Source organism: Podarcis muralis, chromosome 14, assembly GCF_964188315.1.
Source record: "Podarcis muralis chromosome 14, rPodMur119.hap1.1, whole genome shotgun sequence".
In the NCBI taxonomy this organism is placed as follows: domain Eukaryota; kingdom Metazoa; phylum Chordata; class Lepidosauria; order Squamata; family Lacertidae; genus Podarcis; species Podarcis muralis.
In genome coordinates this window covers 52349899-52421987 of record NC_135668.1, presented here as the reverse complement: position 1 = coordinate 52421987, position 72089 = coordinate 52349899, and the positions used below count along the sequence as shown (strand labels likewise).

Sequence of the window (72089 nt, the reverse complement as noted above, 5' to 3'; positions counted from 1 at the left end):
TGCCTCTCCCCATGGGATTCTGGAGACCTGGGACTCAGCTACATTGGCTAAGAAAAAGCACTTCACATGTGTTGCTATAACACTGTGACACCAGATGGCACTGTGGAGTTCGGTTTTTGCCAACCCGATTTCTCACACAAAGTTTACAACATGTTTAACTGAAACACTTCTTTGATGTGTCTAGATCCAGCCCTGGACTCTTGGGTTTCACTTAAAAAAGAAAAAAAAAGTTAGCCAATTGAACATCTATAAAGAAAGTTAGAAAGTAAAGTGTGGGGTGATTTTAAGGCTTATTAGGCAGCGACTGAGGTGCTGCTGTTGCTAAGGACTCTTAAGATGCTAAGCAATTGGCAAGAAGGAATGTGAGGCATTTCCTGTATCAACCCTGCTGAAGAGATTTCCTGTCTGCCAACAGGAACAGCTTGCAGTGAGAAGTACAGGTACAAAGCAAATGATGCTTTGTGTCTTCAGCAACTGTGTGCCTGGCACAAATGAAAGAGAGCGAGCCTTTTCTAGTAGGGAAATACATTTTCTGACATTCTATCTGTCGGGTATCTTTTTACTTGTGTGTGGCCCATTTTACACAGAACAACAGCTTATAACATTCAGAATGCTGAATTATTATTATTTTGCCAAGGATGAACTTTTTATAAACTAAAAAGTTCACCTGGATGAATTTTAACTAAACTGGTTTGTTCTGTAAAAGGACAGCTTTGGACAGGAAGTAGTTCCCCTTTAGAAAAGTTGAATTAACTGGTTCCTTTAAAAAAAATATGAAATTTCTCAGCACAGTCTAGTGTCCACAAAGAAACTCAACTGGATCCATTTGACACTGCTGTAGTGACTCACTACAGAGATAAGTTATGGTTCAGGCCAACCCAAAGGCAGCATTTTATAGTCTTGATTGTGGGATGAAAGTTTAGTCAATCAGTTGTTAAACTCCAAACACTTAAAAACTAATCAAGACGCTAAATCCTTTAATTGGATGGCAATCCTGAGAGAAAATGTTCAGCAGCTTTTGTATCAACAGAGTTTTTTAAAGGTTGTTTCAAATCTTGACTTTTTGGTATTCATATAGCTCAGAACTGAGTGAAATTGATGTGGGTTTTGCACTGTTCCCCTCCCCCCCATGCTCCACACGTTAAACACAGGAGATTTGCAGATTTGGAAGCCAGCTACTTCAAAACCCAAGTCCCGTGCAACTTCTATTAAGTGATTATTGACTCTGAAGTAGGTGTCACATCGATCTCACTGCTCTTTGAAACCAAAGAATGAGTTATGCCTTAAGGCTGCGCCATTTAAAAAAAACTGCTCCTGATGCAGCTTTTACAACAGAGTTGGGAAGCCTGGTTCCTTTTAGATGCTGATGTACTACAATTCCCATCATCCCTGACTGTTGATCATGCTAGGCTGGGACTGATAGGGGTTTCCAGCCCTGCTTTGCAAAGCAAAAGGTTATAGTTTCTGTTTCTTTATTGCCCACCTTAACAGCACCAACGAAGTATGAGGGTACGATCAGATAATAAATGTACCTTTCCTCCTATAAGCTCCTAACAATAATCTTTTCCATCTTCTCACAAGGGCCAGCTTCACTAATAAACTGGACTAGGGTGCTTGTATGTTGCTCCAGATTTTTCATTCTGCTTAAATTGCCTTCCCCTGTAGAGTATCCCAGGAAGGTAGCTCCATCAATCAAGGTTGATAGATCCATGGCAGATCACATGCTTTGCTTGGAGAAGATCCCATGATCAGTCCCCAATAGCTCCAGCTAAAGGATCAGGGGGCTGGTGATGCTGTGGAAAACAAGGACCTGCTTAAGAATACAGTGGTACCTTGGGTTACATGCACTTCAGGTTACATACGCTTCCGGTTACAGACTCTGCTAACCCAGAAATAGTGCTTCAGGTTAAGAACTTTGCTTCAGGATGAGAACAGAAATCCTGCTCTGGCGGCGCAGCAGCAGCAGGAGGCCCCATTAGCTAAAGTGGTGCTTCAGGTTAAGAACAGTTTCAGGTTAAGAACGGACCTCCAGAACGAATTAAGTACTTAACATGAGGTACCACTGTAATAGAATCACAGAATTGTAGATTCTGTTGCCACCGAGACCATATAACACCTCTTCTGAAAGACCTACATTGGCTCCCAGTACGTTTCCGACCTGGTGCTGACCTTTAAAGCCCTAAACAGCCTTGGTCCAGTATACCTGAAGGAGCGTCTCCACCCCCATCGTTCTGCCTGGACACTGAGGTCCAGTGCTGAGGGCCTTCTGGCGGTTCCCTCCCTGCGAGAAGTGAGGTTACAGAGAACCAGGCAGAGGGCCTTCTCGGTGGTGGCGCCCGCCCTGTGGAACGCAGACATCAAGAAAATAAACTATTTGACTTTTAGAAGACATCTGAAGGCAGCACTGTTCTCACAGTGGCCAGCCAGATGCTGCAAAGGGAAACCAGAAAGCGGGATCCAAGCATGAGAGCCCTCTCCCCTCCTGTGGTTTCCAGTGTGATGGCCTGGGACTGGGGCTCAGACTCGGAACCAGAGGAGTCTCAGTCCACACCGGATCCTTTGCCTCTGGCTGCAGCTGAACCAAGTCTGGGGCCTGATCCTGAAGAGTCCCAGTTTGCACAGGTTCCCCTGCAACAAGCACCAGCTGGGCCGAGTCCGGGGCCTGAGCCTGCCCTTGCTCCAGATATGGGGACGACCTCGTTGCCTCCAGCTGGGCCATCACTTACAGCTGCTCCACTACCGGTTGGGTCAGGGGAGGCTGAGGTGGCCCCTGGGTCTAGTAACCCACCGACGTCTCCCGAGCTGCAAAGACTGATGTCTGAGAGAAGGAGAGACCTGAGTACTCGCAGGAGGAGTGCTCGCCTTCGGGTGAGACAGGGAGGTGAGTCACTGGGGATCAGGACCGGCTGTTACCCCGACAGAGATAAAAGGCTGTCGGATCCCTCCCCAGGTTGTGGGAGCAATGTTGCTCTTTGCCAGAACCTGCCTGAGATCCTGTGCCTGACCTGGTTTTCTGCCTCGTGCCCTGCCTTGGCTCTGTCGGACTGACTCTCCGCAGAACCCTTGGATTCAGGACCGGACCTGGACCGCATTACCCAGGTTACCCCCGGGCCCAGCACATCCAGCAACTGGTATTCAGAAGCATTTCTGTCTCTGATTGTGGAGGCAGAGCAGAACCATCATGGCTAGTAGACCTTGATAGCCTTATCGTCAATGAATTTGTCAAGCCCTCTTTTAAAACCACCCAAGTTGGTGGCTATTACTGCCTCCTGTGGGCATGAGTTCCATAGTTTAACCCTTCATCCATTCTGGCTCAGTAGGCAAGACATGTCATGGGGAAAGCGAGATAACAGGGTTTATTTTCCATCCAAAAATGGAAATGCTATGCATATTATGATCATAACATGCACATTATTGACTCACAACATTAGGGGGGAAATCCAACCCAGGACCCATCTAGTAGTATAATTACAGTATTGTTCCGAAACTCTACAAGCTTATTCCAGTCAGGGATAAAAGATTCCATTTCTACATTATGCTTTCTCGTGCGGACTTCCAGTGTCTCCAATTTGGCATCAGTTTCTTGGCCAACAAAAGCGACAGGGGTTTACCATAGGCAGGACCCTGGAAGGAGGAGAGATCCCTGGCAAGTAAGGACAGACAGAATTCAGGCAGTGGCTTTCGGCCCCCTAGTGCCACATCTGCAGTCCGGGAACAATAATACCAACCTAATTTACAAGCTTGTTTTAAAGATTGCTGCGCCAATGTTTGTGCAGGGCACTGAATGCTCGAAAGCATTTTATAAGTGCCGTACATTATTACTCCAGAGCTTAAAAGTGCTTTTAATGTCACTTCTTAAAACAGCTTCAGAGAACAAACACAGCAACCCTGAGGCGTCCTGGTTTGGCTTCAGGTTTGAGCTTTTTAAGACCCTGACTCTGAATTCAGTTTATAACAACTAGGAATACAGGCACAGCCGAGTCTTCTTTTCTAAGTTCACCTTGCCTGTCATGGTTATCTCTCTTTTCCTGCTGCAGAAACCCTCTGATGTTCAGATCACACACAGCCTTTTCAGGGTGGCTTACATCCACCATTAGTTGACACAGAAAAGTTTAGAAAACGAAAGTGAGAGATGATTCAGCCTAGTATAACCAGCATGCTTAACTCTAATTAATGCATGGAGGGGTTAAGACCATAGAGTAAGCTAACCTGCCAGTCTTAGCTAGGTCACACCCACTCACCTTGGGAGGGAGGAAGGGTTACCAAAGCCTTTTGCTCTCTTTCCACCATGTGAACTGACCAGTAAGGATGTCTGAGCTGGATTCTCCAAGCTTAGACAGTGTTGCTTTAGCAAACCATCTTTGCGTTTCTATGCAACGTTTGAAACTAAATTGTACTGCCTATCTTTTCTTGCTGCGGTATGTGAAAGCACACAAATCTGACCTTTGAAGAGTTTGTAAGTAACCACTTTTAACTTACCAAACATGTGGTCTCTTTCTATTCTAAGGGGGAATGGGAACTTTGAAGAAACTTAAAGGAGGATATTTTAAAGGTTTAACGGCCTACATTTCCACATTTTACTTTGATGCATATTTTGTCGTTTTAAATCTCTGTTGGGGCTCTCGCACCAAAGAATACTTGCCCCAAACCTGGATCTTGGCATCCAGGAAATTCTCCTTTTGTTCTTAAACCAAAATTACAAGTACTAACTACCAACAGAAAGTTCCCTATAAAACCATATGGTGAGGGATAGAAAAGCCATCTAAGTGCAAATCTCTGTCCCAGAGTGACTGCTCCATCAAGTCATCTGGCAATTTAGAACAAACAGCTGTATTGATATTCTAAACAGTGGAAGGTGTGCACAGGTAGGAGAAAGAGAACAGTCACTCTCCATCAGAGAAGGCCAAGTCAGAGCCAAACCTGAGCAGCCAGAGGAATTAGGAATTATTATTATGGTTTTAATAGCAATACATCCAGTGCTTTTTTCTGGGGGTACGCATGCCCCTAAACATTTTGTGAAGTTTGGCCTCATTGAGGGGCAGTATTTCAATTTGAGTAGGAAAATGAGAGTACCCCCTAAACATTTTTTTAGGAAAAAAGCACTGAACACATCTCATCATCAGGTTTTTCAGGTCAGGAGCATCTCAGACCATTGGGCCCAGCCCAGTTCTTTTTCCTTCATCTGCACTCCTTCCCACCACTAAACCCTGGAGACAGAGGTTAATTGGGAGAGGGGAGGCAGGAGGGGAGGAAGGCAGCTTCCCCCCACCTCAAGATTCTATGCAATAATTTGAAGCTGGCTCCTGCCAGGCTGAAGGTTGCAAGCTGCATTTGGTTTTCTTAACAAAACAAAAAAAATTAGGTACTCATGCCCAACTGGGGATTCAAGGCCTTTCCCTGACACCAGAGGGAGCCAGGCATATCTGGAGACTTCAGCTCTCAGTACGTTTCCGAGCACAATTCAAATTGTCGGTGCTGACCTTTAAAGCCCTAAACGGCCTCGGTCCAGTATACCTGAAGGAGCATCTCCACCCCCATCGTTTAGCCTGGACACTGAGGTCCAGCTCCGAGGGCCTTCTGGTGGTTCCCTCGCTGTGAGAAGCCAAGTTACAGGGAATCAGGCAGAGGGCCTTCTCGGTGGTGGCGCCCGCCCTGTGAAACGCCCTCCCACCAGATGTCAAAGAGAAAAACAACTACAGACTTTTAGAAGACGTCTGAAGGCAGCCCTGTTTAGGGAAGTTTTTAATGTTTAATAGACTATTATATTTTAATGTTCTGTTTGAAGCCACCAAGAGTGGCTCGGGAAACCCAGCCAGATGGGCGGGGTATAAATAATAAACATTATTATTATTATTATATCATTATTATTATTATTATTATTCAGGTCAACCCTGGAGTTCTGCCAACGCCATTCATCATGGTGGAAAAGATGGAGATCAGTGCACCTACTGCCCAGGTGCAAACTGCAAATGGGTCACTCCAAGGCTCTCCCTCTTTAGGATTATTTATCATCAATCAGAGGACTCTTATTTGTGGCCGCCCTAGGCTGTTGACTCAATATCCTAAGCGTCATCCTGGCTGAAAACTAATGTGTTGCTAGCCTGGATCAAAGAGGAAGCATGAGACCAAAATGAGTGGAAAGGAAACAGGAAGAGACTGGGCCAAGAGTGCAAGGAAGTAGACAGGTGAGGCCAGTCTAGGACTGTTGTCCAGGCAATGCCTCTCACCTGACCTGGAAGAATTTATAGCCTAGGTTGATGAGGGAGAACTTTTGGACCCATTTCTGTGGTAGTGGAGTTGGGACGGCTTTTCCACACTGATTTGTCTTCTTCTTTAGCATGCTCCACGCTGGCCGTGAGACACACACACACCCCCCCCCCCAGATCTGACTTCATGGTTGTTCCATCTCTGATAACCTTGGGAGACTGAGCCATCGTTTCAAAGTCAGCCTCTGTCCAGCTAATGGCAGCTTTTTGCCAGCCTGTCTTCCTTCCTTCCTTTTTGGACGCAGAAGCCAGCCGTGCTTCCCTGGCCCCCAGAGCCATTGGGAGGTCCTGCTCATTATCAGATTGCTCGTTATTAATCAAAGCAGCCACAATGAGACAGAGGAAGCTGAAATGCGGCGCGGCTGCTGCTTCGTTTGTTCCCATCGATTTTCCCATCACTGTTTATTACCAGTATTTACTTTGCAAGCCTCCAAAAATAAGCCGCACAGCATGATGGGGCACGTTCCCCGAATTCCTCTGCTAAACGGCCTGAGCGCTGGCTTATTTCCACAGTGATAAGAGCAGCCGGCTGGGATCATGAGCTCTGTGCGTATGAGGCGAAACATCCTGCTGTTTTTGTGTTTAAAAAAAATGGGCTACTATTAAGCAACAGTTACTCAGAGCTGATAACACAGAACTTGGCGGCAGCATCAATAAGCCTCTTGCATGTCTTGATTCTGCAGAAAAGGCATTGGATGTGGTATCGGTCACATAATGCGGATTCCAGAAACCTCAAATTTGTTTTTTTAAAAACCAAGTATCTAGTCCTCAGGGCTCTGGGAACATGCTTCAGTGTTCTGCATAGCTCGCTGTTCCTGCTCATGACTATCAAAACCAGAATAATGTAAAATAGTGGATACTACTGCAATATGCAAAATGGATAACATGAACATGTGCTTGATTTACATGATTTATTCAAAATTATGAATCATTTCCCTTAACATTTTGCACAGAATACACACACCCCTGGCTATGTTTCCAAGGTGTTTGGTAACCGATAGGGCTGTTTCTTAATTAAAGGCGTCTTAGGAGATCAATAATATGAGTTTCAGTCAATTCATTTGGACTTTCAAATACATTTCTGTCTTGCCTTCTGTGTTTCTGTAGCAGCATGCTGGAAGTTAATGGTAAATAAACCTTTATTCCTTTCTTTTTCCTCAGAATTTCTTTATTGGTTTCAGAATATAAAAATACAAAGGTTAGAAAGAATAACAATAGAGAACATTTCAGCAGGAACTACTGTCATTGCTTACAATCCCATTCAATATTATGTATAAATTTCATTAAACAGCTCTGATCTTGTTGCAGGAATTAGCCCAGATTGGTCAACCATGTTTGGCAGGGTCTGGTCATAGGATTGCAAAAAATTTTCTTCATAAAAGTATACCATGGGATGGCACTGTCAGTAGCGCATGATGCTCTTAACCTCAGGGCTGTGAGTTCAAGCCCCACAGCAGGTAAAAGATTCCTGCATTGCAGGGGCTTAAGCTAGATGACCCTCAATGTCCCTTCCAATTCTACAATTGTATCTTGACATTTGTCCCATCCAGATCCCTTTCTCAATGCTCTTAGTTTATGCATTGGTGATGGCCAAACTTGGCCCTCCAGCTGTTTTGCGACCACAATTCCCATCATCCCTGACCGCTGGTCCTGTTAGGGATGATGGGAGTTGTAGTCCAAAAACAGCTGGAGGGCCAAGTTTGGCCATCACTGCTAGCATCATATTCCATGGCATCATTGTTGGAAAAGATTAGTTAAAGGAGATTGCTAGATATTAGCAATCAAAAGACAACAAGAGAAGCCACAAGATTATTGTATAACACATTTTTTTTTGTCCATCAAAGATAAGCAGCAATGCCAACAAAGGATCAAAAAGTGAAGATTGTTGTTTAGTTGTGTCCGACTCTTCATGACCCCCTGGACCAGAGCATGCCAGGCACTCCTGTCTTCCACTGCCTCCCGCAGTTTGGTCAAACTCATGCTGGTAGCTTCGAGAACACTGTCCAACCATCTTGTCCTCTGTCGTCCCCTTCTCCTTGTGCCCTCCATCTTTCCCAACACCAGGGTCTTTTCCAGGGAGTCTTCTCTTCTCATGAGGTGGCCAAAGCATTGGAGCCTCAGCTTCACCTGGAGCAGGAACCGGCAAGCCACTCCAGTATCCCTGCCAAGAAAACTCCATGGACAAAGACAACAGGCATATAAAAGTGAAGATTAGGAAGTAATTTTATGAATCTCTTGGAAAAACTGCCCTCCCCCAAATGCAGCAATATCTGGACATAACCACCACATGTGGGAAAAGGTATCTCATTCCCCACAATTGCTCCAACACAATGGTGAAAGTGTAAGATTAATTCTATGTTGTGAGAGAGGCACCAGCAGTATTTTATGTTTATAGCATTATCTCTTATTCTAGCAGAAACAGATTTCAAATGGGTATTTTACTCCATCTAGCATTCGACAAATCATCATTTATCCATAGTTGAAGATCCTGTTCCCAAATAATTTTATTGCTTATGAATACATTTGTGCTTAGTCTTTTCACACAACCTGGCTGCTCCTAAAGGTTTTTTCTAACGTGAGGTTTGTTGGTTGGCAAGGAAAAATAGGTTTTAGAAAAGGAGAATTCCTGGGTTCCAAGGTCCAAGTACTTTTTGGAGAGAGAAAACAGATATTTAAAATCACAAAACATGCACCAGAGTAAAGCATGGAAATTTAGGCCATTAAACCTTTAAAATATGTCCTACTGATTTCCTTCCGAAGTTCCTGTCTTACCTTAGCATAGAGAAAGATCACATGTTTGGGAAGCTCAAAATGGTTTGCTTACAAAGTCTCCAAAGCTCAGGTTCATGTGCTTTTCCATACAGCAGTCAGAAAACACAGGCAGTAAAACTCGGCAGTGGTGAAAGTTCCTAAATTATTGGTAGAGGAACACAAGAAAGGGTGGTTAGAGCCATGTGGTCTGAACTTCAGCAACCAGCTCCAAGATCCCCACAAACTGAGTTTCTCAGGTAAACTGAAGGGTGAACAAAGACCTTAAATATCTTCCACCCCAGGCAGGGAGGAGTGACCTAGCTAAGCCTAGCAGGACAGTTTACTCTGCAGCATTAACCCCTTCGAGCATTAATAAGGCTTAAGCATGTTGGTTATCCCACAAGGTTATTCTCCTTATGTAGCTTTTCCTATATGTCTTGTGAATTTGATTCCATTAGGATTCTGTGCTTTAGTATGCCATCCCCATTGGGGTTAACTCAGGTCAGAGCTACCCTACCATCATCCCCGACCACGGGCCATACTGCCTACAGCTTATGAGAGCTCAAGTCTAACAGCACAGGGAGCCCCCATCCCTGCTGTAGATCATGGGTAGGCAAACTAAGGCTCGGGGGTTAGATCCGGCCCAATCGCCTTCTAAATCCAGCCCGCGGACGGTCCCGGAATCAGCATGTTTTTGTTAGGATTATGATGTTCCGTTTCCATCTAAACAGATGTGTGGAGCTGTCACATGTCTGTTTACATTCCAGCACAGCTTGCTGGGAACTTCCGTTTGTGTATTGCTTTTGCTTTGTGCTTCCTCCTTTTGCTTAGACACGAAAGAGAGGAGACATGTTTTCTTTGTCTATGAACTATGCTAAATAAAATGCTTGTAAATGTGCTTTACATATGCCTCTGTCCGCCACTTCCATTGTGAAGAGTTATTCACTCTGCTGATTAGAGCATGCTCAAGTTTCTAAAGGCTTCTGAAGCTATGAGTCGCTGAGTGATGCTGTTCCAAGGGAGACCGGAGTTTGCCCAGCTGCCGGCCGGTGGGCTGGAGTCAGCTGGGGGCCTGCAAATAACCCCCGTCTCCCAGGAGGGGCCTGCCTGGTGTTTTTACATGAGTAGAATGTGTGTTTTTAGTTAAAATGCATCTCTGGGTTATTTGTGGGGCATAGGAATTCGTTCATTATTATTTTTCCAAAATACAGTCCGGTCCCTCACAAGGTCTGAGGGACAGTGGACCAGGCCCCTGCTGAAAAAGTTTGATGATAAATAAACAACAAGGAAGAGGCAACCTCTGGGAGCCTTCAGAGGCAGAGGGACCCAGAGAGAAATGCTGGAACATTGTCCACATGACCTGTGAAACCGCCATCTCAAGAGGTGATGATGGCGAACAGGATTGCCGAGTTCAGGGGATGATTGAGAACACACAGAAGAGGCAGGAATATCAATAGCTATTAAGCAAGGTGGTCTGGGAATGCGCGTCCATAATGAGTATTTGGCGGCTCGCTGGCGGTCAATAATAGGGAACAGACTATTAAGTGACTCCATCTGGAACTAACTACCATCAGGAACATTAACAGGGGCTGTGCAAACCATTGGCCTGAGCAAATAAGGCTCGCTTTCCCTTCTGAACCAGCTGAAGACAAATCCAACCAGATTCCTTGGGGTTTGTTTGTTTTTTTCCCCTCCAACTCCCAAAACTTTTGTCCTTGGGCTATACCCAATAATAGTTTTTCTTGCTGGTTTTCAGGAGTAGCAGGATGGATAATTGAGCAAATGTACCATAGGGCACCAGGCCAGAAGGGGTTAACTGAAAGCTAAGTTGATCCCATCAGCAGAGCCAATTCTGGGGTCACCGTGGGCTGGAAGGAAGGCTGGGAAAGACCAGTCTGAGGCCTTCATGTTGTAAATGTGTTTTACAAGTGCAAGCTTTGTGACTGATGGGAGGAAAGAATAGAAGGAGGGGGGTGTACACACACACACACACACACACACACACCAGCAGTGATGGATGGGACCAGAACCAGGTTTGAAAAGCTGGAGCAGACACAATTCAACGGTATCGATCAGAGACTGGAAGCATTAAATATCTTTGTTAATCTGGCACTGGTTTCATTCATACTTTATTGTTATTATTACTAGGGCCCGTAATTTATTGCAGTTGGCTTGGAACGCTGACAACTGGTTCACTCTCTCTCTCTCTCTTCCTCAAGATTTTTCGTCCTGTGCTCTTTTCTCTTTCTGCATTTATAGCAACGGGAAAATAAAATAAAAAGACTTGTTGAGGTTTGGGTCTTGGGAGTGTGTGTGGTTTCCTTTGGAAGGATCCTAGCTCCCCCTACTGCCGAAAGCAGCCCATGCCTTGCATCCCAGACGATACTGAGTCACGGAAATGTAGGAAATACATTTGGAGGGCTTAGGTAAAAAAGCCAGAAGGGTTGGTGGATCCTTCTGCGCGGCTTAGTCTGGAGGTGCCATCCTTTGTTCGCACAGTTTTAGCAGGCAGAGGCGTAGGAAGGTCAGGTGGCACCCGGTGCGGAAAATTTCTTGTCACCCCCCCTCCCACACACATTGATTTTCATTTTATTTTTTGCCTGCAAAAATAGTTTTACGTTATTTCATATTTTCTTACAAAGGAATGTGGATTATGGGCCTCTGATAACAAGGAGGCGACTGTGGACAGATACTTGAATCTACAGGATGGATTGTGTTTTGGCTCCACTGAATGGAAATTTCAGCCTTCACGACATATGAAAACGGCCAAGTAAACAGTTATTTTCGTGGAGGAGGGTCAAGATATTAACTGATATGCATATGACATTTTAGATATAGCTATATAATCCCTAGTGTAGTAAGATAAGACTTTTGGAGCAGGCATTATATATATATATATATATATATATATATATATATATATATATGCTTTCGTAGATTTTCACGGGTACAGGAACGCAGGTTTTGGTGTCCTCGGGTGTCTTCCCGTGTAAAAGTTGGGGTGTCTAGGCGACGAATAAATGCACGTATCGCAGAACACAAGAATGCCGTCAAAAAAGAAGAAAAAACTTCCTCTCTTTTCCAACACATGAAAGAAACAGGACACGAAATTAATTTTGCAGATTCCAAATTGCTCTTTAACATGGAACATCACCACAAGAGAATAATCATGGAAGCCATCGAGATAGAGAAACACCCTCACAACATGAACAAGCGTGACGACACATCCCGCTTGCCAGACATCTGGAAATTAGCCCTCCCCACAAAAACTGACACCAGATCCAGAGGCACACAGAACGCCATCACCAATCAACCACACCAGACCCAAACCCAGACCCTCTCCACAGATGAATTACAGATACCATCCAGTAACCTAACCATGGTGGCACCTCCGGATGCTGCACCCCCCTGCAATCCCTACACAGATCTGGCGGGCACAGGCCACAAAACCACAGCTCGCCCCTATACACGAAGCCAAGCCAGAGCACAACTAAGTGCAGTACAGCCATCTTCTCAGAAAAACTCTTCACAAAGTTCAATAGGTCAAGACACAAAGGCTTTAGCAACTAATCCACACCTAATGACCCACCTAAGTGGTACTCAGGATATCACTCAAGAAATCACTCAAGATATCCCTCAATTAATTAAGGAACAAAAGAAGAAAAGACACACTAGCCTGGGAACTTCCTCTCTGCCCAGAACATTGGAGGCTATACACCACACCTCCTCAACAGTATTTATAGGAACTCAAACACTGAGATCCTGCTCTGTTCCAGTAACAAGAAGCCGAAAGCACCAGCCTGAAGATGACGAGTGAGACCTCGTCAAAACGTCGCCTAGACACCCCAACTTTTACACGGGAAGACACCCGAGGACACCAAAACCTGCATATATATATATATATATATATATATATATATATATATATATATGAGAACCGCCCTAGTAGGGCAGTAATTGTTCCTTTTTGATTACCCCCCCCCCCATGATGGAAACCCAGGGCAACCCGCCCCACCCTGTCCCCCCTTCCTGCGCCCCTGCAGACATAGAGCACTTACAAGAGGGGTCTGCAGTGTTCCAGCTAAAAACCTCCATGCATGTTTACTGCTTCGTGCTGAGCACATTTCTGGATGGTTTCATTCATGCTTATGCATCATTTGATTCTGTCTGCTTGATGACTGGTAGCTGTGAGTCATCTGACACATTGTGGAGAATGAGGAGACTCTGTTTGCTGCAGCTTGGAAAAGGTCATAATTTAGGAATTTTGTCTAGATGCCATCTTGGGGCCCAGGGGTCCTCCCCTCTAAACCTGTGCTTTTATTTTTGTAAGAATGGCTTCTGCAGAAAACCAAGTCCTTCTGCTAAGTTAATGGCTCTAGCCAGGTCTGTTAAGTATCAGCTTTGCTATGTTAAGCTTGGAGCCAAGTGTTCCATAGGAACTATTAGCTGAAGATTCTGCTCCTGGCTGGAGGTGACGCCATTAATGAGTGGTCCTAAAAAAGAATCTGAGCAGCACATTGCTAAAAGCATCAAGACCATCCAGACCTTGTTTAAAGACATTAATGGCAGGAGAGGTTTAGGGAGGCGGCTGGACCCTTGGATGGAAAAGGAGGGTAAGGAGATTGCAGAGAAGCTGAATGAATGATTTGCATCGTTCTTCACAGCAGAAGCCATAGGGCAGATCCATGGCTGTCTAGAATTTCATGGAGGAAAGATAGGATGTGAATGTCATGGATAAATAATAAACAACACATCAGGAAGTGGGTTTTGCTAAACAATGCTCTATGGTGCAATACAGTAGAATCCTAATCATGTATACTGGGGTACATCCTATTGAATTCAATGGGTCTTACTCCTAGCCAGGGGCAGATCTTGATAATAAGGCACCCAGAGTGAGGGCAATATTTGGTCCTCCCCCCCTAAATATTACTTATTTTTACAATAATTCATTTCAGTACAGTTGCTTTTTAAAGAATCGTCTTAGTAGGTACCTGTAGAAACATAAAGTAAAGGTAAAGGGACCCCTGACCATTAGGTCCAGTCGTGACCGACTCTGGGGTTGCGGCGCTCATCTTGCTTTGTTGGCCGAGGGAGCCGGCGTACAGCTTCCAGGTCATGTGGCCAGTATGACTAAGCCGCTTCTGGCGAACCAGAGCAGCGCACGGGAATGCTGTTTACCTTCCCGCTGGAGCGGTACCTATTTATCTACTTGCACTTTGATGTGCTTTCGAACTGCTAGGTTGGCAGGAGCAGGGACTGAGCAACGGGAGCTCACCCCGTTGCGGGGATTTGAACCGCTGACCTTCTGATCGGCAAGTCCTAGGCTCTGTGGTTTAACCCACAGCACCACCCGCGTCCCCGTAGAAATATAGGTGGGTATTATTATTATTATTATTATTATTATTATTATTATTATTATGCACCCCCTTGGTTCTGCGCCCTGTGCAGGGAAACTGCCCACAGCACCCTAAATCCAGCGCTGTCCTAGGTAAGTGTGGTTTGGATTTCAGCCTTACTTTTTTCTATGTGCAGGGAGCAGTCAGAATCGTGGCTCCTCATCTGTAGTCTGAAGTGGTAGAGTCCAGATTTCTCTGCACCACACACACATCTCATTTTGCCATTGCACTCTGCATAATGTGTAGATCACCCCTGAATGCGTGAACCAGCTCAATTGAAAAGCCTTTCTAGGGAGGCAATATGGAAATTCTACCTGCGCTATTAGCTCCATGACGGCCTATCTGGCTGCACAAGTCACCATGGATGCGGCAGTGATAAATGTGTAAATCAGTCCTAGGGAAACCTGCGAAAGCTAGTCTGAAGAGAAAATGGCAAAATGCAAAAAACAATGCAAAAAAAACCCCAAACATAAAATAAAAAGAAATGTTTGCAGCACAATACCACCTCCATTTCTCTGAAAATCTCCATGCCTGTGCAGACCAGAATGCAAACAATCCCACCCCCTCAATATTGTCTGATACTTAAAAACCCAATTCCTATTGTCTCCCATCTGCTGTTAAGCCCTATTTAAAGGGCCCTGAGTTCAGCAGCATCCTTGCTCCCTGCTTAAAGCAGAAGACGTGGATCTTGCTGTCATTAGTGTGTACTGTGGCTCAAATGATGCAATGCTCCCCATCTCTAAATGCCAAGGCACAGGGTCTCGTGCGTCAGGTCGAGCCCTGTTGCCTTCTGGTGGGAAGGAATGAACTGCAATACGTTTGACGATGGGGGTGGTGAGAGAACCCAGCCGCTGGGGGTCCCCACTTTAGTGACAAGTTGCTCTGACTGGAGCGCAGACTCCGAGGATGAGGCTTTATAGAGCATAGGGTAGATTGGGATTGCCCCTTGCAGCCGGCTGCTGAAATGCCCCCTAGAAGCATGTAGCCCAACCTGCCTGGCTTGCAGTGGGAAACAGATCTCTAGTGGCGAAGAAGAATTACTTCTGGGAGCCTCGGTTTGAGGCACATGCCCTCAGAACCTTACAGCCGTCCGGTTTCTGATTTGATCCCAGAATGTCCCACTTCTCCTCAGGACATCCCTATTTTCATTGGATAAATTTTGGAGGGTATGGAGTTATCTGACCCCTGAGCCATCCAAAGGCAGCCCTGTATAGGGACGTTTTTTAATGTTTAATGTTTTGTTATGTTTTTAATATATGGAGGAAGCTGCCGAGAGTGGCTGGGGCAACCCAGTCCGATGGGTGGGGTATAAATAGTAAAATTATTGTTATTGTTATTAGATGTTGTTGTTTAGTCGTGTCCGACTCTTCGTGACCCCATGGACCAGAGCACGCAAGGCACTCCTGTCTTCCACTGCCTCCCGCAGTTTGGTCAAACTCATGCTGGTAGCTTCCAGAACACTGTCCAGGCATCTCGTCCTCCGTCGTCCCCTTCTCCTTGTCTCCATCTTTCCCAACATCAGGGTCTTTTCCAGGGAGTCTTCTCTTCTCATGAGGTGGCCAAAGTATCGGAGCCTCAGCTTCAGGATCTGTCCTTTCAGTGAGCACTCAGGGCTGATTTCCTTCAGAATGGATAGGTTTGATCTTCTTGCAGTCCAAGGGACTCTCAAGAGTCTCCTCCAGCCCCATAATTCAAAAGCATCCATTCTTCAGCGATCAGCCCTATTTTCATTGGGAAAATGTTGGAGGGTATGAAATGAGAGCAAACGCCAATCCAGTGAAAACTTGAATTGCTGTTTGCTCTGATTGAGCACTAAAGAGCAGGGGAAAGCAGCGAGACAAGTGTCAATGAACCCCCTCTCTCCGTAGGAACGGAGTCTGGGAGGTTGTGGCCGGCTGATAGCAAAGCTCTCTCACGTCCTCGTTGTCGGATACTTGAGGATACGGCCTGCAACATCCCTTCACACTTCTTGAGCTCCCCCCTTAATCATTCCATCTGCTTTCCCTCTAGCTGGTAAATATCTATTTCACGTCCAATCTTGAAAGCTCAGTGATAAAATATGAGGCTGCATTCAATGATCTAATCATAATATGTCAGTATTTTTGGTGCATAAAATTGAGTTGATTGGACGCCAGGATGATGGAGTGTGATAGTACTGGAATCCTTTGAGTGCCTCTCCCCTCCCCCTCCCCCTCTCCCACCCTTTCTGTTTCTTTTGCGGCGCCATGTATTTCTCCAGATCCCGTTTTTTTCTCATCAATGTTGCCAGCATTAAGGTTACAAAGAAGCAGCTGGAGCCCGGGGGGGTGGCAAATCGAGCCACCATCATAGTTCCTGAAGAGCAACATGCCCACCCACTATTATTTTAAAGCAGGTGGGCGTCTTCCCTGCCAACAGCACTGTTTCCATGGGAGAGACTGAACTGGGCCCTTCAAGGTCACCATTTAGGCTGAAGGACCAAGCTGCCGGAACAGGTTAAAGAAAGCCTGAGCTGCAGAGCTTGTCCCTCAGTCTAAGAGCAACCCTGCATTTGCTGTGAGGACACTGCTTGGGTTTGCATTTCTGCGACCTTGGCAGTGGCAGAGGCTGCTCTGAAACAGACTGAGTGGCCGTCTCCTCTTGAGAAGATGGGCCAGGGTGGGCTCCAGCATTGGTAGAGGGGGTGCCAGGATTGGGATCCAGGCGGGCACAACAGTGGGTGCAGAACATCTGGGTGACGTGAGACGGGGCAGGGCAGAGCACCGGTGGGACATGCAGCTGGGATCTTTTGGTGATCAGACTCCTCATCTGTAACTCCCTCCTGAGTTATTGTCAGGAGTGTGTGCAGGAGCCAGGCCCTGTGACCAATAGGACTTTGCAGGACTGAGGCCTTCCTAAGTTTGTTCTGGAGAGGCAAGGCGCAGCCGCACAGGTGAGGCCGCTTGGTAACTCACAGCACCTGGTGGCAAGAGCCGGGAAGGTCAGCATTTCCCTTCAGCTCTTTGCCACAGCAACACGTTCCCTGCCTTGCTGCGTTTGGCTCCTTGCTTCTTGATCCTCAGACCCCTGACTTCGTGACTCCTTGCATCCTGACCCTCAGACCCTTGGCTTCTTGATTCCCAGCTCTCTGACCCTCGGACTCTTGGCTTCCCGACTCCTGGCTTCTGGACTCCCGTTCCTGCTCCCACCCCGCCATCTTGCCCCTGGTCCTGACGTCCCCAGCTGGGATTTCGATCGCCTGTGAACCAGACCGTGACAGTTATCCACTCTGTCTCAAAGCTGAATCCTGAAGCTGCCTGTCCCAACTCACTGGGTAACTCTTCCCACTGCTCCCACTCCTCACCCTGGTCCGACCAGCCCCTCCAGTACGACTTTTGGGGACATACAATGCTCACCAGAGCAACCTGCTGGAATGACTGCTGCAACGACGAAGGTGCGCTTCCTTCTGCTCAGCTGCCGAGGCCGTAAATTTGGAAGAAGAGGGGAAAGGCCACCAGAAGCTGGCCTGGAGATGACCTTCGCTTGGAGCTCGCTCCATTTCCCTTTGCCCAACCGCTCTGGCCACGCACCATCTTTCTCAGGTCTCTCCTCCTCCCCCCTCCCCAAGTTATAAATTAAAAGTCAATCTCATTAAAATCACCAGTAATCATTCCCTACGCCAGAGCGCCTAACAACCTGGTTGCGGGGGGATCCCAGCTGCCTTCCGTCGCCGTAATTCAATCAGACTCAGCGGCTCTTGTTCTCAAACTGCTTGAGCTGCACTTTCTGTCCAAATTTATGGTGCCGGTAGCGTCCAAAGGCTGAGTTACAGCTTTGGGGGGGGGGGAGGCGCTGGGGGGAGGGGCTGCATTATTCTGCATCTAATCCCTGCCTTTTGACAGGCGTGGGGGGGGAGGGACCCTCTTGTAACACAGGTGCAGCGTGCATTGTCCCCCCGCTTTTATGCCAGCAGATAGAAAGCCTTAGGGAATCAGGAAGCTGTCAGCACAATGTTACAAGTAAACAACGAGCTCGCCGAGGCATGGGGAAATAAATAAAAGCTCTAAATAATGGGAAATCCAATGGGCCGGTGCAGAAATGGGACGAGGCACCTCTAGCCAGCAGTCTGCATTTGCTGCCTTGCGCACCTCTGCTCCATCCAAGGCCTTTTCCTCCGAGCTTTTTCTGCCACTGTGTGGTGTCACCGTTTTCTTTGTGCACAGGGAGGTGAGGCCAGCCCAAGACGTTTTGGCGCCTGAGGCAAGCCACAAAATGGCGCCCCCACCCTCACCAGGGAAGAAGGTGAAGGAAGATCTACCTCAGGAACCAGGGGAGGATAAATATCTACATCAGGAACAAGGGCTGGAGGAGACAATCAGCGCCTCCTGTTGGCCAAGAGGCTGCTGTACAGGCAGTATTTTGGGGGTGAGCTGCTGAGGAGCCACAACGAAGCATATGCCCATGCTGCCCAGGGCAGGCTCCCAAAGGGAGCGGGGCACAGAGGGTGCCCTCTCACACGCCACAGTCCAGACTTTTAGAAGACATCTGAAGGCAGCCCTGTTTAGGGAAGCTTTTAATGTTTGATGCATTACTGTATTTTAATATTTTCTTGGAAGCCGCCCAGAGTGGCTGGGAAAGCCCAGCCAGATGGGCGGAGTATAAAATAATAATAATAATAATAATAATAATAATAATAATAATAATAATTAATAGGAGAGGGTTGGAGAAGCTGCTGCTCACTCTCCTCCAGCTCTCCGCAGCCGGGTCAAAATAGTTGCTGCCGTCGGGCACGAGGTGTGCTGCTGTGATAGCTTGGGAATCCGATTCAGAGGCTGAACCAGAGGAATCCCAGCCTGCACAAGATTCCCCGCCTCCAGGGCCGGCTGAGCTGGGATGGGGCCTTGGATCTGAAGCGCCTGCACCTGTGCCGAATCCTCAGGAGCAGGCACCAGGTGACTCCACTCTAGCTCTGGAGGTGATTAAGGACACAGTGCCTACAGGTGCACCACTCCCGGCCCTGACAGAGGAAGGTAAGTCTCCCCCTGGGTCCAGTAACTCCCCAGCCTCTCCTGAGCTGCAGAGGCTCAGGGCAGAGAGGCGGAGGGAACTGGTTTCTCCCAGGAGGAGTGCTCGCCTTAAGGCCAGGAGAGGCGGGTCTCCTGGGGGCCGGGACCGCCCTAGGCCCCAGAGGAGATAAAGGCCAGTCAGCCCGGTCCCAGGTTGTGGGAGCAATGTCGTTGAGTACCTGTTCCTGCCTGGACCCAGACCTGCCCTTCCAGTGTTCCTGTCCCCTTCCGGCTTCCTGCTTCGGACCTCGCCTCGCTCCTTGTGAACTGTTGACGGACTAGTGACCCAGGACCGGACTTTGACTACGCCAACGGTAACCTTCCCCCCGGGACCAGCACAGCTGCCCACTCACCTGCCATTTTGTCACCCCCCTAAGTCATGACACCCGGGGCGGACCGCACCCACCACACACCCCTTCCTACGCCTCTGCTGAGGAGGTGGCAGATCCGGCCTCAAAGGAGCGCATGGATTGGCGGCAGCAGCAGCAGCGGGTGATGCATTCCTCGGAGGCTGGATCTGCTGCTACTGGGGATTCTGCCACCTGAGGCAGTTGCTTCACTTTGCCTCATGGGTGGGCCGGGCTAGCAGGAAGGACATAAGGACAGTCACTCCCACGATGCTGCGTCTGCAGCTCCCACCCGGAGCTGTCTCAGGGAGGCTTCTGGAAGTCAGAGCAGCTAAGACAGGGATGCAGAACGTCTGGCCCTCCAGATGCCCACATCCTCCCTACCTATGGGACAAGTAGCTGGAGTGGGAGCTGTTATGAGCCAATCCTTGTCCTAGAGCTTCAATTGTTTCCAAGCCTTAGGTTTTCAAATCTTTTCTTTCTGTAAGCATGTGGACTAGAAACATGCTTATCTTTTTAACAAGTGAAAAGCGGGGTCCTCAAGCTTCCCACACCCACCCCGTTAACTTTGGCACTTCCTGCTTCAAGGGCAAGTAAAGTGTGCAGATCCAGATTCTAGCGATGGGCTCTTGGGGACAGAGCCTTTATATGTATTGAAGTGTAGATGGGTTCCTACGAGGCAAGACTCAGTGATAACAGCAAGAACCTTTATTGAACAAACAGAACTGGACAACAGGGGCAAAGCAACTGCTTATATACATTTCTGAAGGCCTGGGCCACTCCCACTCCCAATGGAATTGGCTGTCTCTTCCAAGCTGCGAATCATAAGTCAGAGTTTAAGGGCCAATGGCAGAGGCCCAAATCCTGAAATGTTCTGTGATTGGATATCATGTATTGAATCAGAATACAGGGGCTCAGAATCCTTAGTCCAGACTCAAGCTCAGGCAAACACAGACCACTGAATACATGAAGTGTATTAACCAGTGCTCTCAGAAGACATGTGAATGAATAAACGAAGGGTTCTCCTGATGGTGTGCGGAATCCTTATCTCTGTGTCAAGTGGTGGGGGCCACTACCGTGAAGGCCCTTTGCCTGGTTCCCTGTAGCTGGCTGTCCCATACTAGTCAACAGTACGGCAGCCTTTGTAGAACTGCATACTCCGCTAGCTGAAGGGGCTGATGGGAGTTGTAGTCAAAAGCGTCTGGATGGTACCAGGTTGTCCAAGGGTGCAGCACACAGTCCAGGCCTTAGTTGTTAAAATACAGCACAGCTAATTTTGTACAGTGGTACCCCACAAGACGAACGCCTCGCGAGACGAAAAACTCGCAAAACGAAAGGTTTTTTCGTTTTCGAGTTGCCTCGCAAGACGAATTTCCCTATGGGCTTGCTTCGCAAAACGAAGCTTGCCCCGGGGACAGCGGGTCTTCTCTTTTGAAGCAAGGGGCGGCGGGGAGATCGCTTCTCCCGGTGCTCCGAAGCGGGGTGGGGGGGGCGGGAACACCTGCCCCAGCCGCCGGGCTTCGTAGCGCTGCTGCGAAGCCGGGCGGGGGGGCGGGAACACCTGCCCCAGCCACCCCGCTTCGGAACGCTGCTCCGAAGCGGGGTGGGCGGGAACACTTGCCCCAGCCGCCAGGCTTCGTAGCGCTGCTGCGAAGCCGGGCGGGGGGCGGGAACACCTGCCCCAGCCACCCCGCTTCGGAACGCTGCTCCAAAGCGGGGTGGGGGGGCGGGAACACCTGCCCCAGCCGCCGGGCTTCGTAGCGCTGCTGCGAAGCCGGGCGGGGGGCGGTAACACCAGCCCCAGCCACCCCGCTTCGGAACGCTGCTCCGAAGCGGGGTGGGGGGGTGGGAACACCTGCCCCAGCCGCCGGGCTTCGTAGCGCTGCTGCGAAGCCGGGTGGGGGGCGGGAACACCTGCCCCAGCCGCCGGGCTTCGTAGCGCTGCTGCGAAGCCGGGCGGGGGGCGGGAACACCTGCCCCAGCCACCCCGCTTCGGAACGCTGCTCCGAAGCGGGGTGGGGGGGCGGGAACACCTGCCCCAGCCGCCGGGCTTCGTAGCGCTGCTGCGAAGCCGGGCGGGGGGCGGGAACACCTGCCCCAGCCACCCCGCTTCGGAACGCTGCTCCGAAGCGGGGGGGGGGCGGGAACACCTTCTGAAGGCGGGCGGGGGGCGAAAGTCTTTGTCCCCCCTGCCTGCCTTCCCAGGGGCTTTTAAATCGCCCCGGACAGCGGAGAAGTCCTCCGCTGTCCCGGGGCGATTTTAAAATGCCGCCCGCCAGCATTTTAAGATCGCCCGGACAGCGGAGAAGTCGGCAGCAAAGCCCTCCTGTCCCCGGAGCTTGCGGGGCGGGAGGTGGGAAGAAGGGCTTTTCTTCCCACCGCCAGCCTTCAGAACAGCCTTCTGAAGGCTGGCAGTGGGAAGAAAAGCCCTTGTCCCCCCCCCCAGCCTTCAGAAGAGGTCGGGGGACAGACTGTCCCCGGACCTGGTCTGAAGGCGGTTTCCCTAGGAACGCATTAATTGATTTTCAATGCATTCCTATGGGAAACCGTGCATCGCAAGACGAAAAAACCGCAAGACGAAGAGACTTGCGGAACGAATTAATTTCGTCTTGCGAGGCACCATTGTATTTATGAAGATACTAAGGAAATACAAAGCACTTTAGGCCACAATCCTATACGCACTTACCTGGGAGTAAGGTCCACCGCACTCAATTGGGCTTACGTCTGAGTAGACAGGCCTAGTGCTGCGCTGCTTGACACTGCTGCAGACTGCTATATTTCGTAACTAGACTGGCCGTTAAAAATAAGAATAACAATTGTTATTGAAAATGAAACTACCACCCCACTGTTTGCCAAACCCTGAGCGCCTCCCCCCTCCTGCGGCATTTTGCGAAAATACTTTTCATCTGATTAGACAGAAACACAGACTGACAGAGAGATCCCCAGGCCAGCAGGAAATTAACAGGGTTTCATAAAACTTGTGCGTGGCTCGCTGTTGCGGCTCTGCATTTGAAGGGGAAACAGATGTTCGCTTTAGCTGGTAGCTTCAGTTCCTGGCAAAAACTCTGCTGGTTCCTCTGGCTTGCTTTTAACTCTCATGCTTTCAAACGTGACGGGAAGGCCAGCTTCTATATTCATAGAATCACAGAGTTGCAAGGTACCGCAAAGGACCACCAAGTTCAACCCCCTGCAATTCCACTATTCCAGCTCTCGCTGTCAGAAAGTTCTTCCTGAAGTTTATTCGGAATCGCCTTCTTTGTCACTTGAAGCCATTGGCCCTCTCTTCCAGAGCAGGGGCTTCTCTCTTCTCTATAGACACTGTTTTGGGGGGACAGGGGGCGGGCTGGTGTGGAGGACTCCCTGGTCCTGAATGGGGTAACTGTGCCCCTGAAGGACCAGGTGCGCAGCCTAGGAGTCATTTTGGACTCACAGCTGTCCATGAAGGCGCTGGTTAATTTTGTGCCCAGGGCAGCTGTCTACCAGCTCCATCTGGTCTGCAGGCTGAGACCCTACCTGCCTGCGGACTGTCTCGCCAGAGTGGTGCATGCTCTAGTTATCTCCCACTTGGACTACTGCAATGTGCTCTGTGGGGTGCTACCTTTGAAGGTGACCCAGAAACTACAACTAATCCAGAATGCAGCAGCTAGACTGGTAACTGGGAGCGGCTGCCGAGACCACATAACACCGGTCTTGAAAGACCTACATTGGCTCCCAGTACGTGTCCGAGCACAATTCAAAGTGTTGTTGCTGACCTTGAAAGCCCTAAACGGCCTCAGTCCAGTATACCTGTAGGAGCGTCTCCACCCCCATCATTCTACCTGGACACTGACGTCCAGCGCCGAGGGCCTTCTGGTGGTTCCCTCACTGCGAGAAGCCAAGTTACAAGGAACCAGGCAGAGGGCCTTCTCGGTAGTGGCGTCTTCCCTGTGAAACGCCCTCCTACCAGATGTCAAAGAGAACAACAACTACCAGACTTTTAGAAGATATCTGAGGGCAGCCCTGTTTAGGGAAGCTTTTAATGTTTGGTGTATTACAGTATTTTAATATTTTTTTGGAAGCCGCCCAGAGTGGCTGGGGATGCCCAGCCAGATGGGTGGGGTATAGATAAATTATTATTATTATTATTATTATTATTATTATTATTATTATTATTATTATTATTATACTGGGCCCAAGAGCCAGAAATGCCATGCCCTTTGGCCACCCCACCTTGCCACAAGAGGTGATGGCTAGAAGGAAGAGCCTAAGTCTCAGGGAGCACACATGTCCAGGCATCACAGCAGCACTGCATGCTTCCACACAGCGGTGGAGCTAGCCACTCGAGCACCCAGCCATGCACCCAGGGGGTGGCGCGATCGGTATCCAGGGGGACGATGGGCGCGACGATAGGCATTAAGGGCAGTGATTGGCGCCCAGGGGCTCGAGGCGGCGATCCGCCTAAGGGGTATTTTGTCACCTGCCCTCAGGGATGACATCCGGGGCAGCCCGTCCACCTTCCTACACCCCTGCACCCACATATTATACCATGGGTAGGCAAACTAAGGCCCAGGGGCCGGATCCGGCCCAATCACCTTTGCAATTCGGGCCGCGGGCGGTCCAGGAATCAGCGTGTTTTTACATTAGAAGGTGTGCTTTTGTTTAAAATGCATCTCTGGGTTATTTGTGGGGCATAGGAATTCGTTCATTTCCCCCAAAGAAATATAGTCCGGCCCCCCACAGGGTCTGAGGGACAGTCGACCGGCCCCCTGCTGAAAAAGTTTGCTGACCCCTGTATTATACAGACAAGTGTCGCAGAAAAACCAGGACATCCTGTTTCTCCCTGCGAGAGCATGGCAGCCGTTTTGCATGTTGTGGTCTTGCGAAATTATGCGCTATCTCAACCTGAAAAAAATCACCTTTGGGGACCCACAATCTTGCACGGTGCCCCAAAACACACATTTCTCAGCACCGCAACAGCATGGCCCCGAGAAAAGCGCATCTTTTGGGTTCCACCCGGGTCATGTGACTCGTACAGGAGTACTGCTGGGAAGACGCACATCCTGGTTTTGGTACTCAGCATGTTGGAGGGAATGTGCTTTGAACAGCATGGGTAACCCAGAGCCCGGTGAAATCATTTTAGGACTGGATTTGGGCACCGCACTTGCCCACCCATGCTTTAAAACCATGATTTGCCTACCTGGACAACCTCCAACTGCAACTCCAATTAGTCCAAGCCAACTTAGTGAGAGTTGTAGCCCCAAACTTGTGGAGGGACCAGGCTGGGGAAGGCTCCTTGAAAACATTCATAGAGTAAGAGCATAAGAAGAGCCTGCTGGATCAGGCCCATGGCACATCCAGCATCCTGTTCTCACAGTGCCCCACAGCGCCGGATTTACATATAAGCTAAACAAGCTATAGCAGTGTTTCCCAACCGGTGTTCCGCAGCACACTGGTGTGCCGTGAGACCTTGCCTGGTGTGCCGTGGGAGGGAGGCGGGAGAGGCGGGGCGGCGGCGGCATCTCCTGCTGGATGCAAATCCAAACATGGCGGGCGCCTCCCTCGCTCCTTTGTAGGCGGACCATCGAGAGAGAAAGAAAAGGAGGCGAAAGAGCGAGAGAAGGCGCCTGCGCGGAAAGAGGAGCGAGCAGTGCGCCTGCGCGCCGCGGCGCCCAAGATCGCTTCTCCCCACCGCCCCTTGCTTCAAAAGAGGTCCGGGGACAGCGGGAAGCGCTTCGCGCTGCCCCCGGACCTCTTTTGAAGCAAGGGTTTGCGGGGAGAAGCGATCTCCCCGCAGCCCCTTGCTTCAAAAGAGGTCCGGGGGCAGCGGGAAGCACAGCGCTTCTTCCCCGCTGCCCCCGGACCTCTTTTGAAGCAAGGGGCTGCGGGGAGATCGCTTCTCCCGGTGCTCCGAAGCGGGGCGGGGGGGCGGGAACACCTGCCCCAGCCGCCCCGCTTCGGAACGCTGCTCCGAAGCGGGGCGGGGGGGTGGGAACACCTGCCCCAGCCGCCCCGCTTCGGAGCGCTGCTCCGAAGCGGGGCGGTGGGGCGGGAACCTCGCACCCCGCCGCCGGGCATCGGAACGAGGTCCTGGACCTCTTCTGAAGGCAGGCGGGGGGAGCAAAGACTTCTCCGCTGCCCCGGGCGATCTTAAAATGCTGGCGGGCGGGAGCGAAGCGTTCGCTGCCAACCCCCAGCATTTTAAAATCTCCTCGGGGCAGCGGAGACTTCGCTCCCGCCCGCCAGCATTTTAAAATCGCCCCGGGACAGCAGGGGCTTTTAAAATGCTGGCGGTCGGCAGCAAAGCCCTCCTGTCCCCGGAGCTTGCGGGGCGGGAGGTGGGAAGAAGGGCTTTTCTTCCCACCGCCAGCCTTCAGAACAGCCTTCTGAAGGCTGGCAGTGGGAAGAAAAGCCCTTGTCCCCCCCCCCCCAGCCTTCAGAAGAGGTCGGGGGACAGACTGTCCCCGGACCTGGTCTGAAGGCGGTTTCCCTAGGAACGCATTAATTGATTTTCAATGCATTCCTATGGGAAACCGTGCATCGCAAGACGAAAAACTCGCAAGACGAAGAGACTTGCGGAACGAATTAATTTCGTCTTGCGAGGCACCACTGTACTTTTTATATAGTCAATATAGGCACAGAGTTAAATTTTTTAACATTTTCTAATGGTGGTGTGCCTCGAGATTTTTTTCATGAAAGAAGTGTGCCTTTGCCCAAAAAAGGTTGGGAAACACTGAGCTATAGCTTAGGGCCCCACTCTCTTGGGGGCCCCCAAAAAAAAATTAAAGGAAAAAAACTGGATGTACATTTCCAAAATATAAGATAAAAAATAAAATAAAACCTACATACAGCAACAGTGTTTTGTGTTGTGTAGGCTCCTATGATGTAAGTAATGGGCCCCGCCTGCTAGTCTGCTCCCTAAAATATCACTGATTTGCTCCTTTCTATATATAGGATGGGACCCGGGTGGTGCTGTGGGTTAAACCACAGAGCCTAGGGCTTGCCAATCAGAAGGTCGGCGGTTCGAATCCCCATGACGGGGTGAGCTCCCGTTGCTCGGTCCCTGCTCCTGCCAACCTAGCAGTTCAAAAGCACGTCAAAGTGCAAGTAGATAAATAGGTACTGCTCCGGCGGGAAGGTAAACAGTGTTTCCATGTGCTGCTCTGGTTCGCCAGAAGCGGCTTAGGCATGCTGGCCACATGACCCAGAAGCTGTACACCGGCTCCCTCGGCCAGTAAAGCGAGATGAGCGCCGCAACCCCAGAGTTGGCCACAACTGGACCTAATGGTCAGGGGTCCCTTTGCCTTTACCATATATAGGGTGTCTATATTCTGCATGGACTGGTTGTGCTTCAGTCCAACAATTACTTTGATAAAATACATATTTTGTTATGTGCAAATGGCTTTGGATACCAATTAGGTCCAGAAATTACCATACAGCATATATTCAACACAAAAAAACAGCGACCATTTGTTGTTGACAAAGGACAGCTGGACATATAAAGGGCCCCATTACCTTCAGCAGCTGAGGGCCGCATCAAACCTAAATCTGGCCCTGGTGGCCCACCAGATTCCTGCAGGAAACCCACCAGCGGGATGAGAGCAACTCTCCCCTCCTGTGGCTTCAAGCAACTGCCATTTCTGCCGTGGAGGCAGAGCAAAGCCACCATGGCCAGAAGCCATTGAAGCTGGATGAAGTACCGTATTTTTCACTCCATAAGATGCACTTTTTTCTTCCTAAAAAGTGAGGGGAAATGTCTGTGCGTCTTATGGAGCGAATGCGTGGTCCCTGGAGCCGAATTGCCCAGGGGCAAAAAGCAGATCATGCTGTCTTTTTATTAAAAAAAAAAAAAGAGGGAAATGGGTGTGGAAACAAAGCCGCTAATCAGAAAGTGATCGGGGAGGGAGATAAGGGATGCTAGCAATAAAGGAGGCTGCCTGGGAGGGGGGAGATAAAGACAGCAAACTTGCAAAGGGGGAAAACAGGAAGCCTAAATCAATGAGGAGAGAAATTAGAAGAAAAAGAGGAGCAAGAAACTGCTCCAGCTAAGGAAAAGACACTAAGGCAAACAAGAGGGAAGGGGGTGTTGAAAGGAAGCAGCTGATTGGTGGGATCAGGAGAGAGATAAGGGGCGCTAGCGGAGGCTGCATGAGAGGGGGGAGGTAAACGCCCATGGATCCTCAGGATTTTTACATTGGGTCACCCCAAATTCACCATCAGATCACATAGCATGTCCATGGCTACAGCCTGCACCCAAAAAATCATACATCCACTGTTTCGTTCAGAATATATTTTCTTGTTTTCCTCCTCTAAAAGCTAGGTGCCTCTTATTGTGAGGTGCATCTTATGGGGCGAAAAATATGGTACTTCCTTTCCCCTGCCTTGCATCTTCCGACATTCAGCTTCTCTGGATGTTACGAGAAGGGAGGGGGGAAACTTTTCTTTTTCCATGCCCTGCATAATTTGACAAACTTCCCTAAGGTCGCCTCTCGCTCGCCTTTTCTCTAAACTATGAAGTCCATCTGTTTCCCATCCTTGTGGACCCCGCCATGTTCAAAGGTGCAGAGCCACTGAAGTGCACCGCATCCGGCCATCGCTCACACCTGCTCCCATCCCCACACCTGTCGAGGTTCTCCAGATCCTTCATTTGCATGGTGGGCCTCAACCTTGGCTATGCAAATCGCCGAGCCCAACTCCTTACTCATTTCCTCCGTGTAACCCGGCAAGGGCCTTGTTGCAGAACGTCGATGGGAGAACCATACATCAGGTTCAAAAACATATTCAGCATCTTTCAAGAATTAATAATTTGAAGAGTAGTTGGAGGCGCCGTGTTCCGAAAGTAAACTAACTTGTTTGGCAGCCCTGGCTCGGAATGCTAATGAAGGCGAACAGTCGTTCCTCTAAGAATTATGGAATGGGTGAAGATTAATTGACAAAGGAGCCATGACACACATATTTTAGTATTTATATTTCATCCCCCTTGGGGGGCAGGAAGAAGACTATGTGAGGAAAATGAAAATTAAATGTGGCACACCTGACCTAAATTAATAATGGAAATAGACTGACGTTGACCCCGGAAGCCTAGCAGGCGTTTGCATAATATGCAGCGCATATGAACCAATGTTAGCAGGGTGCATGATGGGAAATTACGCTGGAGCAGAGGGGTTGCAATGTTTCAACTCTGGCATAATGTTATGCACAGCGCAGGGCAGCCACTCACTTCGTCAGTGGGGCTAAATGAGAGCTTCAAAGTACTTATTGCAACCAGAATATAAGCATGGATATCTTGTCATGTGCTTTTAATTATATTAAGCAGGACCCAGCCAGAGCTAAGCATTTTTAAGTCCCATCGATGCCACTGGGAAAGTCAAACATATGCTTAACTGTCTCTGCCAGAGAAATTAATAGGATGTTCTGAGCCTACACCGATCCTGGCCTGACAGCACTGGCTGCCAATTACATATTGCTTAAGGTTCCTGATTTAAGCAAGACATCCAGGAATCATAGAAGCCATTAAAAGCTTCTGGTTGGATCCGGGAACATCCCATCTTTGGGTCCGGCACTTTGGCACGAGTCAGCTGCCTTGCACCAGAGCGCTGAACCCAAAAACGAGCAGAATCCAGATAAAACTATTTCATGGGTATTCCTTTGAGATGAAGGGAAGGGAAAGGTCAGCAAGGCTTCTCAGGTCCCCTTTCCCTGCATCAAAGAGCTGCTTGCACCCCTATCCTCTCAGCCACTCAGAGCAAAAACATGCCTCACTTCCTGTTAAGTTGTGGGTGAACATATCAGACGACACAGCGATTCTCCAAAAGCTCTTGTTTATTCACCAGCCAGAACAGAACTGAGCTGAAGGGTTCAGCCAATCTGCTTATATAGAGCTCAACTACAAAGCAACAGTAACAACTTTCTGTAACTATCCAATCACTGAACGTCACTTTCAATTCCTTATTTGCATATGTGGACCTGAGTGAAAACTATCTACAGTATCTCCCTGCTGGCCCAGGGTGAGAACTTCAGTAAATAACACTTCCTGTCTCATCAACAACAGCAATAAGAAAAAACTGAGGTTAGATTTCACTCCATAGGGCCAAGAGAATGAGGAGGAGAAATACTACAGCAAAAGGAGGCTTCCCCTTTGTTTTGTATTCTGTGGTCTGTGTTTGCCTGAGCTTGAGTCTGGACTAAGGATTCTGAGCCCCTGTGTTCTGATTCGATACATGATATCCAATCACAGAACATTTCAGGATTTGGGCCTCTGCCATTGGCCCTTAAACTCTGACTTAACGATTTGCAGTTTGGAAGTTTAGACAGCCAATCCCGTTGGGAGTGGGAGTGGCCCAGGCCTTCAGAAATGTATATAAGCAGTTGCTTTGCCCCTGTTGTCCAGTTCTGTTTGTTCAATAAAGGTTCTTGCTGTTATCACTGTGTCCTGCCTTGTGGGAACCCACCTACACTTCACCCTTAGCCAGCCAGCCACCTTCCTGTGACAGAGGAAACCCCTGGACTGTTGGAGCACAGCTCCCGCATTCTCATATGCCCCCACCTGTTCCACTCACCACGTTGCCAGTGCTCAGTGCATGTGCAAAAGTGCAAAGGGTTCTTTTCCGTCTTTCTTTCCCCTTTGGAGATGTTCCCCTTTGCTCTAGCCATGTAGAAGGAAATGGGGTGATCTTTAAAGTGCAGTCCTCGCAAGCACCCTGATTTGGATCAGCCAAACGTTGTAATGCAATTAGTTTCTAGGTAAAGGTAAAGGGGTAGGGACGCGGGTGGCGCTGTGGGTAAAACCTCAGTGCCTAGGACTTGCCGATCGTATGGTCGGTGGTTTGAATCCCCGCAGCGGGGTGAGCTCCCGTCTATCGGTCCCAGCTCCTGCCCACCTAGCAGTTCGAAAGCACCCCTAAGTGCAAGTAGATAAATAGGTACCACTTTATAGCGGGAAGGTAAACGGCGTTTCCGTGTGCTGCACTGGTGCTGGCTCGCCAGAGCAGCTTTGTCACGCTGACCACGTTACCCGGAAGTGTCTTCGGACAGCGCTGGCTCCCGGCCTCTTAAGTGAGATAAGCGCACAACCCTAGAGTCGGACACGACTGGCCCGTACGGGCAGGGGTACCTTTACCTTTAAAGGTAAAGGGACCCCTGACTATTAGGTCCAGTCGTGACCGACTCTGGGGTTGCGGCGCTCATCTCGCTTTATTGGCCGAGGGAGCCGGCGTACAGCTTCCGGGTCATGTGGCCAGCATGACTAAGCCGCTTCTGGAGAACCAGAGCAGTGCACAGAAACACTGTTTACCTTCCCGCCGGAGTAGTACCTATTTATCTACTTGCACTTTGACGTGCTTTCGAACTGCTAGGTTGGCAGGAGCAGGGACCGAGCAATGGGAGCTCACCCCGTTGTGGGGATTCAAACCACCAACCTTCTGATCGGCAAGTCCTAGGCTCTATGGTTTAACCCACAGCGCCACCTGCATCCAATTAGTTTCTAGGCCCGATTCAAAGTCCTGGCTTGGACCTATCAAGTATTTAATGGCTCAAGCCTGCAATACCTCAAGGACTGCCTGTCTCCATATGAACTGAACCAGACCCAGCAATTCTCATGCAAGACCCTTCTTTGTGTGCCGCCTTCACAAGAGGTCTGGCGGGTGGCAACATGAAAACGGGCCTTTTCTGCGGTGGCTCCCCATCTGTGGAACACTCTCCCCAAGTGAAGTTTGTCTGGCATCTTCATTATAAATCTTTAGGTGCTAGATGCCTTTTCAACTAGACCTTGGACAGATTAGCAGTCTATGTCCTTTTAGATGTTTTTGTGGAAGAGGTGGGGTTTATTGGTTTGGTTTGTTCTTGTTTTTATTATGTATTTTGTGTTTAATTTGGTATTTTTGTGGTGATGATAATTTGAGAAGCATTTCATTTGGGCTCAATTTCATTTATTAATAGATTTGGAAACCAGGTCTCTCATGCCTAATAGCCGCTATACATATAGCATGATCCTATGTATGTTTGCTTGGAAGTAAGGACAGGTGCAGGGATTTTGAAATGGCAAATGCTCCCACCTTGGCTCACCCAGTGCTGCCAAGGTCATGTGCCCAGTCAGCAACCCAACTGCTGGGTCAGAGGAGAAGGGTGTAAGATAAGGTTACCAGATTTTTTTTCAATGAATCCGGTGACACATTTCAACTTCAGTAGGAAGGATAGGATTTTGTAAATCCGGGGGCTGTCCCTGGGAAACAGGGACGTCTGGTAACATTAGTGTAAGAGCATATGAAGAACTCTGCTAGATCTGGCCAAAGGCCTGTCTAATCCAGTATTCTGAAGCCAGCCAGATGCTTCAGACACAGACAGCCTCCGACAATGGAGGCAGAGCCCAGACATTGTGGTCAGCAGCCACTGATGAGGTTTGTTTTCATCTATAATAAACAGGTGTAATAGAATTGGCAACAAGAAATCAGGGGATGCAGAAGGGGAAAGAGTACTTTAAAAATTGGAGAGCAGTGTCACCTAGTGGCTTTGGGCTGTCACTACCCACCCAAAGATGTCACGCTGCAGAAACAATTGGTGGTTATTGATCAGGGGTCAGCAAACTTTTTCAGCAGGGGGCCGGTCCACTGTTCCTCAGACCTTGTGTGGGGGCGGACTATATTTGGGGGGGAATGAACAAATTTCTATGCCCCACAAATAACCCAGAGGTGCATTTTAAATAAAAGCACACATTCTACTCATGTAAAAAACACGCTGATTCCTGGACCGTCCGCTGGCTGGATTTCGAAGGCGATTGGGCCCTGGGCTTTAGTTTGCCTACCCATGTTATTGATGAAGCCTACAGAAACATTACCGTTTCGTATACAGGACTGGTCATGCCATGCCCTTTTGTGTGTGAAGAGACATGAATGCAGGATGTTTGAATTTTTTAAAAAAATGAGTTGTCCCTAGCAAAGAAGGGAGGCAACATTTGAGCTGCCCTTTAGGTAACAAATATATATTGGGCTCACATTCTTCATACAGGAGATATATATATATATATATATGGCATGTTGTTACAACAGGCATCTTACCAAGCAGGAAGGGTGGATCCAAATGGTCCGCATCTTCCAGGTGTGCCTGGAGTTGTTCAGCGACCACCCACTCAATTACTTTGCCCAAGAATGGAAGATTTGAGACTGGGTGATAATTGGCCATAATGGTCAGGTCCAAAGATGTTCTTTTAAGAAGCGGTTTAATAATCACTTCTTTAAGGGAGTCTGGGAAGGCTCCCTCACGGAGGGAAGCATTCACCACCCCACAAAGCCCTTTGCCCAAGCCCTACCTGGATCGCTTTTATGAGCCAGGATGGGCAAGGATCAAGAAGACAGGTGGTCGGTTTCACTCATACAAGCAGCCTGTCCACATCCTCAGAGGTAACAGATTGGAATTGACCCCATACAACCTGGCTAGGCAGAGCTCTGACACTTGCCCAGTCCAGCCCTGCCCCCACCGTGGAGTCTACCTTCTTCCAAAGCTGAGCTATTTTATCTGCAAAGAACTTTGTAAAGTCATTACAGGAGATTTTGGAGTCCTCACCAGACTACGAACCACCTGAAAGAGTCTCCTGGTACTGTTTGAAAGAGATTTGCCTAGAAATCTTGTGCTGCTGGGCATTGCCACCACATATGGCGATATCTTCCTCTTCTCTTACATCTGCTCCATCTGGCATTTAAACAATATAATTTGGCAGGTGTATAATCTATATTTGAAATTTAATGCCACCTCTCTATTTTTGGAGGAGATAATTTTCCTTGGGGGCTTAGACGATAACAAAATCCATCTATTTTCAGAGATTTCAGCATCTCGTTACTTTTGCATAAAAATTCATTCAGCTCGAAGATGACTGGAGACACGAGGGCTGTAGACACCTTCAGCTACCAAAAAGAGGGGTGAAGGAATGGAATAATTATAAGAGAAAAATAGAAGGATTCACAGTATTGTAAGACACAGCCCCCAGTTTTTCTGGGTATTCCTTTAACCCCCTATAGCTCCAACAATCCTCTCTTCTCTCTCTCTCTCTCTCTTCCCTTGGCTAAAACAAAGCGTAGCATCACACAGTGTGTAATCTGCCTATGGAATCCATTGCCACAAGATGCAGAGTGGCCATCTCTGTGTCTCGTGGCAATGGATTCCACAGATGAATCACACGCCATGTGAATAATGGCTTTTGTTTGTGTGCCCAAATCTACTGTTAGTAAGTTTCACTGGGTGAGCTTCAGTTCTGGAATCACGAGAGGATGAAATATGTCCCTCTGTTTACCAGTATTTATTGTGTTTATTTCTACCTATCTTGTGCCCCACTTGGTCTTTTCTCCCCCCCACCCAAAAAAAAAAAACCTTAAAAGTCTCAAATGTTTCAGTGATGGCAGACAACTTCAGTATATTTGCTCATTATACAGGTTTACCAGGTTCTCTGTGCAGAGATCTTTCATTACACTAGCACTAGTGCGAAAGAACTTTCCCATATATAAAAGGCTGCTTTCAAGTGCTCTTTGCTCCTGGATATAAGCATGTATTTTGTTTCCAGAAGTCTTCATATTTTTTTCCCTACAGAAATTGTGGCACCTGACAGGTGAGATGGTAGATTTCTAGAGATACTGGAGGAGGCAGCATGCATTGTACATGACCACAAAGGGAGACTGCATTGAAAGAGTTTATTGTGTGTTAAAGAGACAGAGAGGTTTCTGCATGCCATTTGTGGAGCACATTTTTCTTCCTGCATGGAGATTCCCTGTTCAGGGGGGGAAACTTACATAGAAAGCAACACACTGTGGTTGGCAAAATACTGCCTGCGCTTCAAGCAGGCATCAAAATATCACACTCCATTATTCTGGATTAGCTAATCAGGGGTGAATATGTTCCTTAGCCCCATATTCATAACCACTAACATGGATTAGAATGTATTTATTGTTTGCTGAATTTCTATGCCCAACCCAGATGAAGACAAAAGGGTGTGATTAACTTGGCTGGGAAACAGGGAACTGAAAATATCTCTTTTGTTACACTTGATGGGTGTTTGGTGGAAGGAAAGGGGAGGAATGTGGCAGGGTCCAGGATGCTCAGATTACTGCCACCAGACCTCCCCTTTCATGATGTAACCATGATGTATTAGTGATGTAGTTTGGGGGGGCGGGTAACATGGGGATTAGCAGCTAATGAAATTTTGGGTTCTCTTTTGTACGGGGCTTCCATCTTGTTCCACCTTGTGGCAGGTGGGAGTCCTGTCACGACAGTCTTCAATAAAAACCAAGCCGACTGGCTGCTGTTTTGCTCTGGTATTCCTGGCTGGTGTCCTTCTTTCTTGTCCAAGGGAGCCCTCAGATTTATCCGTTAACAAAGTGGAGATTTGAACCCAGGCCTTCCAGCTCATAGCCCAGCACTCTAACCATTACACCACACTGGCTCTCTTGGACTACACCCCGTCACGGGGATTCGAACTGCCGACCTTCTGATCGGCAAGTCCTAGGCTCTGTAGTTTAACCCACAGCGCCACCCGGTTCCTCAGATCTCAAGGTAGTTCACATCATAAAAACACAATATAAAAAAACACGTGCTTATATAGGCATGAGATTTATTAAAACATACAGATCATTACAACATCATGCCCTATATTCCAGAAGACGCCGGACAGACATCTCTAGAGGCTGCTCTTGCTCTGCATTTCCTGTCTTTTAGCAGGGGGTTGCTATCCCCGCCCCCTCGAACGCATCTCTCTACGAGCACCGCCCTCTTCCTCTTTTCCCATTCATGATTTTCCCGACTGACGTCACTCCAACGCCCCATCCAATGAGCGAAGCCGTCAGCCTCCCTGCCATTCTCAGCATGGGAAAACTCCTCCCACTACCTCTCCCTTGAAGGGGAGGAGCTCCTCCTCCTGTCTCCTCTTTTTTTTTTTTAACCCCTCCTGGACTAATCCCCTTCCCCCTCCCTTCCCTCCCCACGGCTCTTATTGGTCGGCGGGGGCGTCTAACCCCGCCTCTCCCCCCCCCCACATAAATCTCTCGGGGTTTTTCTTTACAAAGTCCCCGCCCCGCAGTCCAGAGCGAGCTCACTCGACAGGGGTAAAAAAAGAAAAACCACCGACCGGCTTGGAGCGACATACGTCTCTCCCAATGAGAGACTGCTTTGCGAGAGATGCTTCTCTCCCATTGAGCTGAGAGAGGGCGTCCGCCCGCCCCCCGCTGCCTCGCCCCGCCCCTCCGCCTGGTGGGCGTGCGGAAGAAAGTGGGCGGGGCGGGCGAGAGTCTGCGGCGGCGGAGAGTCGGGCGGTGGGAGCGAAGGCAGAGCGAGTCGCCCCGCTGTTTGCCCCCCCCCGCCCCTCCCTCCTGAGGGAACACCAACGGCCGGAAAGTGACGGTTGAGGGTGCAGGGGCGCGCGAGGGGCTTCTTTTCCCGCCCTTTTCTGACGGGTGGGGGGGGAGGGAAGAGAAGCCTTTTTCTGAGGGAGAATCGCTGAGGCGGCGGCGGCCGGTTCCTCCCTCCGCCAACCGCGGCGGGCCGCGCCCTCAGCTCCGCCGCCGGGTGAGGAGGGGCGATGGGCGGGCCGGTGGTCTCCTAGCTCCGCCGCCGCCGTCGTGGCCCGCCGCCCGCCCGCTCCGAGGCCCGAGAGCGGCCCCCGCGGCTCCCCTGCCTGACGCCTCCTCAGCCCGCCGCCCTCTCTCGTCGTCGTCGTCCTCCTCCTCTCTCCGCGGCCTGCCATGTCCGGGGTGGTGCGGACCCTGAGCCGCTGCCTCCTGTCGGCCGACGCGGGCCGGGGCGAGAGGCCGCCGCCGCCGGGCGAAGGGGGAAAGGAAGGCGGGCGGGACGCGGAGCGCGAGGCCCGGCGCCGCAGCCGCGAGATCGACGCGATGCTGGCCCGCGAGCGGCGCTCGGTGCGGCGCCTGGTCAAGATCCTGCTTCTGGGCGCCGGCGAGAGCGGCAAGTCCACCTTCCTCAAGCAGATGCGCATCATCCACGGCCGTGAGTTCGACCAGAAGGCGCTGCTGGAGTTCAGGGCCACCATCTACGAGAACGCCCTCAAGGTGAGCGGGGGAAGGTGGGGAAAGGTTTAAAAAGGGGGGTGAGCTTCAATAAATTGTATATGCTTAGGTGGCATTGTCTTCACTTTTCCTCATCCCTCCTCGTCCCGTTTTTCCTTTCGTGACGTGTCTTAAGCCTTGATGGGGAGAGTCCCTCTTGAAACCGCTGGGATGGTTTGTATCCCAGCTTCCCTCTCAAGGGGGTGTGCAGGGTCCCCTCACAAGAACCCCGTGAAGTAGGTTTAGGTTGACAGGAAGACGATGACAGGGCCGAGATCACCCGGCTGAGTCAGGATTTGAACCCTGGCCTCCCACGTCCTGGTTGTTACACTGCCAGACGTTGGGAGAGTCGGGTCAAATTCTTCATGCAACACAGAGTCAGCCTACAGAACTCACTCCCACTGCAGCCAGAGATGGCCACCAATTTGCCTGGCTTTGAAAGTGGGTTAGACAAATCCGTGGAGGAGGAAAGGGCTGTCAGTGGCTCCTGGCCGTGATGGCTATGCTTTGGCTGCACAGTCCTTGAGGGAGCAGAGCTTATGAATACCAGTTTCTGGAAAACACAGGAGGGGAGTGGGCTCTTGTGTTCAGGTTCTGCTTGCATGTTTGCCATTGGGGCATCTGGTTGGCCACTGGGAGGAGAGGATGCTAGACTAGCTGGGCCCTTGGCCTGATGATGATGATGATGATGATTCAATTTTCAGCAAGGCTTTTCTAATGCCAGCATGGCCAATAGGTATGGATGATAAGAGTTGGAGTCCAGCAACATCTGGAGGTCCAATGGTTTGCATTGACTTAGGAATGCTGTTTTGAGTGGTGTACAGAATGCCCTGAATAAGTAGGTTGAAATAAAATGGGAGTGTAAGGCATACTGAAACAGATGACTGGGGAAAACAGTGCCAGCACTTCTCATACGAGCCAGAAGATGGGTGGAATGAGTGTGGTGAGGCTGTTATGCGTTCTGTTTAGTGTGCATTGATTCTGAGGGAAAGTAGTGTGTTTTGTAAGGTAGGAGATGAGAAGCAGGCAACTGGTGGTGGAATTGTGTGTTGCTTTGAATGGTTTGATTAATAACTAGAAAGCTGTGCCATAAGTATATTTAATAAAATAAACTGGAGGAATATATGGAAGGCAGCCTGTCAAGTCATAATAATAAAATGATTATTACAGTGGTACCTCGGGTTACGTACGCTTCAGGTTACAGACCCCGCTAACTCAGAAATAGTGCTTCAGGTTAAGAACTTTGCTTCAGGATAAGAACAGAAATCGTGTTCCGGTGGCGCGGTGGCAGCAGGAGGCCCCTTTAGCTAAAGTGGTAGTTCAGGTTAAGAACAGTTTCAGGTTAAGAACAGACCTCCGGAAAGAATTAAGTACTTAACCCGAGGTACCACTGTATGCTACTTTCCCTCGCACGTCAATGTATGTGCTTCATATACATCCAGTTCAACTTTACAATGATCCTGTAAGGTAGGAGAGCTAGGCGACGGGTGAAGTTGTGTAAGGTGGAGGTGATACCAGTGTGGGTACAAAGAGATGGGCTGTCAGTGTTATGCTAGGTCGCATTATATTGCTTTTCCTAAGTAATCTGTTTTCTATAATTTATTTGAATGATTCTTGGAACAGTGTTCTTGGTACCACTGTACTTGGAATCATAGAATTGTAGAGTTAGAAGGGACCCAAAGAGTAATCTAGTCCATCCCCTGCAATGCTTCATACAACTTTGTATCCATTGGGTTGGTTGACACAAAAGGATAAGCCAAACCATGTCTTACCAGGACTGCATAAACATATGGACTCCCAGAGAGAAGCTCACAGCTGCTTTACTCCTGTACCTCACAGAGCTAAGCATGTCATCCAAACCGGGACTTATGGTTAAGCTCTCTCATTGCTAGCCATGGTTTCTTGTTGGCTGCAGATCATGGTTAGTGAGAAAGAGAGCATAACCATAAGTCCCAGTTTGGATAACATGGTAAACCAAACCATTACTTAGTTCAGAGTAGGAACAAAAAAGGACTGGAGAAGGAGCAAAGAAACTGCAAGGTCTCTGGAAGGCCATGTATTTGTGCGGTCCCAGTGAGCCACAGTTTAGCTTACTGTGTTGTGCAAACCATTCTTGAAATAGTCCTGTAAGATCAATATTTGGAAGCCAACTTCTCTCAGTGTTCCTGTTCTCATTTCTTCCCTCTTTCTCCTATGCGTCCTGAATAGCCCTGTCCCACACCTCCTGGATTATGGCTGTGTTTCAATGTTTTGATTGTCTGTTGTTCAAATGGAATTATGTGGGAGGTGCAGATTACATGATTTCCCTTTGTGGTATGCCCAGGTGTGAGAAGTAATGGTGTTCTCCATTACCTCTTGGTGTAACCTTCCTGCCTAAATTCCCGAGACTGACATGGAGGAGAAAAGGGCCCAGTTCCAGGTTTCTGGAAATGGAGGATGGGATGATAGAAACTTATGCCATCACCAAGTATATAGACTCCCTGGAAAGGAGTTTACGCACCCTTCATCACACAGTTCCAGTGTAGCTTACCACCATATAAGCAAAACATATTCAAATTCAATAAAACAATTTAAAACAAACTGAAGACTGTACCTCAGACAATGTAGATGGTCTCACAAAATTAATACTACTTAAATTTTGAAAGCCAGGATAAGGAAATGTATCTCCCGCAAATGGCTATATAATGACAATTCTTGGCATACCTCTATGGGGAAGGAGTTGCATATTTTAGGAGTTGTGACAGTCAGTGTCCTCTTCCAGCATCCGTGTTTCCAAGAGTGACAGAATGTGGAATATTGGCTGCTTTCTTATTCTTTGCTTTGTCATTGACATGGATCAAAATCCACAGGTCACCATTAATGTATGTGTTGAAATGAAATAGATGAAAATTGCCCATCTCTGTTTAGAGTTGAATGAAAATGCACGTGTGTGGCTAAAATGAGCTAAGGAGTTATTAATCTGGGCAGAGTTACACCTGTGCCAGTCCAGTTTTTAACCATGGCAAAGTAAGCTTATTTCTCTCTCCTCTTATGTGAGAACTCCCTTTCCCTTCTATTTTTTTGAGCTTAGCTCTGCTTAGAATTGTATATGTACCAGACTTCTTGCTGATTGTGCAATGCTCTAAATTACAGTTTGCAAACCTGGTTAGAAGGGTCACTGAAGCTGACCTTGGTAATTGCAATGTATTAAAATGACATCTAGAATAACAGGTGTTGAACCTATGGTATGTGGACTCAGTATGTCCACACTGGCCACCTCAGAACAAATTCAACTCAACTCAAACCTAGCCATTAGAATATATACTAATAAGTAAAGAGGGGAGGTGTAGAGTTGGAGGAACAAGGAACTCAGCCAAGATATGCTCACCCTGCCAACTGCACAAACTTGTTTTTAGATATTGCTCCCCAGCCTTCAGGGTTAAAAACTTTCCTTTAAAAATACCAGGAATCCACATTTTCTGTTGTACGGACAATATAAACCTGAATATTGCAAGCAGGTTCTAGACTATTGGTTTTGACAACTATACTGTAATGCTTCTGAAGAGATGCATTATTTGGTAGGTTCGCTTAAAAAAAGCTCTGCTGCTGTACACAACCAATTCTTTATAGCATGAGCTTTCATTGCCAAGAACCTCCTTTATCAGATGTTCTTCTCTACAAACTAATACAATAATAAACATGTTAGTTTTTATGGTGTTACAGAAGTTGGTTTTCTTCTTCTTTGCCACAATATTACTAGTATGTTTGTGGTAATGCTCACAGTGTTCTTGAATGTTACACAGCCCTTGAAAAACAAGCCCCTACTTGGAAATAAGGATATAAATTTGCTCTGAAAAATGTGTTCATAATCATATTATGGGCAAATTGTATCTGAAACCAAGCAATCACAATAAGCTGAAAGATGGGGGGTTCGTTGGCTGCTGTGCTAAAGGAGGTTATAAATGGGAAGAAGACCTTATGAAGGACTGGCATAAACTGGAAATAATACTCAGCTTTTTAAAACCCATCAACATAGTTTAGCTGTAAGAAATAAGAGGATGAGGACTGAACAGTTGAAGAGGAAACAGGGAAAAGGTAAAATGAAAGAAGGTGCATTCATGCTCAGATACAGCAGTGGACTGAAGGGTAACTTTAAATGAGTGGATTTAGAAACCCTTCAGTAGGACAAGGACGGAGAAGTTGTCATCCTGGAGTTAATGAAGGCGGTACCCTTTGGTACAGGCACATCTTGATCTTCTCACATCATCTTGTATTATTGTCTGCTTGTGACTTAGACACAGAAATGTGAGGAGCTGTGGATGTGGCACTGAATTTCTGCTGGTAACATGCAAGTGGATAGGAGTATAGTATCTTTCCACAAGACAATTTGTGTTATAGAAGTCATGTGCAAGAGCATTATCAGGTTGTGAGCTATTGTATTGGTATTATAAAAGCAAAAATTGTGTATTCTGACTTGGTGTGATGTAGTGTTTGCCTTTTAAGACTGTGCTTATGACAATGAACATTGGAGTTCTGTAGTTTCATATCAGAATTGTTATTTTTTTATAAGACCACTGGCTCAAGTGGCAAGTGTGATACATTTTTCAGTTGCTCTTAGAACATACAAGTATGTGCTGACTAATGGGATTTGGATGTGTTCACTGTCCTAAGCGAACATGTAACTGAGCATTTATTGTTATTTTTTAATGGCTCTTTTTAAAAGAAAAGAAAAAACCTATGTGGTTCTGTTGCTGACACTCTGCATTTTTACTGAATTCATTGAACTATTAATCAATATTAAACCTTAGAAGAGAACCTGTGAAGTATTTCACTTTAGCAAGCAGTACAGTAGCATTTAGGCCTTCTAGGGAAATTTCATTTTCATTTCCCTCATTAAGATTAATTACACAATTATTTATTGTGATATTTTAATGACTTTGTGTAAAGAAGATAGGTGTTTGTATTATGCTCTTCAGGGTTTGAAAATAATTGCTGTTTCTGTTATAAAAATGCAGCCTTTTTGAATTGAATGGCCATCTGTCATTGTCAAAGAAAATATTGCTGTTCTAGTACTTTCACAGATTTTATATGTGCTTCCATTTGACAGCCAAGAAGAGGGTTTGTAATCTTGAGGTTAGGAAAAGTGATGAAATGTGTATCCATATAGAGAAAACATAACTTAAAAGTGAGTGGATGGATTGATTTAAATCACTAAGAAGAAAAAACCCAGTTTAAATCCAGTTGCCCACTTATAAATTCACACTTCCCTAACAAGCATATGTTTTGCCTGGTTACTGTAACAATTAGACTGTATTAGTTTTTAGCCAAATAGAGCCATTATGTAACCCTTCAGCAAAATTCTTATGTACAATAGAATTATGTTTGCTTACAGATCAGGTGTATGCACATGAAAGAATTCTAAGCCAGAATGCTTACTTGAAAGCTAAGTTTTGAATCCTGTGCATCCTTATTTGGCAACCAGTCCCACCAAACAAATTAGAACTCCCTTCCAGGGAAATATGCATAAAATAGGGCTGTAACATGTCTTAGGTGTTAAATACAGATTATAGAAATGCATTCATACACCAAGGTAATACTTGTTGTAGAAGGGAGTGGTGATGGATATGGAACAAAACAGTGTTATTCCACTTTATGGTAAATTAATGTCCATACTACATATAGTTTCAGAATTGAACACAACACAGAGCTCAGGTAACTGGGCACAAAACAGAAGTGCAAGATAATTTGCATGAACTCAGTGGATGATCCTGGTGAGATATAAGATATCGTCACCTGAATTCTAGTGCTTAAAATGACTTGCTAATTGATGCACAGTATCAAACCATAATATATGAACTCTTGTACTGTACTTGTACCCTTGTAATGACTAGTAGCACCTTAGAGACCAACTAAGTTTGTTCTTGGTAATTTTTTTTAATTTTTTTTAATATATTTCGACTCTTTCATGCCAACCCGGCTACCTACCTAAATCTTGTAATGACTGATGAAGATGTTTTCTTCCTCATTCTTTCTCTTCAAAGAAAAGCACTATTTCATGAAGGGATCATAAATTCAGTTTCATGACATTATAAATTTACATTTAAGTTCATATTAAACCAGTTTTCTTTTTAGAAGAGAAACATAATAAGCTAAGCTTAAAAATTAAATCAAATTCAATTTTTTATGTTACCATTTTAGAACATCATTTTTTATCATGAGTAACCAATTATTGAAACCTTCCCTATTTCTTAGGTGTTAAATACAGATTATAGAAATGCATTCATACGCCAAGGTAATACTTGCAATTGGTAAACAATGGCAATACTTGCATATCATTTAGATTATTTTTGTTTTTGAAACTCTTCTGGTATCATCCTGTCTTTTTAGAATCTTTCTATTACAGAGAAGACACACAGTTAACAAAATGCTGAATGTAAGCCCCTAATCCAAAATTTACTTTTCCATTTAGCACAGGCAATGGTTTAGAGTCGTAGCTTTTCCTAGCATTTTATGGGGCAGGCTTCCCAAACATCAGTTTTGCTTTGGCTTAAGTAAATAGTCATTGGTTAATGATGGTTTTGCTTGTTAACCAAGGCTAAGCTTCAGGGCAGTTTTTTATGAGAAGCGCTAGTGTTGGGAATACACAGACTCTATTAGTTCAGTATATCCACCTGGAATAGAAAAGTATATAAAACACCTAAATTAGCACATCTGACAATCACATGACTCATGCAGTACTATTGTATAAATGGTTAGTTGGAAGTAAATCCCTCTATGTTCAATGGACCTTACTCTCCAGTGCAGTTTTAAAGTTGACTTTAATTTAACTTGCTAGATCAAAGTCATCAGCAAATGCAGCCTTTGGACTAACAAAAGTCAGCTGCTGTTGCTTTGGTGGTCAGCTGGCAGTGTGTAACCTTAGGAGCTGAAATCTGGTTTATTTCCATATGGGTTTATCATCATGTGTGTAGTGTTCTTGGTAAGGACTGCACTGTTCCTCTGAAATGCCTGAACTTGTAGAGCCATAAATTTCAACAAGAATTGCCACAGACTGAAGAATTCCTCAACTACTTCTGCATACCCAAGAGCCAAGACAACCCTTCTCTATTTTCCTTAGTAGCCCCTTCCTTTCCACCACCACCCTATCCTGCATAATAGTTAGCTTTGAATAATTTCAGTAATTTCCAAAGTAGTTTGTCATGAAACATGAGGAACTTCTCTTTTGAAGAGGAAACAGTCAAACCTCACTGTGTGAACATGAGTCATTATTATTATTATTATTATTACTATTCTATTAAAACACAAAATGCATTATGACATATGCTAATGAATACAATCACCATTTAGTAGTAAATCTTTCTTCATAGTAAAATAGTGATTTGTATAAAACATAGTTCTTAGCATTCATAGTACTGTAAGAGTTAACTATTGTTACAAAACACTCCTTGAAGATACACAATGGGTCTTGATGTCTTCCAGATGAACTCTTGCTTTTAAAGAATTGACTCTTTCCTTGGTAGAGCGATGGTTGTGAGGTGATGTTTAATAATGCTTTCCTCTGATGTTCTGGGATAGAGGCTAGGCTGGAAAACCTGTAAGATCTGACTTGTTCCTCGCATCCTTTCTTTAAAAAAGATGCTACCTTGGCAGGTACAGTCTTCTAGTAATCTGGTAATGAGGTTGATGTTTTTGTTTGCAGGTTACAACTCTCTTAGTTAACTAGAATTGATTTTTTAATTGCAAATTTATTAAAGAAAGGGGGGGACAAAAGAAGAAAAAACAGCTCACATTCAGAATACAACAAACATCAATACATCCATCTTAATCTATACTTGCAGATTGATATATGTCCAAATAGGTATGCCAGTGTTAATGTTTGTAGAAAAGTTTCCCACCCCTGCTGCCAGGTGTTTAAGAGTAAGAAGTGTAACTCTAACCTGGGAAAGTTTAATATGCTTTGGAAGCTAAATATTCAGTGTTTTTTCTCTCTTAAAGTAAGGCATTTCTAAGGTCTTTTCTAGTCCTGCAATTTCAGTCTGAACACTTTAACAACTATTGCACAAATTCTGTGTTGGATCTATTCAGTTGCATACAATGTAATATTGATTATAATCCTGATCATGGATGTTCACTCCCAATATGTAGCTCTAATCAGTTTGCATCTCCCAGAGCCCAACCATCATTTTTTTGTTTGCATTAAGACAACTCTCAAAATCCCTTCTCCCTTTCATTGGATTTACTTGGAGACAGAGAGTCGTATTATAGTTTACAGACATAACTGCAGTTACAAATACAAAGATTGGGTTGTTAAGTTCCTGTAGGCTAAGTAAAGGGCATTGTATTTTGTTCATGTGTTTAGTCTTTTAACTCTGTATACAAATCTTGATGTTTACACTACTCACCTGGGGAATAGCAGCATTTGAATGAATGATGAAATATATGGAAATATTTAAGATTCTTTGCTTTGATTTTGTGTTTGCAAGATTCATAAAGGCCAGATGATGTATGTTTGAAGTGTGTTGGACAGGTTTCCTCAGGCAGCAAAATGGAACCATTTTAGTTACTTTTCTCCCATGCCAATAAGGTTAAGAATTTCTACTGGCCTCCTAAAAATCATAGTAGAACATGCATCCTGGATGCTGCGATATGACAATCTTTTCATTAACGGTATTAATGCATCCAGGCTGCTGCCCAGCACTAAATATAGGATTTGTAATATATAAACACTATATTCTCCCGTGTTCCAAATCTCTAGGCTCTTCTTCCCATAATCTTGTCAAATGTGATGCAAATGTATAGGAGAAACTGTTAGCATATTTTAAAAGGTCTGTATTTTTAAAATATTCGTGTTATTTACTTAATATTTAGTGCTGAAGTTGGTGGTGACTTTGGAGTTCAAGAGTAGCACATGAAATAATCTGCCATGAGAGTATTATGCCGATAAAATGCATGTTTTTAGAGAAGTTGGTATCTGTCTTGAGAGATAATAGAAGAGTGTGCCATCAGGGGTAAAGTCAAACCATTGAAGAGTTACAGCACCTGCTGCAGCTGTAGAGACCAATATAGATGAGACATGTTTTATTGCCGCTGGGGCAGATGAAGGTACAGTAGAACCTCTACTTACAACCGCCTCAGGTTACAAACACTTCAGGTTACAAACTCCGCTAACCTGGAAGAGTTACTTCGAGTTGAGAACTTTGCCCCAGGATGAGAACAAAAATCGTGTGCCGGTGGCATAGCAGCAGCAAGAGGCCCCATTAGCGAAAGCACGCCTCTAGTTAAGAACAGTTTCAGGTTAAGAATAGACCTCCAGAACGAATTAAGTTCGTATCCAGTTTCATTGGTGCAGATGCACCATGAGATTCCTTCACTCCTCCCAGTGGTCATTTCTCCACTGGTCATTGTTGTGGATACACAACCTGACTGACTTGTCTCCAGGCACTGTGGTTGTCTGCAATGAACTCCCACATGGCAAGAGTAATGCTGCCAGCCTTCATGTCAAGTTTGCAGACATCTTCTTAATACAAAGTTTGCAGATATTTTCTTAATACCTAGTTACTAGTTCTTTTTTCTGCCTATTCCAAAGGTCAGGTTGAGTTATGGAATCTTACCCTATTTTTAATCCCCATAATGGCTCTGAAGTATGAGAGTCAGAGAAAGTGGTTTGCTTTTAAATGAGCAGAAATTCTAACTAAAATTGGTCACTGTACACATATAACAGTTTACTGTATTTATTATTATTTACTAAAAAAAATTGCTGCTGTTCAATCAAGGATCACATCCAAGGATATTTACAATATAAAAACACAAAAATGTATAAACAACATAGTAACAAACACACACACCCTAGTTTAAAATACTGTTGATTGTTTAATTAGCCAAAGGCCTGAGACAGAAGGAATGTTTGCCTGGAGCCTAAAGATATGTAACAAAGGCATCAGGCAAGCATTCCAAAAATGGGGAGCCACGACAGAAAAGGCCCATTCTCATGTTGTCACTCTCCAGATCTTTTGTGGAGGTTCAGGGCAGCCAAAGTTGTTGAGCTTCTTTGAGGGGAGCCAGTGATCTACCATTCACCTTAAACTGGATTTGCTTGTCATTCACTTTTTGGTACATGACCATAAACACTACAGAGTATGCATCAACAGAAGAACAACTTATTATATATTTTTCTATATCCTGCCTTTCTGTCTGATAGCAGACCGACCCCAAGACAACTTACAGTAAGGGAAAAATAAATAATTTTTTTTTTTTAAAAAAAAGACACTGATGACTTACAAATGCTATGGGCAGCAGAATGAGAAACGTTAGCCACTGTCCAGTCCTTATGTTTATGTGAATGTGATTGTGAATCTACTGTATATTTGGAAAGTGGTTTGTATGTTTGTCTGTTCTATACATTTGGACACCTCAGGAGATACCATTGCCAAACACAGCATTAGGGTTTTTTTAGGTGGGGCAGCAGTCTTCAGTGATGTTTGGATGCCAGGTGCCATTTTGAAACAAGTTGACAGACCAAAACATAACACTAGATTGTCTTCCCCCAGTTTTTGGCATAACAGGTCCAAAGTCACAGATTCCACTTTTTAAAATTTTAATACAAAAGCTTTATTTTTGTTTCTATAAATACCTAGACAGTGCTGGGCACTCCCCACTAGTACTATATCAAACTTTTAAATCTGCCAGTACAGATTTGTGTAGGCAAGTTGTGAACAAGTTGCCAGAATACTAGCAGTGGTTGCTCAGGAAAACTTTGATTTAGGGACTAGGATTAGTTTTGTGTGAAATGTAAGGCAACAGGTAGGTGTTGAATGCACATCATCCTCTTGTTCTGTGTACACATTCATAAAATTTAGGAATTGCTGATTGATGGATTTAAATCCCCAAAGTAATATTGTAACTCTTAGAAGCACTATTTATAGCATTGTACTTAAATAAGTCAAAATACCATTATTCCCTATTGGTCGTAAAATGACTACCTGGGAGTTATACTTCTCTTTACCACTTATTGGAAATAATTTTGAAGAGGGGTGAAATAAAAAAGAGCAGCCACTCCATGAGAACAAGCACCACAGAAGACGAGAATGAGTATGGTTCTGATAGGGAATTATTATGATCTCATTCCCCAGTGTAGGAAATCTTTCAGGCAAGGGCTGCAGCTGTGCAGTGGTAACCATTTGAAAGCTGCTGGAGTGAAACAAGACTGCATCTAGATGAGTTTAAAGAACTTTAGAACACTGGAGCCTTAGCAGGTGAAAGGTCAGAGCTAGCTTGTATGGGCAGGGATGACGCATACATATTTGCAACCCAATTTAAGAGGCGAGTGGAAGATAATAGGCTGTAGCAAGCACAATATGGCTACAATATTAATAGCTTTCTTGCAATTGTTCTACTGTTTTACATACCATTCTACAAACTGGATACAAATGTACGTAATGCAAAATATCTTCAGATACTCATTTGTACTGTTCATTAACGTTGTAGCAAAGAATGCTCTGGAAGAGTAAAATGGGAGTTTCATAGCCTTTTAACATTTGTTTTAAATCTCTTTCATTCTGGTAATGCATCTTACCCATAATAGAAAGTTCTATGCGGTGGGCATTGCGATAGGGTTTAACTCCTTAAAATGACCTCACAATTTAAAATTGCTTTTTGTCTGTATCATTTCACCTTTGATTTATTCTTAAATGGAAAACCCCAGCTAAAGCAGTAAACATTGTTGTTGGCAAACCAAATACTTGAGAATGGGAGCAGGTTTTTAAAACTCTTAGTTGCAGTTCAGTGAAAAAGAATGTTAACTGCATTCCTTGAGTTCATAGCTTCCTTTTTACAGGCTTTTAATAATTGTACTATGCTTTGTGTTGAATGCATGCTCTTTGAACAGTTTATCTGAAGGATTAAATTGTATGGAGATGAAGTAATAGTCATTCAGGGTGGCTCAGTGTTTACATTAGAGAAACTGCATTAGAAAGAGTCCAACCTGATAATGGATAGTTGAAAAATTTTAATTAGCTGCCCTTTTGCTGGAATACTGGAGAAGCTGCAACTCTCCTACATTGCTAAATCTAGCAGCCTTGAACCTGCTTCTTCATGATATTTTACTGCTAAATCTTGCACTGAAGCTTGTTTCTTATCCTTGATCTTCAGCATTAAAGTTCTTGGGTGTACTCCTTAACTGTAGGAATGAATCCTGAGGTTGATGCTTGGCGGGTGGGATAAAAGAGCTCCTGAATAAGTATCATCATGTAAAATTTTAAAAAGTAAATATGGGTAGGGCAATGCTTACTGTTATAATCCTTGTGTGGTTACAGCAGACAAGCCTACATTTTAGAAAATGACATTAGTCATAATGAACAGAAGTTGCAACTAAGGATTCTATAGTTGGGCTTCCTTTGTCTCCCTGCTTTCCAAAAGCAAAGAAATTGGGAGAAAATTAATACCTGTGAAGCTTGGATAAAAAGAAAATATTTAGTTAAAGCTTTCTAATCAGCCCCCTTATTCAATCTTCTTTAGAAGATTGAAGTCTGGTATGGATGTTTGAAATCTGAGGTTAAATGTGCTTAATGCAAGTCTTCTATAGATAGAAGGCAACAAAACAAATTTTGATGTTAACTGATCATATCAACTCAGATCTGTGATAAGTACTGTGCTCTTTGACTAAGGGTCCATAATGAAAGTATTTTTAAGGAATTGCACAGTATGAAAGAATTGCATTGTTTCTAGGGGATACTAAATGAGGATGCTTTGCCTCTGTATACAAAATCGTTCATTGCATGTTCTAGCAAGTTGACAGTGTTTCTCATGGTTTTTATTTTCATGGCTTGATCTATTACAAGGAGAAATAGATTGGTTTTGGGACTTGTGAACTCTTACTGCTTGGAATGCTATTACTGTATGTGATCCAAATACATTTTATTGGGGGTTGCATTTACGGTAACTAGTAAAGAAGAAAAACGTATTGAAGTGACTGGTCAGAAATCACATAACTGCACACTGCTAGAAGATTCCATAATTCAGACCTTTCCTGAAGCTTGCCAGAACACCACAGAGGCCTCTTCCCTCTGTCCTCAGCAAAAGCTAAGGTCTTGGTTAGAGTCCTGACTCAAGAGTTTGTATAACCTATGTAAGGGGCCGTTTATTTTTCACAAAATTCTGGCACCTAACGTTGAGTATGCACAGAGTTTTTCCTTTTCAGGGATGCCAATAGTTGAAAAATGGCTAGTAAGACAGGCTAGGGTGTGTAGATAAACTGGAAAAGAGGGTAGAAGCTGAAGGTGAAGCAGATAGAGATGCTTCTAAATGTTCCTGACTCCTCCTGCAAGATGAGCAGGTAAGGAGCCCTCACTTCTGCCATTACTATTAGCTAATGCCATGATACAGCACAAAGACAGACTGCCACTTACATAAAGGTGTTTTAACTTCATCTCATATTTTATCACAGCCAGATATATATATTAAAAAATTGATTGGTTTTAAGTGTCTTCTTCATTTTATATAGTTCTTTCCTTCAATGTAATAGTTTTTTCTTTGATCACTAAGTGTATTTATCTGTTCCTCTAGGGCTGCAGGGTTCTAGTCGATGCACGGGACAAACTAGGGATCCCTTGGCAGTATACAGAGAATGAGAAGCATGGGATGTTTCTAATGGCCTTTGAAAATAAAGCTGGGGTGCCCATTGAGCCTTCCACGTTCCAGTTGTATGTACCTGCCCTGACTTGCCTGTGGAAGGATGCTGGGATCAAGGAGGCGTTTAGCCGTCGAAGTGAATATCAGCTGGTGAGTATGCCAAACAGAACTTTGTTACCAGTTCATGGTGAAAGTGGGCTAGAGTATTATTGCCACCATCCATTTTCAACTCTCAGCTCCACCCAACATGACAATTGATATGGATTCATTTGTATCATATAGCATGAGCATAATTTGGCCATAAAGCAGTGGTAGTAGCCTAGTGAGTATCTTTAGTTTTAGAGGGCTTTCTAGAATTTTATGTAGCAAATATTCAGTAGAATGGTAGGTCTGACTCAGAGCAAGTTTTAAGTTTATCTAAAGCAGTGGTTTTCAGACTTTTTTCTCTGCACCACACTTTCAGAATAAAAAATTGCTCACACCACACCATTTTTTAAATAAGAAATACATTGGAAAACAAAAAGAAACAACACCTAACAGTGGTTGATTTAGAACATAGAACACAACTACTTTATAATATGATCATGGGACATCCAGAAACTATAAAACTATGTAGCCACATAAGAACAGAAATCATTCTCAAAATATAATATTGTCTGTCACTGAATCTTCCCACCACACATGCCATCCTCTCCTGCCACAGGAGTTTTAGTTACTCTGCCAAAGATGACACAGACCTGACAATGTAGCTGATATACACAATGAAGCTTTTGTCACCCTTTTAAGAACCACTGGTCTAAAGGTAAGAATTGAAGCACAGGTTATTTAACCAAAGGCATAGTTCACACATCCCAGTAAGCTCTAGTTAATAGTTTACTGTGGTCACAGCTTTATGGTCTGTTTCACTGTTCTCCCCTAGCAGGAGGATGAGACAAATGCAATCTCTGGCTTTGTGTTGTGTCTCATCCATGGATTCTGGTTTGTTTGGCTCACAATAAACTACAGTTTGTAGCCAAGGTTTGCTCTTGGCTTACTGGTTGGGGCTTTGTGGAGTGAAGCAAATTGCAATCCCTTGTTCTAATATAATGCTAAATTGGGGGTTGTGAACTTGTGTGTGCTAATGATAGGGAAACAAACAGCTCAGGAGGCACATCATGGCAGCCATGAATTATGGTTTACTGTGACTTGTGAACTGAGGCAAAGTGCAAAGTTTCATTAACAGCATCAAGTTTATGGTGACAGAACCTCCTCCTAATCCAAATTGGGAAGTATCCTGGCAATAATATGAATTAGTATGACTTTATTGAATTGAATTAATGGTTTTGATGAATTTGTAGTTTTCCTTATATGCTATTGTGTTTGATATAGTGATTGCAATATTTGTTGTTTTTTAATGCTACTGTGATTATTGTGAGCTACTTTGAGCTCAACGTTTTTGTTGTTGGAAAAGTGGGCAGCAAATATTAAACAAATCAAATTGCCTAATGGAAAGAGTCTAGGACCACAGGAGCGCTGTCTAAGCACTTGAGGCACTCTACTTTTATAGACAGTGCATCAAGTTTCTGGCTGTGAATCCTTGCCTGGGACCTTGAGCCTTTAGCACTGTGTGGGTGGATTGTACAATAGCAGTATTTTCTCTGCTTCCCTCTTTCTCCCTTACAGCACACTAAGTAGCTTCCTCCCATCTGTGTCTCATGGTAAGTCCCACTGTCTCTACTATGGAAGCAAGTCTTTGGGTGACAAAAGCTTCATTGTGTATATCAGCTACATTGTCAGGTCTGTGTCATCTTTGGAAGAGTAACTACAGAATAAGAATTCTTTGATAATTGGTATGTGGCTCCCCCCCCCCCCCTTTGGATATGAAAGGAATATATTGCTTTCTCTGGAGATCCTGTAGTTTCTACTTTCTTTGGCATTTTTTTGCATCAAACCAAATGGTAGAGGCTTAGGAATAGAGGGTTTGTAAGAAGTTGAGACCAAATTTCATGTTTGTTAGTACTGCTAATAGTTACCGGTATTTCCATTCTAAGCAATCAAAAGCTTTGAGGATGTCTAGGGACGTAATTGTCAGTGGGAGTTTAGTTGCCTTGCTGCGTTCAATCAGATTCAGTAGTTCCTGATGGGATCTGTTATATTGCGACCAGGGATGAAGCCAGTCTGGTCTGGGGCTAATAATTTGTGTAGGAAAAATTTTAGGTGGTTAGTCAAGATTGATGTGAATATCTTGTAGTCTTGGTTTATTAATGAGATTGGGTGGTATGATTCTACTTTGAGGCTGTCTTTGAGTGGTTTGGGGATAGAGACTATCTTGGAGGAGGTCCAGGTTTTAGGAATGGGGCCCCCTTTTATGATGTCACTGAATAGGCGGGTGATGTAGGGCATTAGGGGTTCTCTGAATTTCTTGTAGAATTCTACTGTAAAGCTGTCTGGGCCTGAGGCTTTGTGTGGTTTCAGGTTTTTGAGGACCGTATCTATTTCTTCCAGGGTGATAGGACTGTCCATTAATTCCTGTTCCTCATCTTGTAGGTGTTTTCTCATATAGGAGGTCATTTCCCTCTTGTGCAGATAAATGAGAGCATTAGTGTATGAACACAACTCTGCTTCCCTAAAAAGTGGTATTGTTCAGGCTGGCAAGAAAGCAGTTTATAAACCACCTCAGTAATATTTTCTGGGACAAGTGTGACGTTTATTCAAGGGGGGTGTCATAGTTAGTTGCTGAAGTGTAGTGATGGGGGGAGAGCAGAAGGGGTTGGGGGAGAGAGACCCAAGCCTTAAAAAACACTTCGACATCAGCACCAACTGTTCAGCTCCCCAGGCAGTCAAAATCTACAATTTTTTCACTCTGTTGAGTCCCAAACTTCTAACTCCAGTAACCAAACCAGGGAAACCTTCTTATCTAAACTCTGAAGAGCCACTGTTCTGTTGAAGGTGACAGAAGATGGACCACTGATGTGAATCAGTGCATGTGAAACTTCAGGCTTTTTCAGTTAAAGGGAAAAAAGGCTTTATGTGAAAATGTCTGTAGTCACAAGTTTCACAACTAAAAAATCTACAGCTAAGAATCCATTTTTTCACCTAGACTGTGTATTATAAAAGGAAGATAATTTCTTTTTTCTAGTTGGCAGCTATGTTTAAAGAAAAGAGGCTGTGTGAAGTAGCTGACTTGACTATTTGTTTTAATGTGTCTCTCTCTCCTCCTTCCATAAAAAAAAAGTTTCCGGAAACAATCTTCAAGGTGTTCTTTTTGAGAATATGGAAAGTGTTGCTTTGAGTAGTAATTTACTGACACCTTTCAAATGTTTTCTCTGTTTCAAACATTGACTTCTGCAGTTCAGACTATGGCAGACTTGTGCTTCATTTGGCTTGACTCCTGAACAAACTTCAGGCATGTGTCCTGAGAGGGTAACTTGCCCTACCACATCACTAAAAGAAGCTGCTTAACTGAGCTCTATTTATTCATTTAAGTCAGGCAAAAAAGCTTAGAAAACGTCTACCAGGAAGAAATGGTTTTTAATAGATTGCCATTGCTTTACGTAACATGTTTTGTGCTGGAATGCTAATGATTTGCATCCCTCTTCAGTAACGCTAACAGTAGCATCCCAGTCCAAGGAATGCTGCAGCTTGGGTGCTGATGTTTTGCCAGTCTTCAGTGCCATTTTTAAAAGGGACATCTTGCGTTGCATTGTCTGGACAGCTGTACTGTTTTGATGGGCAAGTATTTTCCTGCTGCAAGTCTCTATGCTGCAAAACAGTGTAGCCTTCAAGCCTGTGAGCCTTCAAGCTTGTCTAGCTCCAAGTATTCCAGCTGAGGTGGCCTCTCACTTCCACAGTGGAGGACTGTCTTGCTCTTAGGGGAAAGGAGAAGGCAGAGCAGCCTGAAGAGCTGCCAATCATATATATATATATATATATATATATATATATATATATATATTTGGGGGGGGTCCCCTTTGTATGGCTTATTCTAGTTTTTGCATGGTGCAGTTTTACCTGATGCTTATTATTTTAAAAACTATTTGTATGTGAAACATTCTGGGAGGTTCACCTGAAAACAATATGTTAGTTAATGAATAAACAATAAACAAACAAACATTGAAACTGTCTTCACATCATGACCCTCAGTATATTTTTCTTGGTAGGTCATCCTCAGTTCATACCCCATTAGTTTGCATGTGGTTAAGGTTTTCCTCCCATGTGCATCACTTCACACATTCTTACATTGCCATTACTTTGCCATTTTAATGCTCTTTCATCCGGTTTGAAGGATATTTTTGGAGCTGCTTGCCATCGCTTTGTGTTTTCACTGCTCTGAACAATCTGATGTCATCAGCTAACTTGCTGATCACACTGATCACTTGCAAGTTCAGGTCATTTATGAATACATTTTAAAGCATCAGGCCCAATATCATTCATTGGAAGATCCCATTTCCTACAACTTTCTGTTGTGAGAATTGTCCCAATCTCTTTTTCCTGTTCTTTAACCATATCCTGTTTTAATAAATAACAAGATGATATATATATATATATATATATATATATATATATATATATATATATGGTCAAAAAAGAACTCTTAAAAAAAACAACCCAGTAGCACCTTAAAGACCAACTAAGTATAAGCTTTCTAGGTATGAGCTTTCATGTGTATGCACACTTCTTCAGAATACTGTTTCTTCATATACTGTTTCGTTAACTTGATTGTGGTGTTTTTAGTTGTCACCTAGAGACATTTGCCTAGAGTGGCAAATAGAATAATAGGATATATTTCTTATCCCATGACTAGTTCTGATATATTGTGATTATTGAATCACTATACAGTGCAGTACCATATTTCTGATGTTCGTTGTATCTCTTGTTGAACAATCTCTTCTGAGACATTCCAGTTACCTGTATATCTGTGAGACAGGCAAATGAGCTTTGAACTTAGTAGATATATATGTGTGTGTTTTCTGTGTAACTAAGATGTGGTCTGTTCAGCTCCTGCCACTGGTGATGGAAAAGGATTGGTTTACAGTGGTGCCTCGCAAGACGAAATTAATCTGTTTCGCGAGTGTCTTCGTCTTGCAGTTCTTTCTTCTTGCGAAGCACGGCTATTAGCGGCTTAGCGGCTATTAACAGCTTAGCGGCTTTAAGAAAAAGGAAACAAACTTGCAAGAACTCGCAAGACGTTTCGTCTTGCAAAGCAAGCCCATAGGGAAATTCGTCTTGCGGAACGACTCAAAAAACAGAAAACCCTTTCGTCTAGCGAGTTTTTCGTCTTGCGAGGCATTCGTCTTGCGGGGCACCACTGTACTGGTTTTAACACTTCTACTGAAACAGCAACCTCTCAGCAACCTTTTAAATCTCTGATATAGATCCATTGGAGAGCCTGCAAGAAGAGTCTTTTGTTGGATGCTTTACTTTTAGTTCAACTGAGAGAAATGGGTTCATGGGCTTATCAGCCAAAATGTTCCCTTCTTTATTTTGAAAATATCTCAACTGAATAAAAATGTTAAAATGCTGAGAAATAACTAATTCCAGAGGATTATCTCTTTTCCCACAATAACAGCAATTATCAAGCTTATTTTTACCTTTGATTTCTAGGCACACCTTATGCATCAAGGTTGGCTACACTATGTGTTAACATTGTGACAGCTTATCTTACTTATGGCTTGGCTGCTCAAAATACTACTTCAGAGCTATAAGTAGTAGAAGTCTAAAATGAATTTTACAGCATTATTATTATTATTATTTATTCAAATTATATACCATGCTTTACATCAATGATAAAAACAAAAATATAGCAAAAAGCATACTGACAGACAATACCAATAGCATGCAATTTTTTGAGTACTCCAGAACTCTTAATCAGATTTGATGAAGACATTAGATGAACACAAAAATGGGAGGGACTTGGCTGGTGGTAATGCCATGAAACTGCATATAGTCTGCCAGATCTAAGAATGTACTATGAGGCGGCCTGTCTCACCTGGTTAAAGGAGTGGTGCACACTCAAAAATCCAGAATTGCTGGACCTGGAGGGGTACAGCAACAGATTTGGCTGACATGCATACCTGGGCTATGGAAAAGTTAAAGTTCATAAGAATTTTTTGAATCATGTCATCAGGAATTCCCTTTACGTTGTTTAGGGAAAATATAAGGACCTTCTTGAGCCTAAGGTGCCATGGTGGATCTCACCAACTGAAGCTCTTGCCGTTAAAAGGAAAAACACAAATGGAAATTGGCCTGTCTATAAATCATTATTAATAGAGGAAGAGAACCAATTAAAAATTTTAAAAAATCGAAGAAATAAGAGATCAAGTCTCAGCCTGGTTCCAATATTATCAATTATCTGAAACCTTCAAATGTGATTTAAAAAAGAGGATTTTCGACGGAGATTTCCAGATCTGAATCAGATCTAATAAATTCTAAAACTAAAACCCTCTCCAAAACATACTAACTCCTCCTGGACTGGGAAGTCAAGGAGGAGGCGGTTAAGTCCTCAATGATCACATGGGCCTAAGACTTTGGTCCCAACATAAAGATGAGCCAATGGGAACACCTACGGAAAGTAAATTGGAACTTTACGGCATGCTGTACATTAAGGGAGAACCTTCAAAAGATGTTATACCACTGGTATTTAACCCCTTCTAAACTCTCCAATATGTACAAAAGTGTCCCTAATATATGTTGGAGATGCGGAGAATCAAGTGGAGCCATGCTCCATATGTGGTGGGTTTGTAAAAAGATCAAAACTTTCTGGAATTGCATACATATTCAGCTTCAAATGTTAAATGCATCCTTCAAAAAAAAAAAAAATCATTTTTATTGGGTATTACAGGACCAGATCTATATAGGAAGATCAGGAAAGTCTTTCTGTATGCCACCACTGCCGCAAGAGTACTTACAGCAAAACATTGGAAGAGTGAAGTGACCAAATCCCCAACAGATCAGAATGGTTACTAAAATTGGTAGAATATGCTGAACTAGATAGTCTCTTGGAAAAGATTAAAGATAAGCAAAAACAGGAGTTCATTGATAACTGGAAACCTCTAAAGAGTTACTTAAAAAATAAATGTTGCAATCTGAATTCGGTAGCAGCTTTTGAATAAGCTCTGTAAATAAAGGTTAAATGGGTTAAAATAGATAGATAGATGCATATCAATATTTTATTATGATTTTGCTGATAAATTTAGGCAATAGGTTTATTAGAGTGAAAAGATGTTGAGAAGGACAGGTAGTCAAATTTATGAAGATATATACTTATTTGTTGGAATTTTTATTTTGAGAAGTTTGATCTACAGACTATAAAATATCTTTGATGTATGGATGTAACTACAGTTAATAAAGCATAAAAGAAGAAGAAGAAAGAAACTGCATATAGTCTTAAGGTAGAATATGGAAGGAGGTGGGCATTCACATGGAACTCTACTAGGTATCATGCAGGCATCAGGTTGCACAAGAGCCTTCAGGGGAAAGAAGTATAACAATAGCTAACAGAGGCAAAATCTGAAGCTATTTACAGTTAAGGTATTCCAAGGTTTGGTTGTTACCTTAGTGGTACAAATTCTTCAGTATACAGTACTCCTGACTTTTAGGGAAAGCTCTAGGTGAAAGCTTTTAGCCTTTTGAGAACAGGGCTATTGTTCTCAGTCCTATAGACTGTAACTGCAGTCCTAGACTAATCCATATGTGATTGTGCAGTTCAGTATCTAAGTCATAGAGTAATAGCTGTATTATGTGGCTTAGTTGCATGCTAGGGCTTTATTTTGAAGGCAGTCCTTTTATCTCAGTTAATGATGTTAGGGGCCCCAGAGCAAGTTGTTTACTATTCTATTAACTTCAACTTGTCCTAGCCTGTTTCCATTACGTCCCATTGGCTCTTTCAGTACCTGTACATGGATGTAGTCATCAAAATTTAGCAACATATCATTGAAGTGAATTAAGCAAGTTCATACACCTAAACCATTATGTATGACCACTTCTGAATTAATCTTACATTTTTGGAGTATTTGAAGAGAAAAATGCACTACTTCACTGAACTGCATTGATGCTACTATGATTGTCATTCTAGCAAAATGATGTTTGCCTTACTCTCCTTTTTTAAAGATGTCATTGCTACATTAATAAAATTCTAGCTCCTTTTACAAATGTGCTATCAGTTATAAACTGTTCTAAAGTTTCCTGGCCTTCTGTTCATCTGTATACAGTAATCCTGACTATTTTTCAGAGGCATTGAGACAGTTTAAAGTTTGTATTTCCATTATTGTGCAGAGGTTTCTAGATTAGTACTTCCACTAAAATATCACTTAACACATATGAAGCATACTGTGTTAACTACTTGGTTTTTAATGCGAGTGTTAATACTGTGAATCTTATGAGACAACAGTGTGAAACTGATGTTATATCTTCTTTACACTTACAAATTCGTAAGAATCGGCTCAATTATCTGATGCAACCCAAACTTAAAACATTCCAGATCAATGTCTCCTTTGGGGGGAAATGAACTGAATGTAAGATTTATACTCTTGCCCAACTTGCGGAACTGGATGGGGAATATTTGCTTTTATCGGAGTTTCAAATATTGCCAGTGGACTGTAATTCACAAGGCTGTATCTGCAACAGGGGTTGGGAATCTATGCCCCACCCCTGATGTTGCTGGGCTACAACTCCCATCTTTACTGGCCATTGGCCATGCTGGCTAGGACTACTGGAAATTGGAGTCCAACAGTTCTAGAGAGTCACAGGTTCCATGCCCCTGGTTTTACAATTATAAAACTCTTTAATATCAGTCTATGCCTGTCACTACATTGGTACCTCGGGTTAAGAACTTAATTCATTCCAGAGGTCTGTTCTTAACCTGAAACGGTTCTTAACCTGAGGTGTGCTTTTGCTAATGGGGCCTCCTGCTGCCGCTGCATCGCTGGCGCGCGATTTCTGTTCTCATCCTGGGGCAAACTTCTTAACCTGGAGCAACCACTTCCTGGTTAGCGGAGTTTGTAACCTGAAGCGTTTGTAACCCAAGGTACCACTGTACTTAGTGTTTCAAAACACCCTAAATCTTGAAATACTTGCTCACCTTAGGACATGTTATTATATCCATGTTATTATATATTAAATGATTTCTTGGCAACATTAAACTTATTAGAGATAACTTGAAATTGGAGCACCTCGTATATAAACAGTGGAGTTCACTCATACATTGTTTCACTTGACTAGAAATTAATTCAACAATAGTTATTGCTTTGAAGATATTGGACACTCATCTCTCACTTGTCCTAGGTGCTAGTGCTGTGGTATTGATTTTGTGTCACTGATATTACGGGCATATCATTTGTGTCAGGAGTGAGGAATCTCCAGCCTTGGGCCACATTTGGCCCATCAGGCCTCCCCATTTGTAAGGGAGGAGGTTTTCCAAAATCCACATCCACTTGTTGGCATATGTGGCATCAGGTGTGCAGCAGATAGAGTTGCAGCTGGTTGTACAGCAGATCACTGCAGAAAGCAGGATTAAACTCCCCAGGTGATATGTGGGGAGTGGAGTTCTGATCTGGCCCATTGGATCAAAAAGGTTCCCCATCTCTGCTTTAGGTAGAGGTCTGCCTGCATATTAAATTTGATTTAGCAGCATCGGTGTTGAGAATCCCACATACAGTAGTACCTTGTGTTACGTACTGCCCCATTTACGAATGCTGCGGGTTGCGCACTCCGCTAACCCAGAAGTAGATGCCTCTTGTTACGAACTTTGCCCCAGGGTGCGAGCAGAAGACGTGCTCCAGAGGGACAGCAGCAGTGGGAGGCGCCATTAGCAAAAGTGTGCCTCATGTTACGAGCGGTTTCCGGTTACAAACAGACCTCCGGAACAGATTCAGTATGTAACACAAGGTAACACTGTACTCATAAGCCAGTGGCTCTGAAAGGATGGCACTTGAAGATAGCAAGTATGGCAGAAATATTCAATAAACATTTAAACATTTCCGTGTAGTATAATGTAGTATAGCTTACTATCAAAATAATATTTTACTTTGCAGAATATGGAAAAATATCAAGCAATGTTAGGTGTTGTAACTTTTGTTTTCCAGTGTTTTTCTTATCAATAAAAAAATGGGGTGTGGTGCAAGCAATTTTTTATTCTGAAAGTGTGGTGCAGAGAAAAAGACAGTTGAGGACCACTGTCATAAACTATATTTCTGTACTTTAGGAACTGTGAGGCAGCCAGTGAAAATGAAGGGCTTGTTCCTGCAAGATTAGAAAGAAAATATCCCACTGTCACAGCTAACACAGCGGTTTGTCTTCACCCCTGGAGGTGCTTCAGACAGAAGGATACTTTATTTTTATATTGTATATATTGTAGACTACTTAGAGATTTTTTTAAAAGATGGAGTGGTTAGAAATGTTTTTTTAAATAAAATACATGTATCTGGAACTTTTACAGATGCTCTTTTTTGTAACTCCTGATCTGGATTTAACCTTAAACTGTGAACTAAATTTAGGAACTGGGCTTCATAGAACCATAATCAGGAAGACTAAATTAATCCTTTGTCCTGGGAAAAGCAAAAGGTTAATGGGCTAGCAAATGTAGACCAAATGATCTAATTTCTTATATTGTATTAGAATAAATTAGATTACTTGTAGAAAAATATCAGAACTGTTAACACTTAAAAAAAAAAAAGGTTACTGAACACCTAGCTAAAGCTTCAAGTGTGAAATTTCTGCAGTTTGTGCCTGTGCTTCATCTGACAACAACAAATTAAGTTGGCTTTGTCCCTGGGAGACCTCATATGGAGTTCATATCTCATGAGTGCTAAATCCATGAAGAAACGAAGTCCTACTGATGTCACTTTCTTTATACACAACTAAAAATTGTGTATACATTACATCAGAGCTTTCCAAACTTTTTGTGTTGGTGACACATTGCACAGTAATTCAGTTTTACTATCAAATTAAGGAGCATTTGTGCAACGCACATACACACTGCAGCCGACTCACAAATGTGTCATGACACACAGTTTGGTAAGCCCTGCATCATATCATGTCTTAACATCAAACGTCTTAACACCAAACAAGTTGTTGTCTAGGTGCTTTTGCATGCAGACTCTTTCGAAAGTGGCTGCTCCAAATGTCAATGCACTAAGCAAGGCCCTCTGTTTCTTCTTAACTTGTTAAGTGTCACAAATGAAAATGACACAGGAGTCCCCACAGTCCTCTCTTTTAAGACCAAAGCAGGAAGAAGCTCTACAATATAAGCCAGAAATATCCAAAGAACAAGATATGAAGCTCAAAGTAATGTTGAAATGTGGGACCTGGCCTATTTCAGGCCCTGCTGCTCATAGTTTTGGATTTTCCAATTCCCAGTTGTGCAGTGACTCATGGCTGCTGCTCAACAATGGGAACAGCACCTCCTATGTGGTCCCAGTTGGCAAGATTGAGTCAGAGGATATACAGCATAGGATATACAGCAGTGCAAAAAGTAATCACCCAACCTTTTGTGTTTAACTCTTTGGGTAAGAGGAACAGGAATATTAATGAGAATATAATATTGTGTACCACAAAGCAAACACTATTGATAATTGAGCAGCTTAATTCTTTAAAATAGAATAATAAAAATTAAGTTTTGGGGACTTTAAAAAAAAAAAAAAGACTGTTGAACTAGGGCTTCCTTTCTCTCTAGCCAGCATTCATTGCTGCTATTAGCTTAGAGTCAGAAACATTTTGTATCTCAAGGGTGAAAGGAAACTTGCTAGATTGTCCAAGTCCCAGTTGCTCTGAAGCAGCAGGTTTTGACATGCCATCCCTGTTCTTACTCTACCTGTATGGTTGCTTCAGAGTAATCTGGAAGGTATTTCCTGGAGGACCTGCTTCTGGACATGTAGAAAGTAGATGAGGATTTTCAGAGGCATGTGATGGCCTTAACTGGAAAGCATGTAAAGGCTGTATACCCTTTTCAGATTGGAAATGCCTGGACTGAGCTATATTTTGTTGGAAGGCTACGCTACTTGGCATTATGTGTTTCCACATGCTAGTCTTTTTAAACTTGTTTTCAAAGATTATCAAGGATAATACAATATATTGCTTCTGTACAGTGAAGGTTTTTTCCCCTCTTTAAACATGGTTTTGGCTTTGTAAACCCCAGTTCCAGAAATTAGCTGCAAATGTCCTCTTCTCTCGACAGGGTGAATCGGTGAAATATTTTCTGGATAATTTGGACCGGATTGGCCAATTGGTGAGATTTACTTTTTCGTTGCCCCATTCTGTCCTCCAGTACTTAATGCATTGTGCCTTTTTATGTTCTCTGTCTGATATGCTCAAACCATATGGCCGTGCAGAAAACCAAAAACTGTACAAATGCGTACAGTGTAGAAAATGCAGAACTAAATGGAGAATCACCGAGCAGAACTAAACTCTGCTTACTGTCTTCCTCAACCACCCTTTAACTCAGTGGTTCCCAAATTCCCCCCACCCCAAGACAATTTGAAAATTGCAAGTGTTTGTGAACTACTTAATTATTTTTCTGCCTGTGGTAGCAAATTAATTCCATAGAATTCAAATAGTAATACAGTAAAATAAATAAAAATGCAATTAAAAATAATATGAATATTCAGTGCAATTGATGTGCCATCTCCCATTTCAACCACAAATCTAGATAACTCAATGAAGCTCGCCTAACACTGGTAAATTCACTGACCACAGTTTGGGAACAGTCACTATTTCCAGTTCTATCTACTCTGTGGTGAAAGGCAACTGTTCCTAAGTGAATAAAGTTTACACACACACACCCCCCAAAAAAAGAATACTGTACATAAAGTAGTTAGTACAATTCATATCCCATTTGGGAATTATGCAATTGCTTATATTCATATTCTGTCACACAAACAACCTTTTTTTCTTAATACTTTCAATATGAAGTATTAAGACAAAAAGGTTGTTTGTGTGACAGTATGTGAATATAGGCAACTGAATAATTCCCAAATGGGATATGAATTGTATGGAACTGTCAGCAAGTCAGACTTACATTACACACAGCACTCTTAATGCACATGGGCACGAGGTGGATCCTTTGTCTAGCAAAATGTGACTCTGTAACAATTTCTTAGATACTAATGACCTGCACAGTATCATTTCTTTTTCAGGGAAGAGGGATGCTTCCCTCTACCCACTGTTCATATCAGGGGTGCCAACTTGAATAAAATATTTGGGGCAGGTAAGCCCCGCTCTCCCTGATCAGTCACATGATGCAGTGCAGGGGGGCCAACATGACCTTGGCCCCTAGGAATTGGCTCTGTGTTTGAGACAGAGAGAGGTGGAACAAAGATAGGTCTGCATTGTTGCTCAGTTTGTTGCAAAATTGTTAAACATACCACATCATTTTACTTTGGATGTAGTGGCAGTGAGACTTGGCCAGGGCCAGCAACAGTGAAACTTGCATGTTGTAGGCTGTCAGAAACCCCAGTTTTTATTGCATATGTTGTAAGGATGGTACACAGAATTTCAAAGGATACGTTCATGATACTGAGTTTTGTAAACTATTCAGTTTGTTACTTCAAATTGAATTGGTTTATAGCCAGTTCATACAACCAACTAGACATAATGAAAATAGCTTAAATGAAGGTGAGCTGTTCATGTAGCAGAGTGGCCTTGTGATTCACTTACAGAACTTGACTCAACTCACATTTTCAGCTGAGCAGGTTGTTTAAGATTGATCTTTAGTTTCTTCTCTCCTTCCTTTACCCCTCTGGTCACTACCCTGACTCAGTGTATCTGTACCCTCTTTCAATGGAAGCAGCTGTTGATCCATTTTGATATTTTCCCTGCCTCCGTGTCTCTTTCTGCAGAACTATTTTCCCAGTAAGCAAGACATCTTGCTGGCTAGAAAAGCTACCAAGGGGATTGTGGAGCATGACTTTATCATCAAGAAGATTCCTTTCAAAATGGTTGATGTGGGTGGACAGCGGTCTCAACGCCAAAAATGGTTTCAGTGTTTTGATGGGATAACATCTATACTATTCATGGTCTCCTCAAGTGAATATGATCAGGTCCTTATGGAAGATAGACGCACAAATAGACTAGTTGAATCTATGAACATCTTTGAAACCATTGTCAACAACAAGCTCTTTTTTAATGTCTCCATCATTCTCTTCCTTAACAAAATGGACCTACTTGTGGAGAAAGTGAAGAATGTCAGCATTAAGAAGTACTTCTCAGACTTCAGGGGTGATCCTCACCGGTTGGAAGATGTTCAGCGTTACCTGGTACAATGTTTTGACAGAAAGCGGCGGAATCGCAGTAAACCCCTCTTCCATCATTTCACCACAGCCATAGACACTGAAAACATCCGCTTTGTGTTCCATGCTGTGAAGGATACAATCCTTCAGGAAAACCTTAAGGATATTATGTTGCAGTGAAGGAAAACTGAAGGAACTGTCTATTCAAACCTAGCCTAGTTGAAGGCCCAACCTTTATAGCCTATACGATGGATTTTTTTAAAAAAGATCCATGCTGTTACTTGGCTCAAGGAAGCTGCAAAATAGCCAGTCCCAATGGAGGAGCAACAAGCAGAAGGACTGTGAGAGCTCAAGCTAGCTACTGTATCACTTAACTAAACAAACAAGCAAACAAAAAAACTACTGAAAGTAGTAAATTGCAAGTGCAGTGCCTTCTTTTGAACTCTTAATAACATTATTGCCTTCTGCCTTTTGAAAAGATAATTCTAAGTTTGAAAAATGACGTAAAGACATTTGTGTTTTTTAATCCACTGTCATTGTGCAAGAGAGTTTGTTGGTTGTAAAGCCTGTCTGCCTCACTTGTTTTGGGTGCTGAATTAACAAATCCAGTAAGTTCATTGATACTTCTATTTGGAGAATACATTGCAATATGTCAATATCTAAGTTTGGTGTACGCAAAATTGTTTGCCAGTAACCAGACTGTGCTTGCCAAAATGATTATCCAGCTCTTCTTTGAGACTCTCTACAGTTTCCCTCTTGACAAAGTTTACAACTGTAAATTGAACTTGGCTGGCCACACTAGTGAATTTCATTTTAGCAATTGGCCTGAAAGGGGGCAGAAATCCAAGACCTGGGTTGGTGCAACACAGGGCTGTACTTTGCACTACATGTTACAGTGTTTATTGCATCATGGAAAATAAGACTTTTATTTTCTTTTTATTTTACTTTTCATATAGCATGAGGCTGGAGCTCACACAGATGCTCTGCTGAGACATTAACTGTTCTCAAACCTATAGTTGGAACTATATGAAAACTTTCTCTTGACAGAATATTATGTATGAGACATATTATGGGCGTTCACATAAAAGGGAAGCTAATGCTATTCCTTAGCCAAATGTTTGGTAAGCAGAGGCTGCTCATAGCACTAAAGCCAAATGCTCTTGAGGTTTCCACTTTACAGCTGCACTGAGTTTGGAAAGAAGAGCTCTGCTTTGAACTAATCCTTAATTGTTGCTGTATGAATTTACTAGGTTATATAATATACACTTAAAATATTGTAAACTGTCAAGTTCAAAGTTGCCCCTTTAAGGCTACTACAGAGTACATGTGAATTTGCAGGAGGCTGTGAATAATGTTGATGTGAACTTCCTTTTTAATTCTAAAGTGTTGAATTTAACTATGGGTGCCTATTTTGTGTGTACTGATGTTTCACACTCTGTCTGATATGAGGTATGTATTAACTACACTAAACCCTACATTTTCAGTGCTATAGACTTTATTCAGGGATCTTCTTAAACATAAGAAATGTTTACCATACTTTTGGTACCACACTTGTCATATCAAATTATAAAGGGCTTATTCTTTCCTGTATCATGATATCAGAATGCTGTAGCTTATGCCCCTCTGGGACAATCATGTCTTACACAGTAGGCAAAACTCCAGGTATAAATGCCACCAATAACAGCAAACTAAAACAAATCTCTCATGACTTCTGCTTGGACAAATTCCAGGGTATTTTTTTCCCCTCCGGGGATTACTCACATTTATATAAGCATGTTTTTGTGTGGTGTACCCTACTTTGAACCAGAAATTTTCCACTCTTATAGTGATGTTTGTGCAAAATCAAGCTAAGTTTTGGACATTAAGAAAGAGTTTGTCTCCTACTTTTTATCTAAAACTAAAATTTCAATAAGACAACAACCACATAGTGACTGCAGACATTTCAACCTTTTGAGATGAAATTACATTTGGAGACTTTCTAGTGACACTTGTCTTACTTTCTAGGACCAATTATTTTACTGTTTTCATATCTGCTTCTAGAAAAGAAAACAATATTGCAATTTTGCCATGAGTACGCTAAAGTGTTGAATAATTTTGCAGGCTATGAATGGCTATTCAAGGGTTAAGGGGAATGCATCTCAGCTACGATTGCCAATTTCTATTCATTGGGTTTCTTCATTGATGTCTCTTTTGAAAATTTAAATTCCACATGCCTAAAAAGATGTTTGATTTGTGTTTCTCAAATAGCTATCTTGACATGAGAAGTTTCAAGAGCAGTTTGTGATGTGGAATATGCACCTGCTTTTAAAGGAGAAAATTCCCATTAGACATGTTCACAACCCATGGCATTCATAAGTAGCTCTTATGTATTCTGGTCACAGTATTTTAATTTGCTTCCTCAGCAGTAATATACAGTCTAGAAGGAGCCTTGACTATTCAATTAAAAAATTGAACTTTATATATTTTCTACCCAAAAGTGCCTCGGTTTTACCTATTAACTTTTCTTTGCCCTTAAGTGGCAGGGAGTAGCACAAACCCATTTATAACAATCTGAACTATGCCATCACTTGCATTTTAAAATAAAAACTTAGAAATAATATGCTGCAGTTCTCAAATTGTTCTTTTTCTTACAACTCTGCCTAGTCGTGTACTGTATTTCTTTTTCTGTATGGCTACCGTAGTATTTGCATGTAAAATGTATTATATTACTCTGTTCCTTTGGTATCAGATAGTTATCTTTTGGTATGATGGAAGCCCCTTGCTGGGGCAAACTTACCGTAAAGATTTTGGTAGCCAGATTAAGACTGCAGTCCTAAACTATGTCTACCTAGCAGTAAACCCAATTGAATTCAGTGGGACTTGCTTCCCAGTAAATGGAGATTTAGGATTGCAGTCAAAATCAAGTTCAACCTAATCCATTTTTCAGCCAATTTATTTTGCCATTTAAGATGCTGTTAGCTCTAGTTCTCCAGCTTCTCATCCCTTCAGCTGCACGCCTTGGTCATGATCACACACTGATATAATTCTTGTGATTAACATTGTAGTAGAAGCTTAGCATCTAACAGGCAGGATGTTTTAACAATTTCAGGATTACAGTGCAGCCTGGTTTAAATAACTAGTTGGAATCCTAAAAGTATCTTTTAACAGTATAGCTTCACACAGATAAGGGAAACCTCTTTTCTAATCATAGCACTGCTCATATACTGTGTTTCAATAGTTTGCTTTGAATTCAAAATCTTTTTTTGCAATCCAGTACAGTAGTATTGGGTGCTCTGCAACCATTGAATTACCCGCTCTTTCTTCCTCTTGCCAAAGCCACAAGACATTTGCCTTTAATTGTAACCCTTGAGAACATTTTGTCCTAAGTACAATTAGCAGGGAGAGGAAAGATTTGTTGTTGGAATACTTGATGTGATGATACTTTTAAGCTGGGGAATGGGTTACACATCAGACAGTCTATTACAGGCCTTGAACTTATGCTGTGGCGTATTACATACCAAACAGGCTTCAGCTTCTCATTTGTCAGAGGACGTTTTGCTGTAAATAATGTATATTGTGCATTTGGTGTTTTTAGCCATGGACAAAGAGGATCACCCCCTCATGTCTTTAACAGGGTGTGTGTGCATATATATGTATTTACATGCATGTGCACACACAGGTGGAAGTAGACTTTCCGCTGAAAATCTGCTTGTTTTTATATAAACTCTCCAGGAGCAAGGACTTGCCGGGGGGGAAATCATTTTTCATGAAATGGAAGCTGCAAGTTGGCATGAGTTCACAGTTCCTATGTTATACTATGCGCACACTGCATATTCAAGTGGACTGTGCACATGAGCAGAATTTACCATGTTAGCATAACAGAATATTGTTGAAACTGACTCTTGAGTTTATCAACTTAGCAGCTGTGTTATCCAAAATAAAGAGTAGCATTCTGCCATCCACAAAAATTTATAAGGGATGAACAGAGATTACCATACTTGGCAAGTTTGAGGCCCATTAAAAAAGACTTTCTGAGGCCTCTGGGATAGTGACTAAAATACCGCCACTGCTGTGGATATGGTAGATGTTTCTACTTCTGCCACCAATTCATTTCACTGATTTAAAGAACCCTTATCAATGGGCCAGCAAGTTACCTAGGATTTAGCAAACCTCCCATAGTTTTATACCGACCCTCGAGGGTTGGGGTTTTTTTGATGAGCTCTTTTTTGATGGTTGTTGTTGTTGGGAGGGAGAGATTTGGAGAAGGATCTAGTTTCTAGACTTTCAAACAGTGCTGCTTAAGCATTAACGGTGTGTGTATTGAAACAAAATGCATTGAAACAAAAGCCACCAATGAAGAGCCTGTATGCTTTCCCCCAGAATAAGGATTTGGCAGCATATTAAAACAACTTATTGGCACTACTGTAGCTATTGGCACACACATAAATCTTTTTTCCCCCTAGCCTGCCTGTTTGTTTATAACTGGGACATGCAAATTCAGGTTTCTTGCAGTGTGCTCTTGAGAGGCTTTGGCTATGCAGAAGGTCTGATAAATGTTCTAAAAGGCAAGCAAGTATCCTCTTCAAAACCAACAAAATCAAGCCTTTAGATTTGGGGCCCTCATACCTTAAAAGACGGTTCCTTATTTTACTCCATTGTGTACTTTCAGATCAACCAAGACTATTCTCATGATTTATGTATCAAATTCAAACTGCAGAGACACACAGAATGGTATTTTCAGTGGTTGTTCCACAATGGTAAAATTCCATTCCCTTGTCAAAATACAACATGAATACTAGTGTTTATACACTAGGTTAAAAAACAACAACACAGAAGCAACAGTATGACAAAACCCTTATTAGGACCAACCTAAACATTACAAAATCTGCTTTCTAGAAGCACTGTAAGAGCTGAAACAGATGCATAGTTTGTACTACTGGGGATGTGGGCAGGGTAATCAAATGTTTGAATGATCTCCACATAAAAGTCTACCTGCACACACAAACCTAACATGCTGGAGAGGGGAGGAAGGCTGGTCCTGGCTTACTTGATTAGTACTTCCAGGATCTCTCATGTGGGCCCAAACATCTGTTCTACCAACCCGGATGATTTAGCCCAGCAACAACTACATCACATGGGAGTTCTTCCCCAGACTACCTCAAGAGTTCTCCAAAGATTTTCCTTAGCACACCTGGCCCATAGCCTGTTATTGGGTTCTTATTGGTAGAGATTATACATAAGAGCAATACAGAGTGGCCATGCTGCAACTGATCTGCTTGGGGACAATTTCATCTGGTTCCTTTCCCTGGTTGGTGGCTGAAGAAAGCAGCATAAATCCAAGTTTGTGTTTGTTTTCTGTTCACTATCTTGGGGGCTTCAGGTCAAAAGTTGGGAGCAGAATAATTGAAAAAAATAAATAGGGAACTGACAAAAATGCTGCCTAGTGTTGACATTATACCTGAGAAGTGATTTCAGAAATGTCTTCCTTTTCAAGTGGTGCTTCATCTATATTCCACATATTTGCACGAGTAGGCTTGTTTTATACCAATATTGCAGACATAGTAGTGGTTTGACTACAGCTACTAGTGAAGCACAACTGACATGATGAATGCTTGGTTTCTTGCTCACAATTGGCCACTGCACCATACCAGCTCTAGGGCAGTATTCCATGCTCAGTGGCGCACATAGAATATTGCCCTAGAGCTCGTATAGTGTAGTGAATCATCAGAAAATTGAGTATTGTGGACAGAAAAGGCCTGTGCTTGCCTTAATCTTTAACTTGAGCAAAAAAAGCTTAATTATTCTTGAAAAGTGACAAATTTAAAAATAAGTTGTGATGAAAGTGCCATAATTCATACTGTTATATTTTTAATTGTGTGCTTAAAAACAACCCTGGTCTTTTGTAAGCACTAAAAGAGTATAATTCTTTGTGACATTTTGCTGTGATAGCAGCAGCTTATGAAAGCTGTGTATTAGATTTTTAAAATGTGGTGTAAAAATGTGTATTATAGCTTTGAATTAGCTTACTGTTTTGTATATATGAATTTTGTAAATCTATTAAAATGTGACTTGTTACTGTACTTTCTAGTGAAGTGTCTAAAATAATTTAAGTTCTGTTAGAGAACAGCGGTGGTCATGTACGCTATAATACGGGGTCAGCAACCAGCAGTCCCTGAGCCGCATCTTACTTCCACAGAAACTGGCAGGCAACACTGCGTCTAAGACACCTCCTTTTTCCAGAAGCAAATGTGTGAGGCAGCCAAAAAATGAAGTGGTTTCAGGGAGAAAGAGGAAGGATGAGGCCATTTAGGCAATGGTTAAAGGAGGTTTGGCTTAGCTGGTTATTTTTGAGGAAGTAGAAGAGCTGGCCTGTTGCTACGGCTATGTTACTGTTGGCTCCTTCATAAATCTAGTTGCTGCTTTAAAGAATTCCAGAAGAGCAACAGTTCATTACAGCAGTAACTTTCTGTATATGGCACCTCAAAGTTTAATACGTTGTGGTATGAGATTTTGTAGCAATAGTCTACTTCATCAGATGCAATAAATAGGCAGTGGGTTCTTCAAATTATATACAGGCGACTCTCAATGCTGGGATTACTTTCCAGGGATAGCGCATAAGGCCAAACTTGTGTATAGCCAAACATACTAGGTTCAATGGTGGGTGGGATTGGTTGGCATCCATCTGTCTTGGGAGACAATGGAAGTGTGCGCCTTCAGGGGGAAGTCAAAAAATTGGAGAGTTATAGTGCCTGCTGTGGCTGTAGAGAAAGATACGGGAGAGACATGTTTTCTTGCATCTGGGGCAGATGAAGGCATCCAGTTGTGCTACTGCGGGTGTACCATGGTGTTTCTTCTTACTGCACTCTTCCCAGTGGTCATTCCCAGAGGGTGGGATTACCAAAATCTCCTTTCCTAGATGTCCACCCCCTTTTCACCACCTTTAATAAAATTTAATGTTTGTTGCTAAGTGCATAAAGCTGAATGCACACAAGTTAAATGAGTGCAAGTTGTGAGTTACCTGTACACTTATTCGTCTTTTGGAGGCAAAATGTTTTCAAAGGGCATATTTTTAAAATGCAATGCAGAGATATTGTTGTATGTCACTGGTATTCAACAGGGGTTCCAGGAGCTCATTGAAGATGTGCTACAGCCATGACACTTTCTCTTAAAAATAGAGAAGGTAAAAGACTTTAACACGTGCAGTAAATTGGGACTCCCTTTTGGGCTTGGTTTGGGGAGGCACATTTAGAAATCTAAAATGGTTGTGGGTACCACAAAATATCCATTGCACGTATGAAGAAGTTGTTGGTGCTCATGGCCTCCACAAAAGACAAAGCACCACCCAAATACACAGAACTAGACAAAACACGCCCTAAAACAACAGCAACAACAAAGTTTAAGCACTTTTAAAAAATAGTGAGTGGACAGGGAACATCAGCAGATGCGAGGAGGGTAGCCAGAAGCCCTTCCTCTTTTCTCATTCCTCATTTCATGCTCTGCCATGG

At 44.0% G+C, this 72089-nt stretch overlaps 1 protein-coding gene across 2 annotated transcripts; it reads left to right on the top strand.

Moving 5' to 3' along the window:
* Positions 1-35918: 35918 nt before the first annotated feature.
* Positions 35919-70664, top strand: GNA12 (G protein subunit alpha 12). Of its 2 annotated transcripts, XM_028705480.2 has the most exons (4): positions 35998-36802; positions 50339-50554; positions 62556-62606; positions 64216-70664. In XM_028705480.2, exons 1-4 carry the CDS (start codon positions 36479-36481, stop codon positions 64783-64785), a joined length of 1161 nt encoding a protein of 386 aa, XP_028561313.2. In that variant the 5' UTR covers positions 35998-36478; the 3' UTR covers positions 64786-70664. The 2 variants fall into 2 exon arrangements, with proteins under 2 accessions (XP_077774845.1, XP_028561313.2); XM_077918719.1 differs by lacking the exon at positions 50339-50554 and having other exon boundaries at positions 35919-36802.
* Positions 70665-72089: the final 1425 nt, after the last annotated feature.

Bases quoted from the DNA above. Each gene is read 5' to 3' on its own strand.
- GNA12 (XM_028705480.2), top strand. From the start codon at position 36,479: ATGTCCGGGGTGGTGCGGACCCTGAGCCGCTGCCTCCTGTCGGCCGAC. The intron at 50,555-62,555 runs GTGAGTATGCCA...TTCTCTCGACAG, and splicing joins GTCGAAGTGAATATCAGCTG to GGTGAATCGGTGAAATATTT. The intron at 62,607-64,215 runs GTGAGATTTACT...CTCTTTCTGCAG, and splicing joins TGGACCGGATTGGCCAATTG to AACTATTTTCCCAGTAAGCA.